At 35.2% G+C, this 72,089-nt stretch overlaps 2 protein-coding genes across 7 annotated transcripts; both read left to right on the forward strand.

Moving 5' to 3' along the window:
- The first annotated feature begins 11,902 nt into the window (after window positions 1-11,902).
- LOC114273107 (uncharacterized) lies at window positions 11,903-58,177 on the forward strand. 4 transcript variants are annotated; one of them, XR_014342610.1, is made up of 7 exons: window positions 11,936-12,276; window positions 12,405-12,461; window positions 23,711-23,864; window positions 42,187-42,284; window positions 42,395-42,460; window positions 57,619-57,797; window positions 57,893-58,011. XR_014342610.1 is itself a non-coding variant. In XM_082892347.1 (6 exons), the coding sequence occupies exons 1-6, from the start codon at window positions 12,148-12,150 to the stop codon at window positions 57,673-57,675; spliced, it is 543 nt and encodes a 180-aa protein (XP_082748473.1). In that variant the 5' UTR covers window positions 11,903-12,147; the 3' UTR covers window positions 57,676-58,177. The 4 variants fall into 4 exon arrangements, 3 of the variants coding, with proteins under 3 accessions (XP_082748473.1, XP_082748471.1, XP_082748470.1); XM_082892347.1 differs by having other exon boundaries at window positions 11,903-12,276; window positions 57,637-58,177; XM_082892345.1 differs by having other exon boundaries at window positions 57,619-58,011.
- LOC114268242 (uncharacterized) lies at window positions 25,680-29,924 on the forward strand. Of its 3 annotated transcripts, none has more exons than XM_082892342.1 (5): window positions 25,680-26,152; window positions 27,056-28,039; window positions 28,150-28,962; window positions 29,059-29,177; window positions 29,270-29,924. In XM_082892342.1, exons 2-5 carry the CDS (start codon window positions 27,073-27,075, stop codon window positions 29,732-29,734), a joined length of 2,364 nt encoding a protein of 787 aa, XP_082748468.1. In that variant the 5' UTR covers window positions 25,680-26,152; window positions 27,056-27,072; the 3' UTR covers window positions 29,735-29,924. The 3 variants fall into 3 exon arrangements, with proteins under 3 accessions (XP_082748468.1, XP_082748467.1, XP_082748469.1); XM_082892343.1 differs by having other exon boundaries at window positions 26,071-26,205; XM_082892341.1 differs by having other exon boundaries at window positions 25,706-28,039.
- Window positions 58,178-72,089: the final 13,912 nt, after the last annotated feature.

The raw sequence follows: 72,089 nt of genomic DNA on the forward strand, positions 1-72,089 counted from the left end.
GGCAGCCTCGCCTACTCTTCCCTCGTTCTGGCCTCATCTACCTGGTCCCTCAAGTGACCCTGTCTGACCAGGTCTTCCAAATGCGTCTTCAGGGCTCTGCACCCTTGAGTCAGATGCCCATCCTCATTGTGGTAGACACAATGCTTCCCAAGGCTTCTCCCCATAAATTCACCAGGAATCTTCTCCGATGCTCTATAATATGGCTGGTTCTTGATCTTTTCTAGAACTTTATAAACCGGGATCCGGAACACAGTGGTGACTGCCTATGCAGCCCTCAACCTTATTTCTTGCTTGTTTAATCCAATATTACCTTGGCTTCGCTTCGCCGAGCTGTTTCTCTTCTCCTGCTTCGGCGCGTTCATTCCCGGTGTATCCTCTTCTGCTCTGGCATATTTATCGATCCTTGGTATGAGCTCCTCCATACTTTTTCGTAGAGTCTTTGCGAGCGACTTCCGAAGCGTGCAATCATCCTCCAGGCCATTCTTAAAAGACACAATCGCCGGCTCCTAGTTACATTTCGGTATTCAGTTGAACATCTCATAATACCTTTTGGCATAAGCCCTAAGGCTTTCACCCTCGCTAATTTTTAGAGCCATCAGGGAGTCTACCCTCAATGGCTGTAACTAGTTTGTAACAATCCTGACTACAAACATTTCGGCCAAGCGTTCCCAACTCTTCACAGTTCCTTTCGGCAACTTGTGAAACCAATCTAATGCGATTTCCCCAAAGGATGAGGGGAACACCTTGCATAGCAAGGGTTCGTTCCTGGTATACAAAGCCATTGAATTCTGGTATAAGCTGACGTGAAAGTTTGAATTGGACTTACAGTCATTTATTTGGAACTTCGGCATATGGAACCTTTTTGGGGCCTCAAACCTATCCAACTCTACTGAGAATGGCGTTCTCGGCTTAATGGGGGAGCCGCTTCCTCTGGAGGTAGTCCCTCAAATCCTCCTTAGTCCGACTAGGAGCTCGGCTGTCAACAGATTTCAACATTTTTGGTGCACTACTTCCTGTGTCGTTATGTGTCCTTTTGGACTTCTTTTCATTCACCGTATCAAAGCAAAGTTCCTTCCCCTGAACGTGCCGATGTTCTTTGACATAAGTTCCCTTGGTACGTGGCGTCTTCAGAGACTTTTCTCTCACCGACTCTGCTCGACTGGCATCTCGTGAAGGCCGATATGAGTGTTCTTTTACCCTATTATGTTGAGGGACTGGTGGGATTGCTTTTTGCCCTCCTTTCTAGGCGTCTTTCTTGACCACTAGAATCGATGTGTCCTTTAATGGAAATGGTGGTTGCATGACATTGTTTTGCATCATGAAGTTGACAATCGATTATAGGTCTGCCAACTTGTTTGCCATTCCCTTCATTTCGCCGTCCCTCCTCAGGCATCTATCTTTCCATACCTGGAGATCATTTTCGTTGTAATACTTTTCTCGGTATGCTTTCTTCAGAGCGTCTCCCTCTTGGCCGACGTCCTTCTCCTCGGGATTCTGATCCCGTGGTCCTTCATTACGATTTTTCTCCTCCATATTAGGATCGACATGTTTACCACTCCCACTAGGGATGTCGTTCCCAACCTTCACTTTCTGCCTGTCATTGGCCATCTATTTTTCTTGCGTTTCCACAGACGGTGCTAAATTGTGGGTGTTGATTTCTGACCACACAACCAAACAGGGAACTCAGCTAGAGAGCATCGGTAGAATAGAGTAAGCCCGAACAACCTGCCACAGAAAGATAAGAATTCGGCGGTGGTTCGTCCACCCGAGGGCACTTCGATGATCAGGTTAGTAATCAATATCTCTCAAAGATAGAAAATTCTGCTTGAACTCACAAGAAAGAACTAATGGTTCTCAGTATCTCACACATACCTCAGATCCACGTGGGGGTGCCATGTTTTTATAGCTAACACTAACCTGATCCTTGTAGAAGCCTTATTTCAGTTGACTCGGGCTCAATGCTCATCCTGGACTTTCAACTAGATAGGGATAAACTCCCTATGAGCTTTATCTTTATCCAGACTGAGATCCTGTCTAGGACTCTTGTCCCTTATCCACTCATTTCGGATTCCGGTATCTCCGCAGATAACCTTGGCCTAGCCAAGATCACCTCGGTATCAGGACTGGGCCACGTGGCACCTTGGCTGACACTCTGGCGTCACCTTGGCCATGTGCTGTCATTCACGAAATATGTCCCCACAATTAGTTTGTGTAACAAGGTATACAAGTTGGTTAGTTAGGTATTGGCGAACCGCATAAAGCTAGTCTTTCCCTCTGTCATTTTGATAAACCAGAGTGCTTTTGTGGCAGGTCGGCTTATCAGTGATAATGTGCTCACTGCCTTTGAATTTTTCTATCACATGAAGAATAAGCGGCATGACCAGGGTGGTCAATTTGTGCTCAAGTTGGACATAACTAAGGCGTATGATCGTATTGGGTGGGATTTCCTCCAATGTATGATGAAAAGGATGGGTTTTGGTTCCAACTTCACTAATGCCATTATGCATTATGTTCGGTCGGTTTCATACTTTTGTTTTAATCAATGGCAAACCGATGAAGACATTTTGCATAACCCGAGGTATTCGCCAAGGGTGTCCCTTATCGCCTTGTTTGTTTGTCATTTGTGCTGAAGGTTTGTCTTCTTTGATTTGCCATGCGGAGTATGAGCGCCGACTTACGGGTATTGCTATTTGTCAGGGTTGTCCAAGTGTGTTCCACATTTTCTTTGCAGATGATAGTATATTATTTGATAATGCGACTGTTCAAGAATTGGTGGTGATTAAGGAAATCCTTCACTTGTATAAGTGTGCTTTAGGTCAACAAATCAACCTCTGTAAGTCGGCAATTTGCTTCAGTGGCAATGTTATCGATGAATCCCAGTCTGAGCTTTGTGCTGTATTGGAGGTCGGTAGGATGGTGGCATCTGGAAAATATTTGGGTTTGCCATATTTGGTTGGTAGATTGAAAAGAGAGGTGTTTAAATACATCAAAGATCGGCATTGGAAAATGGTTTGAAGGAAAAATTGATTCCGGCGGCAGGTCGGGCAGGCCTGGTCCTAAGATTTTTGAGGCCCAAAGCCAATAACGAACTAATAAATATCATTAAATCATTTGGGGCCCTTTACATTTTTTTTTATTCAACCAAATTTTTTTTTAAAAGTAAAGGACAAAAGATTTGTGTCAAACGAGTTAGGGTTAGGAATTAAATAAGGAGAGAGAGTGGGCCCTTTTAATTTTTTAGTGGGTCAATTTATTTTAAGTTAGTTTGGACCTTCTTTAATTTTTATTTGGACTTAAAACATACCTAATATATTACACTAAATTATAATAGGAAGGGGCCCCTTTTTTGAGTGTATTTTGAGGGGCCCTAAGCCATGGTCTGCTAGGCCTATGCCCAGGGCCGGACCTGGGTCGGGCAGTGGTAATTAAGGAGGTTGCTCAAGTCAATCCGACTTATGTGATGTCTTATTTTTAGCTTACGGAATTGCTATGTAAGGATATGGACTCCTTGGTGTGCCGATATTGGTGGGGTCTATGTAAAGAAGAACAAAATATCCATTGGAAAAATTAGAAGGCATTGTGTACTCCTAAATGGAATGGTGGGATGGGCTTTCCCAATTATCAGATTTCAACAAAGCGTTGCTCACGAAACAAGGTTGGAGATTGATTGATTCACTTCTGGGTATGATCCTTAAACCTAAGCATTTTCCACAATCTAGCTTTCTAACCATGTCGATGGTAGCTAATCCATCATTCACATGGTGTAACATTCTTAATGCTAGAGGCCTTTTATAAGCGGGTCTGCAATGACGGATTGGTAATGGGTAACAAGTTCGTATTTAGTGCTAGGTCTCACTCTTTTCAGGTAATCACACTTCAGCACATGGACCAAACTTGATGGCCAGTTTGCTTGTTGATCGGGATCGTAAATGTTGGGATATGAATTTTTTGAATGAGAAGCTTCTTGCTGTTGATATTGATGAGATTTGTAAGGTCCCTCTAAGCCCGTCACTTCCTTTGGACACTTTGGGATGGTATTACATTAAGAGTGGTGGTTGTACCGTTCGATCTGCATACTATCTGCATATGAAATTATCAGACTTGGGTTGTACATCTATTTCGTTGGGAGGTAAATTCGATACAAAGTGTTTTGGGAAATGACCATGGCACCTTCACATTTCTCCCAAAATGAAAATTTTCACTTGGAAGGCCTGTTTAAACATCCTGCCCACACGGGTGTTGCTTGCTAGTTGACGGATCTATATTTCGGAAAATTGTGCACATGGTGATGATGCTAGGGAGACGTTGATACATTGTGTTCGTGACTGTTTGGTGGTGCAATAAATATGGTTTGGAAGTTTGTTGATCTCGGTTGAGTACCCACGTCGATTTTTGTCAATGGGTTGAGGCGGTGGCTAGTAGTGTTGATGATTCAAGACTTGATTTATTCTTTACATTGCACTAGGGCTTTGGTTTGCTTGCAATCAGTTTATATTTTGCAACAAACATATGGGCGCTGCCAAGATTGTTTGATTGGTTTGTGATATTGTGTAAGATTTTCACAAGTTCTTGATCATGATGTACATGTTCATCCTGCAGCACCCTTGGTGAAATAGACGATGCTTGCGGTTGATTTCTACAAATTAAATTTTGATGGGTCTATTTTCGGGCATCAGAAGGCTATCGATATTGGGATTATTGTACATGATCATTTAGGTCTGGTGGTTGCTGCTTTATCGGAGAAGTTGCCATTTTGGGTTGATATCGATTGTTCAGAAGCATTTGCGGCAATGCGTGCTTTGGATTTTGTTGGGGAATTAGGGCTACGACAAGTGCATTTGGAAGGAGATTCCTTGTCGGTCATTAATTCCATCCGTGATGGTGCTTCTACATTGGCCTCGTTTGGTCATATTTTGGAAGGGTCAGTTGCAAAATGTCACAATTTTAGTGCCTTTTGTATTTCTCATGTAACACGTTTAGGAGCAAGGATCCCCTGTCCTCCTATCCCAAATCACTCACAATCATTGGATATGTCTTGAGATTCTCATATGATCCAATGGTTGTGAGTGATTTGGGACAGGGAGACAGGGATATTTAGGGACAGGGGATCCTTGGGACATGTTTAGGCAACATGGTTGCTCATGTATTGGCTCTACGGGCTTCTTGATCCTCTAGTTTGTCTGTATGAATTGAGGAGACCCTGTCTAAATTATGTTATATTATTTCTTTGGAAGCTATATAGTTTGGTCATTGAGCTTTTCCCTCTAAAAAAAAAAATTAATATGTAAAATCATAAACTATTCCATGATTTTGTAATTAAGTTTTGAAAAAATACTAATAAGGAATTTCCTTTTTTTTTAAAGGTTAATTAATGAAAAATTCAAATTTATGGGTCATATATTATTTGGTTCAAGATTTAATCTTTTTTGTCATAAAGGCTTATGCTCATCTGAGAAAGTCATTAGTGACCAATTGGTAGCAGTAAAGGTGGATAGATAGGTAAAATTAGACAAATAGGTGAATAAATGGATAACATGTGTATAAATATGTGACATTTGAATAGATAATTTAATAAATAGGTGACACCTATACATATAGGTGACATTTTGGATAGACATGTTACATTTGAAGAAAAAGATAAATAAGTAAATTTTTGAATAGATAATGTTCCTTTGGCCTAAAAAGATATGAGTTTTGACCTATTGGTTCGATAGTTCCAGAAATGGACTTCTCGCCTAAGTGACCTTTTTAAACAATCATTATTATTTTTTCAATAAAAATTTTAAAATATATTTTTATTATTTATTTTCACTAAATTATGTTTTTGTTAATTTTTAGAAATTAAATAAAACTAAGCATTGTAATAAATTAGAATAAAAATAATGAATACTTTTTCAAAATTAGTGGTGTTTGCTCATTCGATGAATTTATTGTTGATTTAAAATTTATATATATTTTTTTGATTGAAAAGCATATTACTCAAATGGTAAGAGTCTTGTCTACTAAATTGAAGGTCTCAGTTTTAAGTCTCAATATCCTCTCAATTAGGGATGATCATTTTTTTCCACCCCACCACGCCCTGCAAAGATTTTTCCTATGCAGAAAATGGAATAGGAATGGGGACAAGTTTTGCTTTCCCCGCATTATTCCACCTGAACCTTATTTCGATTATATTTATTAAATATATTTATATGCATATAATATATATAATTTATTTATTTTTTATTATAATAAAGTTAAAATACTAAAATATTATACTTATTATTCATTTATTTTCTATCTTATATAATATAATTCTCATTAAGTATAAACTATTATTCGTAATATACTAAATTATCTATAGTTTTTATTAATATTTTTATTTTTTAACTTACAAAATTAATTCGCCTTCCACCCCGCTTCTGTCACCCCTCGATTTGCCCCACTCCCAATATGATACGGGGCAGGGGTGAATTTCTATAAACCTATCTCAAACTCGAACCATGACCATCCCTACTCCCAATATAATTTTGTATTTTAAATATGTTAGAAGGATATTCCTTCACAATATATATAGTATAGTAGATATTAAAAATAATTTCTCTAAATTAAATGAAAGGAAAAATAATTACTTAGAAAAAAAATAATGAATACTTTCTTTCATAAAATATTATTTATAATCATTAACACTTCATTTGGTGTTTAGTACAATGAAAAATGATTAACTTATTTTAGCAGATAATAAACAGTTATAAGGCCTAGATCAACAAATAATAAACAGAGTAAACAAAAGATTCAAAGGCTTCATAGAATTTCTGATTTATTATATAAAAGGAATAAAACCCACTAGAAGAGAAATTTAAATTAATGTTCCAAGGGAATCAGACCTTGTTTGGTTTGCTTTTGAGAAATAAATTTTAGAGAAAAATTTTCAAAATTTTGTTTGGTTTAGTGATTTTGAAATTTTTTTTTCTTCCAAAATCACTTTCTCTCTCATACACATCAATTAATCATTTTTTCTCTCTTCTCTCTTATTCTCAATCACTTTTTCTTTCATACACATTTACTCAATTATAACAAAATATCAAATCATCCCAAACTCCATATTTCAAAATTATTTCTAAAATATACAACCAAACAAATTAACAAATTTTCTAAACTCTCTTCCAAAATGTTTTTTAAAAATTTATCTCCTAAAACTAAACCAAACACACCCTCAGTGTTCTTGGTAAGAAATCATCTTCAAACATTAAATTGATGTGCCGCAGTTAGTACACAGTGGCTGCTGTGCCTCCTGCATACCCTTGGAGCAATTGAACACAAATTATGGATGACAAACAGGTTCCAAGAACATTAAGATCAAAAACAAAACTAATAAGTGTCTTCATGATTTTCTAAACATGGATAGGCAAATGACATGTGGTAATAAAATGTCTTAGGTAGAATCAAAATTAAATAGAGGAAACTAAAACCTTAAAAAAAAAAAAAAAAAAAACACAAGATTAATATAAATAGCATGTTTATGTAAGTCGAATTGGCAACTACAAACTCACTCTGCTATTTAAGTAGAAATTAAGGAACGATCAATCCAAGCCAACATGCATAGACCTAAGGCAAATCCTAATTGAAAGAGTAAACTATTGTCGACAATTGCAGCAGGAAAAATGGGCAACAATTTTCGACCATCTCCATATAGATTTCAATATTCTCACAAATCACTTAAAATAAAAAAAATCTAACATCTTCACGACTAACAAAAAAAACAATGCCGACGAACAAAAAAACGAACATGGCAAGACAATGGCTTCCTAGAGAAGCACCGAACACAGCTCGTGCGTCTAGCTTGCCGAGCAATCTCTATGAAGGGTGGATTTGACATTTGAAGCTTGTTAGAATCATGATTAGGAGTTTTGCTTCTTTTATAGATTATATACTTAAAATGTTTATTTTATAAATAATTATTTATGCTACCAAAAAATTATTCTATTACTTTATTTAAAGGGGAAATTACACACACAAAAAAAAAAAAAACCAAAATTTAACTCTTGTAATAAAATAAATTCTAAATTATTGATTTTGTCAATTTAAATTTTAATATTTTAATTTGTTTTTAATTTAATACATTTGTTTATTTTCGTTAAGTAAATTTGACAAAAAATGATATTTTAATTATTAAATTCAATAAAAAGAATATTTTAGACATTTTGTATACACCTTTATTTTAATAGCTAAAATATTATTTTTCCGTTAATCTTAATTAACAAAGATAAATGAATACTTTAATTTTTTTCAAATATAATTTCCTCTTATTTATATTCTCAATTTACTTGGCTTCGTTTGGATACAGATTATTTTAGGGGTTGTTTGGGGTGTCTTAAATAAGTGCACTTTTTGTCTTTTTAGATAAAAAAGTTGAGAGAAAAAAATATGGATATTTGGGTTAACTTTTTGACTTTTTATGAAAAAATATGTATTAAAAAATTGTATAAATAAGTGTATAGAGGAAGTTATAGATGGAATAGCTCGTACGGTAGTATACGCATGGGCTAGTGCCGTAGAGGGTATAGTGTAGGAGATTGATTCTCTCCTTTTTGGGCATAAATTGGACGGTGCTATTCGGCCCATGGAGGCCTACCACGGGTCTCGTTTTACTAATCGAAACCGTTCAATGTGTAGAACTCGTCGAATACTATATATTTGTAAAAAATCACGTTGATTAGATATCAATAGCTATCTAATCGTGTTAGTTTTTCTTGTCAACTGTTAACTATAATACCATTCATTTTTTATACAAAACTAATTTGATCATGTAGTTACCGATTTCCGATTAACGGGATTTTTTACAAACATATAGTTCTGGACGAGTTCTACATATTGAACGGTTCGGATTATCAAAGCGGGCCCGTAGTGGGGCCCCCACGGGCCCAACATTTTCGTTAAACTTAGTAATTTTATATATGTAATTCTTTTTTTTTTCCCTCTCATGGTAGTACAGGGTCAATTCAGCCATAAAAATTGTGTAAATTTTGTTTGATTAAAATATTATGTATATTAATTTTTTAATATTTTCAATTTGTGAATAATGATAACTTTTTTGCTTTTTTTTATAACTTTTTGACTTTTTTGATACACCTCAAACTAGGCCTTAGTAAGTTTTTGACTTTTTATGAAAAGACGTACAAAAAAATAGAGAAGTGATGCAATAATTTATAATGATATTTTTGACTTTTTAATTAAAACATTTAGGGTATGTTTGTTTTGGTTTTGAGAGAGTAGTTTTTAAAAATTATTTTAGGGAAAGAGTTTAGAATTTTTTTTGATTTGTTTTTTTGTGTATTTTGAAAGTAGTTTTGGAGTTTGGGAGTTTGGAATGATTTGATATTTTGTTGAGTAGATGTGTGTGAGAGAAAGAGTGATTGAGAAGGAGAAATGAGAGAGAAAAAGTAATTGATTGATGTGTAAGAGAGAGAAAGTGATTTTGAAAATTGTTTTGGAAAAATTACCAACCAAACAATTTTTTTTAAAATTTTTTTTTTCTCAAAATCACTCTATAAATCCAGACCAAACATACCCTTAGGGGTTGTTTGAGATGTTCTAAATAAATATACTTTTTGACTTTTTATGAAATATGGGTTGGGTTTGAAGTGATGTGGTAGAGAGGTGATGTGACTTAAATAAGATGATGTGACTTAAATAGGATAATAACGTTTTGACTTTTTTTTAAAGATGTCAAACTTAGGCTAAGTTTGGCATGATTGAAAAAAGACAAAAAGTCAAAAAGTCACTATCCTATTTAAGTCACATCATCTTATTTAAGTCACATCACCTCTCTAACACATCACTTCAAACCCAACCCAAATCCAACCCATATTTCATAAAAAGTCAAAAAGTACACTTATTTAGTCTTCCCAAACTAGGCCTTAGCCTTAGTCTCCAAACAATGCCAATGGACACAAGCACTCGATGACCCCAGTAATATATATAAGTTTGATTTTCACATTAGCATGATCTAAGCAATCCTAAATAAAAATCTAATTCAATCTTATTGAATTAATCATTTTTGTTTAGTTTAACTCACTTTCTAAAAATTTAAAACTTTTATATATCGTATTTTTTTATTTTTAATATTTTTTAGATATACTTAACCTAAATACATTTAAAAAGTATAATAGTTATGAATTTTTTTTTAAAAAAAAATCACAAAATACAAATATATATATATATATATTTGTGTATTTATTGAAATTTTAAAATATTTTTCCATAAATATTTTAATTTTTATGTGCATTTAGATTAGGTGCATCTAAAAAATAAAAAAAATATATAAAATATTAAAAAAGCTCACTGAAAATAAAAAACTAAATTTTCACAAAGGAAAGCATTTAAAACTCACAAAATACTTCCACAATTGTATCCACAACGATGTGATATTCTATGTGTCAATTTTTGATTTGTTACCCATCTAATCATATAGGGTTCCACTCCATTATCATATCATTGTAGGTGGCTTTGAGGGTTTGAAAGTATTAGGCTCCGTTTGGTAAGCTTTTTAAATTATAGTTTCACCCATTGATTTGAGTGTGGTATTTGTTTTGAGCTTTCAAATTATAATTCTACACCTATTTTTCAAAACTCAATTCAAAACATAATCATTACTTTTCAAAACTCATAACCAAACACATAATTCAAATTTTTTTTCAAAACTCAATTCAAATCAATATTTTAATTTTTTAAATATTTTAAATATTTAAACATTTTAAAAATATTTTCATTTTGTTAAGATTTTAAATATTTTAATATTTAAATATGTTATGAGTTTTTTAATTTTTAAATATTACGATTTTAATTTTTTAAATTTTAAAATATTTTATAAAAATAAATTCAAATTCTATTTTATAAAAATATTTTTAAATATTTTAATTTTTTTGTTATATATTTGGTTACGATTTTAGTGTAGAGTTATAAAAATAATATGGAGTTTCGAGGTATGTGTTTGGTTATGAGTTTTAAAAATAATTTCTTAATTGAGTTTTGTTTTATTTGTTTGGTTATGATTTGAGTGTAGAATTGTTTTTAAATTTAAAATATTAAAATTTTAAATTATTTAAATTTTTATGATTTAAATTTTTTGAATATTTATTTTAATTTTTTACTTATTAAATTTTTTAGATTATTTAAATTATTTAAATATTTATGATTTAAATTTTTTGAATATTTATTTTGAAAAAAAATTATTTTCTTTGTAGTATTTTCAATTAAAAAATTGATTAATGTTATTTTCTGTTAATAATAATTTTTTTTAATTGAATTTAAAAAAGAGTTTGGTTATGAGTGTTGATCAGAATTTTCAATAGTGTGAAAGTAGTGTGTTTTGTTATGAGCTATAACAATTTGAATTAAGTTTTGAAAACTCTTTCCAAAATTCATAACCAAATAAATTTTCTTACTTCATATGTCAAATCAAACTTTCAAAACTCAATTCCACACTCAATTCAACACTTTATTCAAAAATCATAACCAAACAAAGTTTTTACACCCAAATCATAATTTCAAAACACACAAACTCAAAATACAACTCATATTCTCAAATCATAGTTAGAAAGTCTTACCAAACGGAGTCTTAATCTCCAACATTACTCTTGCACAAAATCAAACAATACCAAACAGACCCTAACAACATTAATCCACTATTGGCAATCATGGCTTTGGTTTGGGATATTTGATGGAAATTATTTTAAATTAAAAGTTGGTAATTAAAAAGTAAAAGTTAAAGCAGACATCACACACCTTTTAGAAAATAATTTTTTTTTCAATTTATTAAATCATTTCTACCTAATAAATTTTAAGTAAAAATTATATCAAATAATCTGACACAAGATCTCAAATTAAAATATGTTATATATTCTGCTTGTATGATCTCCGCATTTATGTCAATGAATTTATCATATTGGCAAACACGGCCTTAAAGCGCTGAGAGAGCAGCTCCGTTGACACTTGTCGCAGTACAAGTGGGAAACCGATTAACAGGCCGTAGCACAAAACCTAAGACACTCCTCACTCTCACTCTCACTCTCACTCTCTTACTCTAAAAATCAATACTACAAGCTTCAAAACAGACTCCCCCAAAATACAGAATTTGAGAGAGAGAGAGAGAGAGAGAGCATTTGAATGGAGAAAGGGAAAGGAGTGGTGATGATGGGTCGAAGATGGGCCGTTGATTTCACTGACAATTCTACCACTCCTTCCTCTCGCGACATCCCTGATCCCCCTGGTTTCTCTCGCACTTCTTCCGATCAGGTCTCCTCCCTCTCTCTCTCTCTCTCTCTCTATATATATATATATATATGTAAGAATGTTTTTGCATTTTGGGTTTAATTGGGTTTGTTGTTATTTGCTCATCTGATATGTTTTTGGGATTCTTGTAGGATGATTCAACACTAAGTCGCCAAAAGAAGGATGCTGAAGCTAATTGGAAATCTCAGGTAATTTCAATCTGCATTTTTTAGGGTTTTGATCTTTTTTTTCTCCTGTTTGTGGGCTATAATTAATTTTCTGTTTATGCTCAAATTTTGGAATCTTGTGGAAAAAAAACTCAAAAGTTGCAAATGCCTGGCTTTGAGGTGGCAAAAAATATGGATAATTTGATATGTTTTGGGGCATAAAACCTTAAGATTGTTAGGATATAAATGAACTCACTGTTTTGTTACTTCATAGTTTATGAGTCTAGTAGGTGGAATAATTAATCCTCTTGCTCATAGATTCACTTTCTACTGAATGCTGATTTATGTATGGCGTCATCGGATCTATATGAAAATAATGGAAATTGAGACATTACCTTTACCAGACATGTTACGAAAGCCTTTTTTCCACCTCCTTATGCGCACCCAATTTTCTATCACTTAATGCTGTTTTTTCCAAGTTAAATAAATGTAACTAATAACAATTTGTTTGCTATTCAACGTCTTGTATTTCGTCATGTTGTCCTCAGAAGGTGTGACAATTTAGAACAAAGAGTTGCAATAAACACTCGATTTTTTTTACAATTTTTTTACTTTTTAAGTGTATTTATGTTAGGTGTGTCTAAAAAGTAAAAAAATTGCTTAAAATATTAAAAAATTTCAGTAAAAACAAAAAAATACGGAAAATAAGAAAGTTGAATTTTCTTAAAAGTGTTTTTTGAAAAATGAAAACAAACAAGCTGATTGGAACTAGTGAATTATTGCCATTTTTCGGTAGCTTTGATGATTTGTGGGGTAACGTTGGGAGAATTCTGTTAGTTTAGATGGTGCAAGTTGTTGCCAGAAAGCAACTTCTGCTATATTGATGATAATCTTAGTGATTAGGCCTTTCATAGCCTTTTTCCGTACATGCAATGCTAATATTTGTTGGTTGCAGTGGAGAGCAACCTAAGAAGCATCGACATGGGCATGTAAATTTTTAAAAAATGTAGGAGACCACACGTTGGAGACACGTGCAAAACATAATTTTGGAAAATTTAGTTAAAAGCCCCTTGTAAGGGGTGTGTATTGCTTGAAGTCCAACATAAATTTTCTTTATCCATAAACTCCCACATTTTGTTTGATTGGGGCATGAAGGGGCATGAAGGACACGCATTGATTTTTGGGGCGCTTACCAATTAGTCATATTAACTAGATTGATTTACCTACAGGTCCTGACTTATAAATTTCTCATTGTAAATTTATTCATAAAAACAAGAGAGATTGATAAATTTATCAAATGATAAATGCATCAATAGGACTTAATGAGTAAATAAGTCTCAAAAGTAGGACCTATTAGTAATTTACTCTTGATTTTTATGGACATTTAATTAAGAAACAATAGAAACATTTTGTCTCCTTTGTCCACCCACAATCACAACAACCCAATTCAGTTCTAAAATTCCACAACTGCAATCTCTCTCTCTACTGTATATCTTTGTGTGGAGTAGTTGTTGGAGCTTTGGAATGGGAAGTTTTGAGAAGTAGGTGAAGGAGAGAGCGAAGGACCTCAAGAGCTTCTTTAGTAAGGGAGTCAAAATCGTTTGTGACTCTTGTAAGAAGGGCTAGCACAAGATCAAGCACCTCAGACACTGATCTCTCTCCAAGAAGGGATTATTTTTTGCGTAATACGAATATTTCATTCTAGGTTTTGATTGTGAATTCTTTGGGTCGTGACTATGTTTTTTTTTAACTTATTTTGTTTCTCTGCAGATGTCTTGTTCAAGAATGACAGTAAAGTTTTACTCTAATAGTGTGTTCTTGAGTTATTCTGGTAATGACAGTAAAATTTTATTGTGAATCAGAGTAACATTTTACTATGAAACATAATAAATTTTACTGTTTACGTCAATTTTGACGATATTTTTTTTATTATAAATAATTTCATAGTTAATCTGGATCTTGTTTGATAGATCTTAATGAGAGGATTCTAAAAATATTAATTTTATTAAAAATCGATATCTAAATCAAAAGTTATAGCATTTTAAAGTTTAAAATATTAAATTAGTCATTAGGATATTTTGGTAATAATGGTGTGTTGAACTTTTCAAGAAAATTTTTTTGTGCTTGTCCTTAATTCATAAATTTTTATTATGAGGGGACTTTAACTAAATTTTCCTATAATTTTATATATTTATTATGTCATTTTTTTAAATTTAATATATATATTTTTTATGTCAAATATTGAATTTTATCAAATTTATCAACCTTAGGGCATCTCCGACGGTTTACTAGAATTTTCATCAAATCTGAGTTAAAAAAAGATGAGTTACTCAATATGATATTAGCCACTCCAACGGTGGGTACTGTAGCTTTCATCAAAACACACTGGACGCTCGGAGGGACGATTGGCCGGTCAACCAGACAGGGAAAATGATTTTTCTCTCTTCATTTCTGTTTCCTCAATTCGTTTTCCATTTCTTTCTCTCTCCATTAAATCTTTTCCATTTTCTTTTTTGCCTCCAATAACTATTTCCTTCCAAAAACTGATATAAATAGATTAACCCATGTACCATATAAACTAAATGATTTACGTTATATCTGGAACTAGGGGTGCAACTCGGGCGGGCTCAACCCGAGCAACCCGAGCCCAGCCCGAGTTTTTTTAGGGCTTGGGCAACTATATCTTGTAATCTGGACGGGCTTGGGCAGATTTTTGATGTCCGAATTGCAATTTGGGCCGGGCTTGGGCAGAATCAATGGCCAACCCGAGCAACCCGAACCCGAATTCAATTTAATATATTATATAAATTATATAATATATAATATATATATAATTTAATAAATTATGTAATATATATAAATTAAGTAAAAGAGTTAGTCTTAATTTTTATTTATTTATTTATTTTTGGTTAGTCTTCTATTAAGTAAAAGAGCTAGTCTTAATTTTTATTTTTTATTTTTTTTTGGTTAGTTTTCTACCATTAGATTAGCATCTTTTATGTCTACCCTTAGATCTACCTACAGGTTTCTGAACTCGGGCAATTCGGGCAACCCGAGTTCAAAATACAAAGCTTGGGCCGGGCTTGGGCAACAATGTTCGGGTTCATGGTCGGGCTTGGGCAGTGCCAAATACAATTCGGGTCGGGCTTGGGCAGACCCCCAACCCGACCGAACCCGCCCGAGTTGCACCCCTATCTGGAACCAACCATAACTAAAAATCCGAGCATAATGACTAGCTGAAGTTCTTACATGTTCACTTCATTTTCATCCTCTTCTTCTTCCTCATCCTCTGATGATGAAAAAATTGTGAAACTTCTGGGTGTTTATGAGATAAATAATGCTAGTATGATACAGATTCTGATAGCAAGTGATCGATCAAAGAAAAGAGGTGGTTCTGTTGTAGGACATAAATACATACGTCGCGATAGATGGAGGGGTCATGAACGATTGTTTGCAAATTATTTTATGGCAAATCCAGTTTATTCACCTGCAACATTTCGAAGACGTTTTAGAATGTGTCGTTCTCCGTATCTGCGAATTTTAAATGCCATTGAAGCACACGATCCATATTTTGTTAAAAAAAAGATGCAACTCATATCCTCGGATTGTCTCCACTACAAAAGATGATTTGAGCAATAAGAATACTGTTGGCAGTAGATGCAGTAGATGATTATGTGCGAATTGGGGAATGCACGACAATTGAAAGTTTGCAACACTTTTGCAATTCAATAATTGAAATCTTTGGACTCAAATACCTTAGATCTCGAACAACAACTGATATTGTTAGATTACTTGCTATTGAGGAGGTTCGTGGGTTTCTGGTCTGTTGGGAAGTTTACATTGCATGCATTGGGAGTGGAAAAATTGTCCAACGGCATGGCAAGGTCAATACGTAGGCCATCAGAAAAAGTCAACTATCATTCTTGAAGTAGCCGCTTCTTATGACTTGTGGATTTGGCATGCATTTTTTGGAATGCCTGGATCATACAATGACTTGAATGTGTTGGATCGGTCGCCTTTATTTTCTAATCTTGCCCAAGGTAGAGCTCCATCTGTCTATTACACTATTAATGGACACACTTGTAATATGAGTTATTACCTTGCTGATAGTATATACCTTCAATGGGCAACACTGGTTCAAACAATCTCTTCTCCCCAAGGAGCAAAGAAGCAACATTTTGCAATAATGCAACAGTCAACAAGGATGTAGAGCGGGCATTCGGGAGTGCTTCAACCCCGATTTGCAATTGTAGGTGGTGCCATACATTTTTGGAATCCCAAAATGCTTGGTAACATAATGAAGAGTTGCGTTATAGTGCACAATATGTTTGTCGAATATGAGAGAGATGAGCATCTTGATTTTGATTATGAAATTTCATCAACCAACTCACCAGTACTACTTTCGTGTAGTAGTTGACTTCTAATCATTTATATCCCGTCATTTAGGTATTAGAGATAAGAATGTATATCATGCCTTCCGCAATGATTTAATAGAACATATGTGGCCCATTCATGGTGAAAACTAACTTCACCACGTGGATGAGAACATGAACTTTTGGTTGGGTTTTTCGATTGGGAGGTGATTACGCAAGGAATGCTGTCCGTGTTTGTTGTTGCTCTTAAACTTCATTTACACACATCACCCTGTACATGTTCGTTTTTGCTAGTATTATTGGTCCGTGAACTTTGTCAATATCGAAAATAATGTGAATTTGTTAACAATGTACTAATGTGATAATTTACTGATGTTGTGTTCTGATATGACTTTGGACTACTGATATGGATGCCTATAACATATACCTTACTTTAGTGCATAACTAATTTTCTTGTTTTGTATCTACATTTATTAAATTACAAATGACTCATCATTCTTAGGCCATCTCAAACGGTTCACTAGAATCATCACCAAATTTGAATTTGGTGAAAAAGAACACCTTTTTTTTTTTTTTTTTGTCTCCAATGGTTTTATCAAAGCAATATAAAATTGAAAATAGCCCAAAATTTTCACCAAACTGAGGAGCTGGGGTAGATTTCACCAGTTTACTGTGCGGGTATGTTGGGAGTGGGGCCCATCGGATGACTGGCCGGTTGTCCCCCGGTCGTCCGGATTACAGAGAAAATGAAGAGCAGCAGCCATGGTTTGGACTGCAAACTAGCTTGCAAAGTTGGTTGCTTTTTGTGGCACCAAGATGAAATTCCCTACCAACATTGATCTATGGATAGCAAAAGCAAATGCATTGCATGTAGATTTAAATTTGCACCAAAACTAGCCATTAATTTAGCAGGTGCAACTCCAATAATATTATCGTTGGTTTTGTAGAGGATTTAACAAATGGCCTTTTGGTGTTTTTTGTATCAAACTTGAACAACATACATTGTGACATGAGGATAAGACCCATATGACAAAAACAAATGAATAACACATGTGAAAACAAGCAACCCACTAACTCCAAATCAGCTTTCATCAAGCATGCACCACGAAAGAAAATAGTCCAATATAAACATACATAGTATTACTAGATTCATAAAGAAAAATAATTAACAAAATTTAAAAAGTAGTACAACAAACAAAAAACTGAAAAAACAAAATGTAGTAGTACATTGTCAAAACAAACAAAAATCACATAAATTTGTGGTACATCCAATTTCTCATCCAAACACATCAAAGGTCATTGTCAGGTGGTGGTGAAGGGAAGTAGTGATGGTAGATCTCACTGACGCGATGCTCAATTTGATTCATGTGATTGCTTGCCACTTCATGACGTGTCCACACGAAACTCATCAAATTGTTGAATTAATGAGTTCTGAGCGGTGGCAAATGCAACGAACTGATTACCCAACGCATTGAACTGATTAGTTATTTGTTGTTTCCATTGAACGTGCTGATTGTGTTGTTCTTGTTTCATAGCCAAAAAATCAGTCTAATATTGAGGTTGTTCAGTTGCTGGCATGGCATTGTCATGGAGGTCTTCGGGAGCATCATCTGTTGGTGCATTTGCATTCAGACTTTGCAACAAATTTCCAGCGCCACCAGCTCGGGTCAGTGTGTACTCCAAAATTGCCGAAGAGATTTTAGTCTCTGCTTCACCTACAAGTCGGATTTTAAAAGCTTTGAAGATTTTAGTCAGTAGAGCTCCAAAACTAGTGACTGGCCAGTGATACGACCAAGATTTGTAACCACCATTTCTTTCATTAGCATATAGCATAAATCCAATTTCTGGCCAACTTCAAAACAATATAGCAAATAAGCATTAAAATTTGAAACAGCGTCAAAATGTCCTCTTTTGGGAGTGACATTTTCTACTATAAATCGATGGAGAATACGAAGGTGGGGTTTCAAATGTTTTGCTTGTAAATTATTGCCGGTAAATCTCCTTTCACAAATAGTAGTATATACTTCACTTTTGTTGCCGACTATATCAAGTAGGTCAGACTCATTGTGAAAATAGATATGCATATCCCTTTGCTCAACTCCAATAATTTGTGCCAAAGTGGGGATATCAAATTCAATAACCTTACTTTTCACATAAGATACAATACTAAAGTCTTCATCTTCTTCATCAGTAGTTTTCAAATAAACATAAAATAAAGACACAAGATGAGGATATACCTTCTGTGATAAATTGATTAAATTTAGGCACCCCATAGCTTCGACTTTGCTAACCAACAGATGATCATATTGAGCAAGAAGATTTACCCTTCTCTCGGTGACAATAGGTCGGCTGCAGAAAATTTGAAAGGCTTGTTCATGATTGTAAGTGAGAAAATCAGTAGTAGGATAAGCTGAACTTTGAGGCTATTGTTGCTCGTGTTGGCATTGTGGAAGATTGGAGGTTTCATCATGTTTTGGTCTTGCTTTTTTGGTTCTAGGCATGAAGTCAATATATGTTGAATTTGATTAGGAATGTGTTAAATGTGAATGGTGGATTTTAGAGGTGCTGAAATTGAATGTGAGGTGACCAAATGGTGTGAAAAGATAGTGCAACACAAAACAGGAAGTGCAACAGAAAAGGAAGTGCACAGAAAAATAAAGTTCACAAAATAGGGTCGGTCGACCCACTGGTTGACCCCCCGATTGACCGGTTTTGGTGCAGAATTTGCTTTCAGTTTCTGCTGCTTCTTTGAATGATACACATTTCTTTCAACAAAAAATGACATGCATTTATGCAAGGCATTGTGTCTATATAGAGTGCATTGCCAATAGCTTTAAACAAGATAGGTGGTGGAGGGAAGTAATGAGGTGGGTCAATTTCTTAAATGAAGTAGTTGGAAGGTTGTGTGTGTTTCATGAGGTATTCATGAAACCGAACAAACAAGTCTGCATTTTGATATGATGGTGAAGTAGTTGGATGGTTGTGTATATTGAATTTTCAAATGTTGGGTATATATATAATTTATTTGTAATATATAATTCATTTGTCTATCATTTTTGTTATTCATTTGTGAAGTCTGAGGCATTCATTTGTAATTAATTTGTAATTTATTAAATTGTGGGTTTCCGAGTATGTTGGGAAGTTTAGATTGCATGCATTGGGAGTGAGAAATTTGTCCAACGGCATGGGAAGGTCAATACGTAGGCCATCAGAAAAAGCCAACCATCATTCTTGAAGCAGTAGTTTCTTATGACTTGTGGATTTGGCATGCATTTTTTGGAATGTCTGGATCACACAATGACTTGAATGTGTTGGATCGGTCGCCTTATTTTCTGATCTTGCCCAAGGTAAAACTCCACCTATCCATTACACTATTAATGGACACACTTATAATATGGGTTATTACCTTCCTCATGGTATATACACTCAATGGGCAACACTGGTTCAGACAATCTCTTCTCCCCAAGGAGCAAAGAAGCAACATTTTGCAATGATGCAAGAGTCAGCAAGGAAGGACGTAGAGCGGGCATTCGGATTGTTCCAATCCCGATTTGCAATTGTAGGTGGTGCCGTACGTTTTTGGGATCCCAAAATACTTGGTAACATAATGAAGAGTTGCGTTATATTGCACAATATGATTATTGAAGATGAGAGGGATGAGCATCTTGATTTCGTGTAGCAGTAACAATGACTTCCAATTATTTATGTCCCGTCATTTAGGTATTAGAGATAAGAATGCATATCATGCCTTTCACAATGATTTAATAGAACATATGTGGCATCTTCATGGTGAAAACTAACTTCACCATGTGGACGAGAACATGAACTTTTGGATGGCTTTTTCGATTGGGAGGTGATTACGCAAGGAAGGTTGTCAGTGTTTGCTGTTGCTCTTAAACTTTATTTACACCTCATGAAACACACACAACCATCCAACTACATCATTTAAGAAATTAGCCCACCTCATTACTTCCCTCCACCACCTACCCTGTTTAAAGCTATTGACAATGCACTCTATATTAGACACAATGCCTTGCATAAATGTATGTCATTTTTTATTGAAGGATGTGTGTATCGAAGCAGCAGAAACTGAAAGCAAATTCTGCACCAAAGCCGGTCAATCGAGGGGTCAACATGTGGGTCGACCGGCCCTATTTTGTGAACTTCATTTTTCTGTGCACTTCCTTTTCTGTTGCACTTCCTGTTTTGTGTTGCACTATCTTTTCACACCATTTGGTCACCTTACATTCAATTTCAGCACCTCTAAAATTCACCATTCATATTTTAACACTTTTCCAATCAAATTCAACATATATTGATTTCATGCCTAGAACCAAAAAAGTAAGACCAAAAAATGGTGAAACCTCCAACCTTCCACAATGCCAACAAGAGCAACAATAGCCTCAAAGTTCAGCTTATCCTATTACTGATTTTCTCACTTACAATCATGAACAAGCCTTTCAAATTTTCTGCAGCCGACCTATTGTCACCGGGAGAAGGGTAAATCTTCTTGCATAATATGATCATCCGTTGGTTAGCAAAGTCGAGGCTATGGGGTGCCTAATTAATTTATCACAAAAGGTGTATCCTCGTCTTGTGTCTTTATTTTATGTTCACTTGAAAACTACTGATGAAGAAGATAGAGACTTTAGTATTGTATCTTATGTGAAAAGTAAGGTTATTGAATTTGATATTCCCACTTTGGCACAAATTGTTGGAGTTGAGCAAGGGGATATGCATATCTATTTTCACAGTGAGTCTGACCTACTTGATATTGTCGGCAACATAAGTGAAGTATATACTACTATTTGTGAGAGGAGATTTACCGGCAATAATTTACAAGCAAAACATTTGAAACCCCACCTTCGTATTCTCCATTGATTTATAGTAGAAAATGTCACTCCTAAAAGGGGACATTTTGATACTGTTCCAAATTTTAATGCTTATTTGCTATATTGTTTTGGAGTTGGCCAAAAATTGGATTTATGCTATATGCTAATGAAAGAAATGGTGGTTACAAATCTTGGTCGTATCATTGGCCGGTCACTAGTTTTTGGAGCTCTGCTGACTAAAATTTTCAAAGCTTTTAAGATTCGACTTGTAGGTGAAGCAGAGATTAAAATCTCTTCGGCGATTTTGGAGTACACACTGACTCGAGCTGGTGGCGCTGAAAATTTGTTGCAAAATCTGAATGCAAATGCACCAACAGATGATGCTCCCGAAGACTTCTATGACAATGCCATGCCAGCAACTGAACAACCTCAGTACTGGACTTATTTTTTTGCTATGGAACAAGAACAACACAATCAGTGCGTTCAATGGGAACAACAAATGGCTAATCAGTTCAATGTATTGGGTAATCAGTTCGATGCATTTGCCACCACTTAGAACTCATTAATTCAACAATTTGATGAGTTTCGTGTGGATACATCATGAAGTAGCAAGCAATCGCATGGATCAAATTGAGCATAGCATCAGTGAGATCTAACATCACTACTTCCCTTCACCACCACCTGACAATGATCTTTGATGTGTTTGGATGAGAGATTGGATGTATCACAAATTTATGTGGTTTTTGTTTGTTTTGACGATGTACTACTACATTCTTTTTTTTCAGTTTTCTGTTTGTTGTACTACTTTTAAATTTTGTTAATTATTTTTCTTTATGAATGTAGTAGTACTTTGTATGTTTATATTGGACTATTTTCTTTCGTGGTGCATGCTTGATGAAGTTGATTTGGAGTTAGTGGGTTGCTTGTTTTCATATGTGTTGTTCATTTTTTTTTGTCATATGGGCGTAATCCTTATGTCACAATGTATGTTGTTCAGGTTTGATACAAAAAACACCAAAAGGCCATTTGTTAAATCCTCTGCAAAACCAACAGTAACATTATTGGAGTTGCACCTGCTAAATTAATGGCTAAATACAAATTTAAATCTACATGCAATGCATTTGCCTCTACTATCCATGGATCAACGTTGGTAGGGAATTTGGTCTTGGTGCCACAAAAAGCAACCGACTTTGCAAGCCAGTTTGCAATCCAAACCATGGCTGCTGCTCTTCATTTTCTCTGTAATCCGGATGACCGGGGGGACAACCGGCCGGTCGTCCGGTGGGCCCCATTCCCAACATACCCGCATAGTAAACTGGTGAAATTTGCCCCAGCTCCTCAGTTTGGTGAAAATTTTGTGCCGTTCTCAATTTGATATCGTTTTGATAAAACCGTTGGAGACAAAAGGTGTCATTTTTCACCAAATTCAAATTTGGTGATGATTCTGGTGATCCGTTGGAGATGGCCTTAGATATGCTATTTTTGTTTAAAAAAAAAATTTTAAATTAAAAATAAATAAATTAAATTAAAAAAAAATGGTCTTTAACGTATCCCCCACTTGTCCCATAGGTCCCAGCTTGTTCGACACATGTTCGTGTCGAACACTCGCACGTGACCTCTGGAGAGGTGTCTGTGATAGAGAGCAAGTAAGATTGAAGCTGCACTAATATACTCCCTTCGTACCATTTTTTTTGTCCACTTTCTATTTTGGGTATTGAAATTTTTTAGGTTTCCAAAATTACCTATTATACACAAGTACAAACACATTTTAAAATTCAAAATTAAAGGGTATTTTGGTAAAATTATTTTAAATTTTGAATTGATATGTAATGATTTCTTGTCTCCTTAATAAGTTGGATTTCCCAAAATGGACAAATAAATTGGGACGGAGGAAGTAGCTGATTAACAGATAACATGTTTTGTCTGATTGCACTCTGTCGTTTTGTTAGGTTCTCTAACCTACTTCTATATGAAATATTTTTCTTTGAAATTATAATTATCATTTGTTTGGTACCATAATTGCTAATTTGCTACTGACAGCTGTGTATTCGTAATATTAACTCAATACTGATTTCTATTTGAGCAGAAAGCATGGGAAGTGGCGCAGTCCCCTTTCAAGAATTTGCTTATGATGGGTTTCATGATGTGGATGGCTGGAAATACAGTGCATTTGTTCAGCATTGGTATTACATTTTCAGCTCTTTGGCAACCCATAAGTGCTCTTCAAGGAGTTGGGAAAGGTAAGGCACAAGATATTGTTTTTATTTTTATTTTTTAACTTTCATAGTTCTTCCAACTTTTTTTTGTTTTTTACATTGCAGACGTGTTTTCATAACCTGGGGAATTTTTTCCGTGGTGGCATGTATGTGTGTGTGTGTTTTTGGGTGAGGTGGGTTTGTATGAGAAAATTTCTTTATGTTTTTATTCCTTTATCGGCTTCACTCATTCCAATCATCCTGATTCTTCTTAGCTGGGACCTTAGGTCAACTTCACTTTTGTGTCTCTTCTCTTGTAAAATAATGTGTGACTCTTAGTTGTGGTTGTTATTAGTCAGGATAATGTGATACTATACTATTAATGAAAAAATTGAGTTATGGGAAACTAGTGAGGTGGGTGCTAGTTCTGTGTTATGTAGTCATATGAAGAGATGTGTGGTTTAAGAACTTTATCATGCACCTGAATCCAGTGTTGCCATGGTCCGGGAAACTAAATTGGAGTTTGTTGATAAGAAGGTTTGTTGGAGGGTTTGTGAAAATTATTGGGGGCAATTGCTAAAATTATTTTGAGGAATGGTGTTTTCTCCCCACATTGGATTGTCTGGTGGGATTATGGAAAATTTGGGATGAGAGGGTGTTGAACAACTGTGTTACATGGACTCGCCATTTTAGAGCAAGTACCCATGTTGACACCTCTTTTCACATAGATATGGGTGTGTTAATTTGTGACAAACTTTTTCTTTCTTGATCGGAAAATGTAAATCCAAACAAATAAACCGAACACAAGAAATTGTCACCACTCCAGGTTTTTTTTGTTGCATAAGATGAAGAAAAAAAATACATTTCTCAAGAGCAACAAAGGGAATGATATCTAGGAAAGGTTCACGGGGAAGACAAAGCAAGTTCAATGATGGAGGTTTAATGCCAAATTGAGGAAGATAAAGTAGTAATTTCCATTTTTTTGAACAACAGTCATCGCAATTTTGCAGAGAGATGGATGTACAGCTATCCCCCTAGCATTTATCCGTTATTGTTATTATTATTATTATTATTTTATTATTTTATTTTTTTTATTTTTTTGTCTTGAGATATCTATGATCAATGGGCTTGAAGGGTTATTGTATTTGGGTAGCAAATTACATGCTGAACTTTATTTACGTCTTTGGGCCAAAATAGTGTTATATAAAAATTATTATTTGGCCAACTTTGAGACTCGTGATCATACCCCGCTTCTCTTCCCCCCCCCCCCCCCCAAAAAAAAAAAAAATAGTTATAATAAATAAATAATTAATTTTATCCAAAAAACTATGAGAAATTTATTTATATTTTTCACATATATAGAGTAGCTTTTTAAATTAGATGACATATCTGCGTACTGATGTCTAATTTTTGGCTTAATCTATGTATCCTTTGTGACGTCCCATCGAATGCATGAGTCATTTCCTTCTTCTAGTGGCTACCGATCACAGCTTGGTGTATGGACGATCAATCTGTGTCCAAGATGATGTTAGAGTCAGACATCTTCATGCCTCAGGGTTCAAGAATCAAGCGCGCAAACAATTCCTAAGGGTTCGCATACAAGTTCTAATGATCTAACACATACTACAGATATGAAGGAATGCGATGAACAAAATGTGTATCCAAGAGTTTTAAGACTGGATTAAGAGAAAGAAATTTACACCATCTAGGTTCGGATTACAAAAGAGTCACCCCAAAAGAGTTCTAATTGCTAACTCTATGCTCAAGGTTGACATACATGCAGTAGAGATGAAAGAATACAAAGTGGCTATAGCAATAGTATCAATTAACACAAGGATCAAATGAAATTTTGATGAACGATACAATGGAATAGATGACATCAGTGTTGTCAAAGGCGCGCCTAGGCGCAGGGCGAGGCAAGGCGCACCATCTGCGCCTGTCGAGGGACCAGGCGAGGCGACTTCATCCAGGCGAGCGCCTTAGACGCGACTGGATCAAGGCGCGAGAGGCGCAAGGCGATTGCCTATGTGCGACTGAGTGTTCAAGTGGTAGATTCCATCTAACGACTCAGATCAACCTAATCGATCTAATCAAAGGCCTCGTAATCATAGAGGATTACGACTCATGGACCATATGAGCCAAATAGGGCTCAGATAACCCTAATCGAAGTCGCCTCTTCCTGTCTTCCTCTTCCTCTGCGACTACGATCAAGTTCGATCAACTTCGCAGGTTCGATTAGGGTTCGCAGGTTCGATTCGCATGTTCTACTTCGATCAACTTCGCATGTTTCAACTTCGATCGACTTCGGCTCTGTGATTCGTCTTCGATCGCAGGTTCTCCCCTTCCCCTTCTTCTTCGTCTTCGATCGCAGGTTCTTCGATCGCAGGTTTAATTTTTTTTTTCTTTTATTTTTTTTTAACTGTTTTGCTTTTATTTATTATTTTTTTTTCTTTTATTTTTTTTTTCAACTGTTTTGCTTTTATTTATTTATTTTTTTTCTTTTATTTTTTTTTCAACTGTTTTGCTTTAATTTTTTATTTTTTTATTTTTTTATTTTTTTTTTCAATTTTTGAGTTGAGTGTGAAAAAAAATAGGAAGCCTAAAATTGATTATGATAAATAAATAAATTAATTGATTATGATAAATAAATAAATAATTTTTTTTTCAATTATTTGACTTTATAACCCTGATTATTACATAAACAAATAAATAAATAAATTAATTCATAAATAAATAAATAAATTAATTGATTATGATAAATTAATTAATTCATAAATAAATAAATTAATTAATTGATTATGATAAATAAATAAATAATTTTTTTTTCAATTATTTGACTTTCATAACCCTGATTATTACATAAACAAATAAATAAATAAATTAATTCATACATAAATACATAAATAAAAAAATAGATATATTACATTCATTATGATTATACTGAAATTGATTCATCATTATACTGAAATTAATTAATTCACCTTTAATTAAAAAAATAGAAAATTGATTCATAACATTAATTAATTCATACATTACATACATTACAAGAAAATTAAATGTAACATAAGAATGAATGTAATGGAATGTAATGTGCATTAATTAATTAATTCATCATTAATTAAAAAAATAGAAAATTGATTCATACATTACATACATTAATTAATTCATCACATAACATGCATTACATTCATTATACTGAAATTATTTTTTTATTATTTATTTTTTGTGTTGTGTAGCAAGTACTAAGTAAAAAATGACATCGGAAAGTAATAGAAAAGATCCGGCGTGGCAATATGCCCATTTGGTGGAGGAGAATAATTTAAACAAGTTTGAGTGTAATTTTTGTGGTAAAGTATCAAATGGAGGTGTTTATCGGGTGAAACAACACCTTGCGGGAGGTTATAGGAATGTCACTGTTTGCCCGAAGTGTCCTTCTCATGTAAGAGAAGAGATTAGAGAGTTCATGTCCAAAAAAAAGACACAAAAAGAAGAAATGAACATGTTGCCTGATTTCGATGACATGGACATGGAAGATGAAGATGAAGATGATGATGTCGTTGAGATCAATGTCAATCAACACCGCAAGTTGACAAGTAGTAGCCAAGGTTCATCCAAATCTAAATCCAAATCAAAAACGCCAAAGAGAAAAGGGCCTATGGATGTTTACTTCACACCCAATCCTGAATCAGTGGTGAAAAATCGAAAAGACCAAGCAAAAGGGAAACAAACCAAAATTGATGCAAATGACCCTTATAAAAAAGAAATGAGAGCTCGGGCACTACAAAGATTTGCAAGGTGGATGTATGATGCTGGCATCCCTTTTAATGCAGTAAATTATGAGAGTTTTGGACCAATGATTGAAGCCATTGGCCAATATGGTCCTGGTATGAAGCCACCGACATACCATGAAGTGCGGGTTACCCAACTCAAAAAAGAAGTGAAACATACTGAAGATTTGATGAAGTATCATAAAGAGGATTGTGCAAAATACGGGTGTTCCATAATGGCAGATGGTTGGACTGATAAGAGAGGAAGGACATTGATTAACTTTTTAGTTAATTGTCCAAGAGGAACCATGTTTGTTGAGTCGGTTGATGCTTCTAGCTATTCAAAGGATGGGCAAAAGCTATTTGAATTACTAGACAAGTTTGTGGAGAAAGTTGGAAAAGAGAATGTGGTGCAAGTTATCACTGATAGTGCTGCAGCTAATGTGTTGGCGGGTAAGAATATTTTCTCATTTCTTACATCAAAATTGTTTACTCATAGTTTGTTTTGTATTTAAAATTTAAAAACTTGAAAATAATAATTCTTCATTATTGTTACATTATAGGGAGGTTTTTGGAAGCTAAGTATGAACACTTGTATTGGACACCATGTGCTGCTCATTGTTTGGACTTGATGTTAGAAGACATTTTCAAGATACCTAGACTGAAAAAGACATTTGAAAGGGGTATTGCAGTACATGGCTACATTTACAATCGGCCTACGTTGCTAAACATGATGAGGCGCTTTACAAATTTGAAGAATTTGATCAGGCCTGCAAAAACTAGATTTGCAACCGCCTTTTTGACTTTGTCTAGGATGCATCAACAAAAAAACAATTTGAGAAAGATGGTCACCTCCGAAGATTGGACCTCAAGCAAATGGGCAAAGGAGCCACAAGGTAAAAGAATGGCACAAACTTTGTTGATGCCTTCATTTTGGAATACTGTTGTGTTTGCCCTTAAGGTCTCGGGTCCTCTTGTCAAAGTGCTTAGATTGGTTGATACCGAGAAGAAACCTCCCATGGGATACATTTATGAGGCAATGGATAGGGCAAAAGAATGCATTGCAAGTTCATTTGATCATAAAGAAAAGAAGTATAATGAAATTTTCGAAATCATTGACAAAAGATGGGATGTTCAATTGCATCGACCTTTACATGCAGCTGCACATTTTCTTAACCCAGAATTCTTTTACCCAAAAGCGTTAGAGGTGCAAAGAGATCATGAAGTGATGAATGGGTTTTATGAATGCATGCAAAGGTTGGTCCCGGATGTCACTATTCAAGATTTGATCACTAATGAGATGAGTATTTATATGAAGGCTGAGAGTCTTTTTGGCAAGTCTGTTGCGATTAGGCAAAGAAATACAAGAGCACCAGGTAATATATTATAGACTCATAGAGTTATTTTTAGTAATACTTTTAGTAAAACTCAATACTTGGTAACAATTATTTCTAACTAGTGTATTATCGCAGCTGATTGGTGGGCATCATGTGGTTCTTATACTCCAAACTTGCAAACTTTTGCCATAAAAGTCCTTAGCCTAACATGTAGTTCATCGGGTTGTGAACGAAATTGGAGTGTATTCGAACATGTGAGTATTTAACATTCTAACTAATTTTTTGTTCAATTCAAATATTTTTTATTCTCATTATATAGAATTTAATATCTTTTTAATAATTGCAGCTTCATAGCAAGAAAAGAAATAGATTGGAACAACAACGTCTCAATGATTTAGTGTATGTCAAATACAATAGAACATTGAGATTTAGGTATGACATGCGCAACACTCTTGATCCCATATCTTTGAAAAATATTGATGAAAGCAATGAGTGGTTGCTTGGGAGGATGGATGGAGAATCAGATGAAGATAATGAGCCTGTGTTTGATGATGATGATGGCTTGACATGGGCCACTGTTGCTAGAGCTTCTGGAGTAGAAGAAAGTAGCCATGCAAGTAGAGCAACAAGTTCACGCTCAAAGGCACAACCGAGGATATCTAAATCATCAACATTGACTCCACTTCAATTAATAGATGAAGAGGAAGCGGGCTCAGATGACACAGAGGAGGAAGATGTTGAGGGATACAAATCAACTGATGGAGAAGAAGATGATAGTTTGCTTGCCATTGATGTTGAGGATGATGATTGACTGACACCGACCTAACCTATCCTTTCTTTTGATATTGATGTTTTTAAGTGTTAAGACATATATTAGTATTTGTTGGATATTTATGTTTTAGATGTCTAGTGTTTATGTTTTTATTTTATTGAATGTGGATTATTTGATCTTTGAAAATTGAAATGTTATGTAATATGCACTTTCATGGCTTTGAGAATTATTCTATATTTTGTCTTGCATCTTGATTACTTTTTATTTTTTAAAAAATTGTAATAGTACTATGAATGATTAGTCTATATTAATTTTTCTATTTTTTACGAATACTGTGCGCCTTACTTCAATAAAGCCCGCGCCTCGCCTTGCGCCTTGCGCCTAGGCTCCAAGAGACCATCGGCGCCTTAGTGCGCCTTGAGCCTTTAAAAACACTGGATGACATTACGGTTTCAGACTTTAATGTGGTCAAGGTTATGAAAGTAGTGACTAAACTAGATATCTAGCTTAAAATTACGTTGGCCATACATATGCGTTTCAAACTTGTTAAAAATATATGTATTATTGATTGATATTTTGATGAATTGATTACTTTTCTGTCTATTACAAATGGTTCCTTATATAGATGTAGGTGTAGTGGATGGTGTGTAGTGGATGGTGATAGTGGTGTAGTGGGTTAGGTTTAGTGGAGTAGGTGAGGTGGTAGTGGTGGTAGGTGATGGTAAATTCTAACAGCCCCCCGCAAACTCAAGGAGGATAGAAACTAACCAACTTGAGTTTGAAGAGAGGAACAAAACAAGAAAATACATAAAAAAAAAGGATAGGAGACACTGTATGGTCGTGTCAGACCATTGGTGAAGACACTGGATGGTGGTGTCGTAACGTTGTAGAGGACACTGTATGGGGGTGTCATAACGTTGTAGATGACACTGTATGGTGGTGTCAGACCGATGTAGAAGACAGTTTATGGGGTCATGTCGGACCGTTGTAGAAGACAGTTTATGGGGTCATGTCGGACCGTTGTAGAAGACAATGTTGTGACAGTTGTTGTGACAGTTTACGGAGTCTTGCTGGACCCTTATAGAAACTAACCGGAATCAATGTCGGGACAGTTTACAGAGTCTTGTCGGACCCTTGTAGAAACTAACCGGAATTTATGTCGGGACAGTTTACAGAGTCTTGTCGGACCCTTGTAGAAACTAACCGGAATCTATGTCGGGACAGTTTACAGAGTCTTGTCGGACCCATGAAAAAGCTAACCGGTATCAAATGTCGGGACAGTTTATAGAGTCTTGTCGGACCCATAAAGGAGTTAACCGGAATCAATGTCGGGACAGTTTACTGAGTCTTGTCGGACCCTTGTAAAAGTCGCACCCTCAAAAGGTGTGCCCAATTTTGTCAAAAGGCGTGCCATCAAAAGGCGTGCCCACTTTATCAAAAGATGTGCCATGAAAAGGCGTGCCAGTTTGTCGGGCGTCAAGAGGCGCGCGATGCGCGTGGCTGCCTCGGCTATAAGACAGAGGCTGAGGCTGAGGCAAAAACACCTGTGAGAGATATTCTGAGAGAGATTTCTGAGAGAGATTCTGTATAACACTCTGTTGCCTAGAAAATGGCTTCATCGTCTTCCCGCGGGCTGCTCACCCTCTTTCCCGACCTCAACGAGTCAACGAGAGAGAGAACTGGTGCGGTGGCACTGGAACTTCAACCAAGCGCCCCGGAGTTTGCTCCGTTGAACTTTCCGATGCGGTCGGTGGAGCAAAGAATGGCAGTGCAGTCGGATTTGGAGGCCAATCAGTATACTTTGAAGGCATGTGTGGAAAGCATGACGGCGGTCACAAACCTGTCGAACCGGCTGCAGAGTAGGACAAATGAGGTGCAGCATTTAAACTCCCAACTGGCTCTGCTCCAACGCATGTATAAGGATGCGCGAGCAGAGATAAGTGTGCTGAAGGCGGAAAATAAGGAGCTGAAGCGGAAGGCCACCGTGATGTTCCGATTTGGAGGTCCTCCATATGCTGCAGTGGAGGAGTTTGGGGGAGTGAACGTGCTCGGTGGACAAGGAAACACGGAGACCGGACTGGCACGGGACACCCAAGATAAAAGTAAGAAGAAGAGACCTGCAGTAGAATAGAGAAGGGAAAAGAAAAATCCCACTGTGGGTGTGGTTGTTTTGTTTGTATTTTTTTTTTTTTTTTTGGTGGAAAATGGTGATCGGGGTGAGGCCCGATATGAATAAAATGAGTTTGCAGTTCGTCTTCTTCCTCCGTGTTTGTTTGTTTGTTTGTTTGTTTTTTTTTTTTTTTTTTTATAATAAAATAAATAAATAAATAAAGAAAATAAAAGAAAAGAAAGAAAGTGGAGCGTTGGGCCCACGGTTTTGAAAACCTGCAAAGGTGTGTGATTTATTTTATTTATTTATTTTTTTCATTCAAAAAAAAAAAAAATAAATAAAGAAAATAAATAAAGAAGATGAATGGTGCACATGGGGCTGTGAATGGTGCACATGGGGCACATGGGGTGAAACCGTGTGAATGGAAAGATGAAATAAAATAATAAAAAGAAAGGTGGGTGGTGGAAAGAAACGGCTTAGCTCATTATTATTGTGTCTACTTTACAGTGCGTTGCACATTTGTCCGAGAGGTCGGTCTCGGCAGCAAGCACACTTCGATGAGAGACAGAAAAAAAGGAGAGAGATCCATCTGGAGGTGATTGGAGTCGGCGGCAGCAGCAGAAGCCACAGTAGGCAAGGCCTCATAAGGGCCAAACCGCCGGATTCCAACAGTCTTGGCAACGACAGCAGAAGTAAGCATGACAACGAGGAACTTGTGGCATCCTTCAGGTATGAAGGCATCGACGTGGAGAGAGAGAGATTTTGGAGACTTCTGTCTAGACCTCGCCAAAGCCGACTGCAAGGACGTCGCAGTGGCTCGGCGCATCGACCGGCTCATGGATCTCAGGCGAGGATCTTGATCAGACCGCAGCGGCGTGCGATCAAGCAGCGAGCTTCGATTCTGAACTCGAAAAATCGACCGGCAAAGGAGATCGGACTTCGATTCTGGTATGTGTTTGTGATGTGTTGAAAAACTCCCGCGGGCAGCGAAGGCAAGGTTGTCGGCCGGCTGCCCGCCGGAAAGAAAGGAGTATAGGCCTAAATCTTATAGCTCTGATACCATGTTAAAAATATATGTATTATTGATTGATATCTTGTTGAATTGATTACTTTTCTGTCTATTACAAATTGTTCCTTATATAGATGTAGGTGTAGTGGATGGTGATAGTGGTGTAGTGGGTTAGGTTTAGTGGAGTAGGTGAGGTGGTAGTGGTGTAGTGGGTTAGGTTTAGTGGAGTAGGTGAGGTGGTAGTGGTGGTAGGTGATGGTAAATTCTAACAAAACTGAATATCCACGATTCGTCACCGAGTAAAGACTAAGCATAAAAATGCAACTGTTTATACGAATTCTCGTACTAGATAGAATAATCAAGGATCAAAGGTTGTCAATTGATCGTCTTAAGACAATATACTTCAAAGAATTGGAAAGATTCAATCAAGATAGAGAAATGATGATTTTTCATTCTAAGAGGTGTCATCAATTCAAAGATGCAACTAAAGGTTAAGTTATGATGGTTACTATGACTAGGTTGTCTTTAACTACAAGCCGAAACATGTGGGTAAGGGTTGAATCTAGGCTCTGATACCAAGTTGTGACGCTCTAAAAATGGATTCTACATGTCGAAAAACCTTAGATTGGTCATTTCCGAAGTCATCGGACCACCCGATTAACCTAGATGCATTAGGATGCACCGTAGACCAACAGTTGAGAAGCATTGGATAAGATTTAGCTTATTCTACTTCTTCTCCTCTGAGCAGCACACACGAACAGACCCTTTTCCAACTTCTTAACTTTGCTTCGACCCATCTTTCAAACTCCATAACTTTCTCAATTCTTAATGGTTTTACTTCGTTCTTTCGCCAATCTCTTCACCTTGCTTTGTACTTCGTCTCTTGGTGCCCACGCCTCTCCCTCTTTCGGTATTGTCTCTCCCTCACCCTTACCTGCTTTTTCTCTCTTTATATATCAATCATCTATATATGTATATATATGTTATCACCTCCACCATGCAGCACCAACCCACCACCTGTGTCAGCTTCATCATCACCACCTCCTGGCCTCCATAGCCGCCACCTTTAATCTAACTCCGTTACCACTTAGAACCACTCTCCACAACGTGCCATAGGTGGTGGAGGAGGAGGAGGAGGGGGATGATGGAGGAGAAAGAAACAAAAGAGGAGATATCTTAGAATTTTCGAAGTTGGTTTTGGGGCTATTTTTGGCGTGTTGAAACCACCCATTATGGGAAGGAGTGAGAAGGCGAGGTGGTGTAGGATGAAATACGAAGTAAGATGAAGAGATTGGCGAAAGAACAGAGTAAAACCGTTAAGAATCGAGAAAGTTATGGAGTCCGAAAGATAAGTCGAAGCAAAGTTGGAAAGTTGGAAAAGGGTGTGTTCGTGCGTGCTGCTCGGAGAAGAAGAAGAAGCTGAATTTTATCCAGTGCTTCTCGACCCTTGGTGCTGCGGTGCATCTGGGTTAATCAGGTGGTCCGTTGAATTCGAAAATGACCACTTAAGGTTTTTAATGTGTAGATTTTATTTGTGTCACATCCTTCATTTAGAGATTTGATGTGTCTTGACACCTAAATACGCACCTGCACCCAGGGCTGCAAATGAATCGAACTAATAGCGAGCTCAGCTTGGCTTGACTTAGTAAGGGCTTGGCTTGGTTTGTTACGTATATAAACGAGCCCGAGACAAACTTTAGGTTGGTTTAATAAATGAGCTAAGCTTCAGCTAGAAAAGCTTGCCTCGTTTATTATATATTTAAATAATAGGATAAATATATTATTAATATAATGTAAAATGTGTTATATATGTGTATTTAATATAGAATAATATTTAACGAGCCGATCGAGCTTGATTATCGAGCCAAACTTTTTCTTCATTATTGAGCCATGCTGTGCTCAAGCTGAATTAATTTTCGAGCTTGATAAACGAACAAGTTGAACTTGAGCCCTACAAAGATCACCTCAGTTTGACTCATTTACAGCCCTACTTGAACCCAATACCCACATCTGAGTCCATGTAACATTGGTGAGCACTATAGGTGAGGTTGTTAGTATTTATTTTGTTTCTATAAATTTTACGCTTGTTGATAAAATTATGTATGGTGGCTTAGGTTGTCCTATTTGTTTGTTTGGGATGTAATTTAATGTCATTAAAACCTCTTAAAAGTAAACGAAAAACTTGGTTGCCTTTGTGCTGCATAAAGCATGGGGGATTTTCATTATTATTTTTTTTTATCAAATTCTTGCAATCTCATTGACTCTCTTCTAAGGCTTTCCACCTTCATGTAGTCTCATTTGCAAGAGAACCTATTGGCAATACTGTCAATAGATTATCAGTCTGTACTGATCGGGAGGATTTTCTTTTTCTTTTTCTTTTTCCTTTCTTTTCCTGGTTGTAATAGAGGAGGCATTTTCTAGATCTATTATTTCATGTCATAGTCATAGTGTGCTTTCCTCTAATCCCATCAAGTTGGGCTTGGTTCCATTTAGACATGCTGCTTAATTGTGGCTTAGCTTAGGAATTTTCTTTCTGGCCCTCTTTTAATGAATGGTGAATGGAAATGGGGGAAGTGGTAGTTTTAATTTCATGAAAAGACTTCAATTTGTTAACGAAAGTTGAGACAATTGTATAAATACCTTTTTGATGATTTAGTGAAGTGTAAGATTATATCATATTTTGATATTACTAATGGATTGGAGGATAGATAGGACTAGTTTGAGGAGTGAGCTATGAGGAATTCTAGCTATAGAAGCTAAATTCAAATGGATTGAGAAGGGAATGATAACACTAGAGAGTTCAACAGTTTGACTGAAATTGGTAATGGGAGGAAGAATAATCTTATTGAGAGTTGCTATTGGGAGGTGTTGAAATTTTGGAAGACTAAAACCTGCTTTTCAAAGAGAGTTTCTAGTAGAAAATATCTCTAGGCCTATTCTTGTTAGAGTGGCATGGTGCTTCTTGTCAATATGTAAAGGATGCAGGAGCAACAACTGAGGGAAGAAGATCCCAAAAATTAAGATCTACAATTTTATTGTGGGGCATTTGGTAGTTTTGATGCATTGACTGCTTGTTGACAAGTTTATTTGTCTTTAGGGTTGTCTGTGGCATCTATAGATGCTTCCCCTGATGTAAAATGAGATTTGAGTTAATTTATTAATTTTCTTCGTTAAAGAATGAGTGTGAGCTGGTCTGTTCATTTGGTGTTGATATCATTGCAAGCCCATGTAAACTAGGGTAATTTGTTGTCTTCTTTTTTTTCTTTCTAGGAGGAATCAAGGATGTTGTATTTAGCATGGGCAAGAGTGCACCAATTTTAGGGAGGATGAAAGGTCTTTGAAATTCTTTGACAAATGTGCGCATCAATAAGAGTGCACCAATCCCTCTTTTATAGTTTGAATTCCTAAAATGATCAATTAAAAAAGATTGAGAATTTTTTTTTTTGATAAGTATGAAATTGTGTTGGATGGATGCCAAGGAGCATCACCCCTTATACATAATAGGAAATGAGAAGGAAACAGATACAAAGAAATCAAAAAATTGTATTCCATTCCCAAAATGTTACTCTCCTATAAAATATACCAACAAAAAGGAGCTTTCACAAAAGTCATCTTTCAACCAAAAATGAAAGATCCTAACAAAGTAAGCTTAAGGCTATGCATAATCATCTATACATCTTTAAAAGTTTGTCTGTTTCATTCTGCGATGGCACCATAGTAAGTACATGGGAGCCACCCTCAACCGTCCACACCTTCGTGCTCTTAGCACATCACCTATGATCCAAATAGTTGAAAATCTAAAGGACGAAACCGACATAAACCAGCTAACTCTAATCAGAGAAAACAAATAACTATACGAATCTCTAGCAACATCACAATGAATTGGCAAGTGATCCAAGTTGAAAAGCCCAGTCCACTCTTCTCCTTAAAACCCAGGTGTTAAGGAGAGGGAAACTGGAGCCTTATAATCAGCACAGATGTGGCTACTTCAGGTGATGTGGGACACATTCCAACACATCCTCCTGGACCACAACTTATACTAGCCGGACAAACAGCACACCAATTACAGGCCCAACCAAGCTCTGATACCAAGTGGACAAGTCCAACCCATACTTCTCTTCAAAACTCAGGTATTAAGGAAAGGGAAACTAGAGTCTTATAACTAACACATATGGGGCAACTCCAAGCAAACACACCCCCCTGGACCCAACACACACTAACTGGACAAATAGCCCACCAGTCACAGGCCCAACCAAGCTCTGATACCAAGTTGAAAAGTCCAGCCCACACTTCTCTGTAAAACCCAGGTGCTAAGGAGAGGAAAATTGAAACCTTATAATCAGTATAGATGGGGCAACTCCAGGTGGTGTGGAACACATTCCAACAATCCACCAACTCCATTGTTTCGTACATGCTACACAAATTAGGCAAAAATAATCCTGTTACCCAAAATTTAAAAGGTCAGGGTAGCATCCAAAACAGCTGGATAAACAAAGAAGGTTACTTTGGTAGGAACACCTGATTCCTATACATGCTTCCAAGGAAAACCCCCTCCCCTACTACAGACAATTAGGTAGAAAGATTTGATTTTGAATCTTCTCCCTTTGCCTTTCCATTTCAATTCATCCTCCCCATTCCCATTTATTCTCACTCTATAAAGTTACTCCAAAAAGGCCTCGACAAATTCCAACCTCCAATCTAGAGCTCTAACAGTATTCTTGCTTCCAAAGAGTTAGTAATCAAAGATCATGATATTTGTATTGGCTACGATCTTGTAGAGCTGTGGAAAGATTCTAGATAAATGAGCATCCCCACACCACTGATTCATCCAAGACCTCACTCTTTGACCATCATCATTTGCCAAGTAAAGATCCCTACCAGATTAATTTAGTCTATTCTAATTTCTTTTCAAAGCGCCACCCCATAGAACTTGTAACCTCTTTGGATGTCCACCTTTCAATCTCCGAACCATACTTGCTCTCCACTACCCTCCTCCAAAAGAATTAAAATTGCTATGAAAGATAAAAGATGTATAAGATGTGGAAGAATGAGACACAGAGGGAGAGGAGAAGGAATGTGAGAATCAATCAAGGTTCTCTTCCTTGTCACTTATAAAGTTGTATTTGTACTCCAATAATCTGAAGGACAAAGATATCCTTACATCACATAACATATAACATAACACTCTTCATGTTTTTTTCGATGTACAACTTACTAACAATATGATGGAAAACCTTACTACTAAGTCCTTTAGTAAAAGTATCATCCAACCGATTTTCAAATATCACAAACGAAAGAGCATACAAACCAAACCATTGTTCAACTTTTGCTTAAAGAAATGCTTGTCAACTTCAATGTGTTTGGTTTTTTCATGTTGACTGGATTGTGAGCAATATTGATGACAAACTCAACTGTCATAGGTCAATCATCATAGAACCCCAAATGTCTCAGTAAGAATTGGAGTAACATGTGTTCACAAATTCCATCAGCCATACTCTCTACTTGCTATTTTGTATTCGCATTGGATTTAGCCATCAGTGTTAGGTTTCTCTTTTGCCACGTGACAATTTTTTCCTTATAAATGTATATTAGCATGAAGTAAGGTTTTAACTATGTTGCAGCCACAGTAATGGTGGCGGTGATGCAGTTTTAGGATGTAATGGACGTAGCATAAGGTTACAACAATCAGATCGAAACCTTGAGTGTTATTTAATTATTTATTTTATTTTATTTTTCTCTCTCACAACTTTGCAAAATCTTACTGATACGCATGTTTTTTATAAATCACATTTATTTGGGGTCCAAAATGATTGTTTTTGACAAGTAAGGGTTTGTGATGGTTTTTGGTATTTTGATTTAATTTAAGCATGATCTACCATGAGTACTATATTTTATACTCTTTATTTATTTATTTTTATTTTTTTACTGATTTTCTTTCAACACTTAATCATTTCTTTTGTCATTGTTTAAAAAAAAAAAAAAATTGCTAAATGGGAACCTTTTGGATATTTGGTTCAGAGGGCCAATCTTATGAACCCTGTCATTGGAGAGTCTCAAAAAGTAGGTTCAATTTCTTAGGTCTTTGTACAAACCAATAGATGAAGTGCATGTGGTCACAATTCACTTACCTCAAAGAGCTTGTCAATAAGACCTTTTCACCATATAAATTGAGGCTATGGCCTCTTGTCAAAAACGTAGTCCTATTTTATTTTATTTTTTGATCATCAACAAGAAGGGATTTTATTAATAAAGAAAAGAGGAGATGCAAAGTGAGGACAATACGCCCTCTTACAAGCAAAGGAAACTAAAACCACTATCTAATTATACATAACAAAATTAAAGATTCACAAACAACTTTCCAGTAAAGTTAAGATTCACAAAGTGTAGTCTTGTTACATGCTTTGGAAAGCATTGCTCTTTATGGTTGGCTGAGCTAGCATATTTATATTATATTATATAGACTTCCATTTTGAACCTGATTTTGCTGGATTTTGAACTCATCCACCTTGTAGATTCCCTTTGAACAACCCGTCACCTCCAACAGTAATTTATCCCAACCACAAACTGAAGCCCTTCGTTTTTATTGAAGGATAAAGCAATAAATTTATAATGCACCTCTTTTAATTTATTAACATAATTTTATTATATGGAAAAGGCGTTAATTTATTAGAGTCATGACATTCTTAGAATCTTACAACTAAATAAACAAAAAAGGACATTTTAATGTTAAATAAAACAGACAAATTAAAATTTAAAAAACGAATCAGCCATTTATTTACAACTTACAACTACTTGTTATCCCAACAATGACAACTTGAGATGGGGAGGAGGGGGTGTGAATTGGTTTTTTCAAAGATTTGAGCAATAATGAAAACTAATGCATTTTGACCTAACTTAGAAATGAAGAAGGGTCTATATAGAGAGATAAAACAGTGTAAGCAAACTCTAAACGATGAATATGCAATGTGAACAACACACATGCAAATATAAGCAGAAATAAGAAAGATGAGAAGAGATATCAACACATGATTTTTGGTGGTATGGCTTAAGTTTACATCCACTCCCCAAGTTTCCATATCAAGAATTTCTCCACTATCTTCAAATAGTGCTACAACCCCTTGCTTTTCTGGAGGTATTGAACTTACAAGTTACAACAAGTGATCAATCATTAATCACTTTAGTAGCTAATATGGATCTGATGCTAGTCACATCTAACCCAAGTGATTTTGTCTCAAAAACCACTCACAAAAGTCACCTTCGCAAGAGCAAAAGGAAGAAGGCGCGCAAACCCTTTTACAATGAAAGTTCAACTGTCAACAAAAATCTCACTCAAGAGTGTATATCCCAATGATGAACACAACTGAATGCTGTCTTATCGTATAACAAAGTGTTATCTTGAATATCTCCAATGTATCCATGTGCTTTCAACTGAGAGTAGAATGCTTCATTAGATCTTCAAAATTTGACTGTTAGCTTAAAAACTTGCCATTATGCTAAACATCAAAGAGGATAGAAATATTTCCTTTGTTTATTTTCTATTTTGTTCATTGAAGGTGCTGTTCACAGGTCAAGTCATCCTTGGTTTATAGTTAACCCATTGGCCGAACTGACTATTTCAGGTGGGAGATTTTGTTACCCGCATTTGACCAATACAAGTTTTGAAATTGACCAAATCATGCCTTCGGTGAGGCGGTTGGATTTCAGTCAGTGTATAAAGCTCGAAGAATCACAGATGACTAAAATGAAAGTCTCAAAAACCTTAAATTCAAATATGAATGTTCATCTTTTTACTATTTTTTTTTTAAATCCATATACTAAAAATAAAAATACAAAATGATCAGCAAAAAAAACATAATAACTCATAGATCGTCACTTAGCTCTACATTATCTTCAAATCAACAGTGAACTTGGAGCTTGACGTTGCAATCGAGAATGGACTCATGGTCATTGTCTATGGTGGAGACATCACAACCTTTCACTTGAACATCTTTGCAATCTGAATTGAAGATGGGAGGAGTTTTGCCATTTTCAAAGTGATGGAGATATGAAAACCAGAGGAAGGGACATTGAAAAACGAGGGAGTTGAGAGGTTAGATGTTCTGGAAGGGTTTTGAGAAAAGAAGAAAAGAAACATAAAGGGAGAGAGAGAGAGAGAGAGAGAGACACACACACACACACACACACACAGAGGAATAGAGAGTGTTTTGGGAAGATAATAAAAAAGAAAGGCAAATAAAAGAGAATTTCGGGAAACGAAAAATATATATACAAGAATAAAGAGACTGTTTCGGGAAAATAAAAAATAAAAGAAAGGTAAAGAAGAGAGAATTTTGAAAAAAGAAAAAATATATATATATATATATATGAGAATAGTATTTTGGGAAAAAGAAAAAAAAACGTAAAGAAGATATATAGAGAGTATTGGGGGAAAAAAATTGTACAGGAAGAGAGATAGAGCGTTGTTGGGAAAGAAAAAGAAAACATCAAGATGTACAGAGTTTTTCGGAAAAAGAGAAAAAAGTAATACAGGAAGAAAGAGAGATCGTCTTGGAAAGAGAGAAGAAATGCAAGTGAAGAGAGAGAAAGTGTTAAAGTTTGAGAAGACATAAATATCTGACAACTGAATACACTTAAACAGTGAGAAGAGATAAGGCTGTAGAGAAAACATAATTGTTTATTGTTTTTAGATATAATTCGGTCGGTTGGGATTTTTCGGTTCTATCATATTAAAATCTGTTGCCGACCAAGAAATTGCTGTTTCCCAACTTTGGAACCCGCAGCCAACCATTAACTCTTTCGAAACCGTCTGTTTTTGGTTTTTACGGTTCGGATTGGGCGGTTTGGGCAGGTGATTTGGATGTTTGAACCACCCTAGAAGGTATTGTCCTCCCTTGTGCTACATTCTCTTAGTTATAATTTATCTTCATTTCTTGTGTTTAGAAGATAGAAATGGAAACAAGCTTTTGGTCCTACTGTTGTAGCAATTGTAATATCAGTTTTTTAACTGTTTATGTGATCCCTCCCCCCTTTTTTGATTCTTATTATTTGTTTGATTGTTTGTCTTTTGTTGGGAAGTTGTTGTGTGTGTGTGTTTTCCCTAATTTATCTCCAGAAATTGATGAAGCTGTATGCTGTTTCTCCAATGAGCAGCTGCCTGCTGCAATGCTTGTATGAAAAAAACACGATAGTTTCTTTAAGGCATTGTATTTACAATGCACCAAAAGAGATATCATTTTGCAGAACTTACATGGTCAAGGCAGCTAATTTGATGCCTGATTTTAAATAATTCATCTCTGCGTTATCTTTTACCTAGCAATATCCATGCATGTTTGTTAAACTCTATAATGTTTTATCTCTGAATTTTTTCTGCAGTGTTCCAACCATACAAAGATAATAAAGTAGACCTTCTTGGGCCCAAACTACTGTTCATTGCCCTTAATTTAGGGGGCTTAGCACTAGGTGTATGGAAGGTAAGATGCATTTTCCTTTTCTTTTAGCTTATATAAGAAATTTTTTAAGTTTTCATCTCATGAATTTTTTTTTTTTTTTGGGGGTTACTTGTCAAACTTGATGTTGGCAGCTTAACTCATTGGGTCTTCTTCCAACCCATGCATCAGACTGGGTTTCATCCTTACCCCCTGCTCAGGTTCAATCCTTGAACCTAATGGCATGCATTATTTTTTGCCCCCCACCCTTTTCATATGCGAATAATGCTTTACTTTATAAAAATTATCAATGCTATTTGAGTGTTTTACTCATCTGAATTAGTGGATTAAAAATCTCTGACATGAGGATTAATCATTGGAGGGCTAGATCTGGTACAAACTGCATGATATTCAGTCTCCTTTGTAGACATCATTACTCGATAGGAACTAATGGCACTATAATGTTTAAGTCTCTCAACAATAAGAAAAATCAATTGTTTAGTCCCAATGCAATCTTGAGTCATCCATTTCACTTCAATTTTTTGCCAACACCATTTATGAAGGATCAGTGTGTTTTGATATCCCAAACTTTTTGGAACCTAGTTTGAATTGTAATCACAGCAGATATGCAGCTTTGTTGAAAAATTATGAGGAGACTTGTGCCTTCAGTAACAAGTGCAGAAACACACATTTGAAGGTGGAGTTTAATGTATAATAATTTTAAGTTGGTGTTGCACTTTTTGGCCTTCAAAAACATATTGTTCTTTGCTCAAGTTAGTTTTGGCCATACAGAAATTGTTGTTATGCACTGTATTTGAATTTTCAAGAGATTCCAAACCACTAGTTCTTTCTTTCTTATTACAAACCAAGTTCTATCTGGTATTGCAATTGGCTCATTTGTGAAAGTTTTGTTTTGTTTTGTTTTGTTTTGTTTTGTTTTTTTCCCTTGAAAAATGATAATGAGTTGTAAGCCAGAGATTGGTTTTTGGTGACTACAAAATAATGGATTCTTTTTACAGAGAGTTGAACCACTAGAAGCTGTAATTGATTTGAACAGATCACATGGTTTCTTAGTATTGCATAACTTGCATTGCATTGTGGTTGAAAAATAAATCGAATTTACTGGAGAGAAAATGAAGATATGAAAAGAAAAATATAAAAGAATGGTTCCACCTACGGAGATCTGGTTTTCCGTAAAGAATGCAGATATCCAATCTCAAATTCTACTTGCCACTGGAGATGTATTCAACACCTGAGGTTCATGCAATTAAAAGGGTTGCATTTATGTGCTTAATCTCTTCCTAAGTAATTTTATGATCTTATCATTGTCATTCTGAATTCATCTTGTAATTAATTGGTGGTTGAATTAGTCTCCACAAGGTTTTTAGTGTAACAATGTCTGCTAAATTAGGAAGCACCAAAAAGCCTAAATAAACACTCTATAAGTTAATTTGTTTTAACTCCAAATAAACTACTTATATGTTGACTCTTCTGATTTAAAAGAGATCTGCAATACCAACAGTGTTACCAACAAAGTTAGCAACGATAGTGTTAATAAGGGTGTAAACAGCATCTTCTTCTTCGGTCTCAATGGGGTCAGGATTCGGGTTTGCTGGTGTTCGATCAGGAATTGTAGTTATGGTTTTAGTAGCAGAAAGGATTTCAGCACATTGATTATTAGTGAGATAATTATCCCACCATCCTTTCAGCGCGCCAGTAAAACCACTAACAAGCATGCGAGCAACTTGGTGATCAGTATTGTGATTTTGCTTACAAACAGTAGCAAACATGAGCATATGATGAAGGAGTTCATAAAGTTGGTATTCGGAAAGACCATCTAGATTCCATTCATAAATAGCAGTACTGTTGTAGGAGCGTTGAGTCTGGAGGAAATCTTCTTCATACAGGATATCCATAGGAGTTGGTCGAGGGTAATAGTGACGAGAACTTCCAACAGGAACCATTTTCTGGATGTTTGGAGTGTAGACGCGATTAACAGTGGATGGTTCAGGAGAGGTAAAATTATTCTCAATTTGAAGAATTTGAGGGAGACTCAAATTTGGATAAGGATCTTCAGGAGGAGAATGAAGAGGATTACTGGATAACATGAGTACCTGAGCTTTAGATGTAGATGAAGAATCAGTAAGTTTTAAGTCACGAATTTGTGACAGAATGGTTTCCATGAAATCAGTATCAGCTTTAGGTTTTAAATTAAAATTTTGTAAAGCTGGAGATGGTTTGATAAAAACTGGATCTGTAAGAATAGGAGGTTTGGGTTCCAATTTGCAGCTTTTCTTAACATGAGATACCATTTCTTCAATGCGAGTAAGCTGCTTTCCAGCAGTTTGACAGAATAAATTGGTATAATTATTTTGTTTCAAAACAGTAGTAAAATCTTGAATTAAGACGGGATCTTTATTTTGTGTTCGATGTGGCATGTCAGAAAAGGCAGCAATCACCATGGGTTTACCATTAGAGGTGGAAGTCTGAGTATTAATTGGTTGAAGTTCTAAGGGCTGGGTTGGAGGATGAATGTTTACAATAGTTCGTCCGTCAGTAGTAACCCATTTTTGCTGGAATTCTTCAAGAACCTGTATATGTGTGGCAGAAGGCTGGACATTTGCCTTATACCAAAGCGGGAAAGGATATAAAACCTGAATTTCCTCTAGGTATAAATAATACCGTAGTTTATATTCTGTTAGTTGGTCTGAAGTATGGTTAGCAAAATACCACTTGCGAAAATCAGAATATTTTTCCTGTAAAAATTCTTGATTTAAGAATTTACGATTTATACTACCGGGTGTAAAGTCCATTAAATCCGAAAATCCATATCACTAGCTGTAGGACTTAAAGAGCCCCTTCTGGATTCACGTTGAACTGGAGGGATTTGTGGTTCATAAATTCCATGTGGAATCCTTTGCTCGGAATATTGAACACCTCTGACTATCGGATCTTGATCTAGTTCATTTGGCTCATCCGAAGTAGGTCTAGAATGAGATCTGGAAGGATTACCTTGAAATATAGCATCTGGAGGTCCAGTAAAAGATTGTCTAGAAGATTCTGGATATTCAACTTTGTAAGGTTGATGACTTGGGGCAGTTCGAAAACTGGTACTAGACATACTGCGATGTAATTTAACTGGTGGTTTCTGGAATTGGAGAAAGACATCTCCTTGTCTGGTTTGGATTATTTCATCTAAATTATGTTTGACAAGAGGTCGGGAAGGAACAGCATTTGTTATTTTCCATTGTTCAGGGAAAGTAATTTTATCCCATTCTAATAATTTGGGTACGGCAACTTGGCTACTGTAAAGGTTGGTGTCGATTAAAACAGTCTCACCATCAGATCCTTTTCTCCTTACATATGGATTTAAAGTAGTTAAAACTTTAAGATAAATGCGAGATATGACAGAAAAGGGAGGAGAACCAGACATATATTCATATCCATTTGTAAGAATTCTGAATTCTAAAACTTTGGATAAATTTTGGTCTGAAAGAGCAATACTCAAATTAGGATAAATGTCAAAGTAGACTGGACCATGGGACAGACTAGTTTCCATAGCACCCATAAGAGATGCGCGCCAGTTGAGGCAACGACCATCGCGAAGAGTACACTGCATGCTAGTATTTTGGCCAAGAAGAGTCAAAGGTTTTAATGCAATCTGGACAAGTCCTATATGAACATATTTATAATCTTTGAAGAAAGGCATTAAATCCTGGATATTTAACAAATACATGAGTGTATCATTATTATCAACTGGAGCTGCATGTTCAAAAGTTTTTATTAGAGTTTTGCTGAAAAAGGTTTTAATTCTGTGTTTGTAAATAGTGTTTGGATCTACCTTAGGAATAGTCCACTTATCCAAAGCATCCTTAACATCTTGGTATGCAACTAACTCACGAGCCTCTGATGTAGAAGCTCCAATATTTGTGACAGCAGAATTAATTTCAGCAGATTCGTTACTCATTATGTTTAGGTGACCATATATGACTAATTAAATAAAAATAACATGGATTATAACATGAATTAAACATGGCTCTGATACCAATAAAAGTACTTCACACAGGGTTACCGATTAGCACGTCTGTCAACGACTTATGCCAACTTATCCTCACCAGCATACGCTATTTTGGACAACTAGAGCTACGCGACTTGAGTGACGTCCCACTAATCTGTACCACAATTGCTTAACCCTTACATAGCACAAATCCAGGAATAATACATAAAATAATCTTGTGTTATTTAGATTTAATTACATCATATATGGTCCATGAAGAGATTAATCTGTAGGAGGAGGGCGATTAGCCCTTGCAGCAGCTATTATAGCTTCCTGTATCTGAATTTCCGTTTGAGCAATCAATTTATTTATCTCTTTTAATTCTTGATGTACCCACGGATCATTAGGCCAGAGTGCAAAATAGTTATTTATAAAATTATTTTTTCTTTCTATATGGAATGCTAAAATATCATGCAAAAGAACAAGATCATATACAGACATACATGGAGAGAAATAACTTACTTAAACCAACAGTAATATTACTATGCTTCCAATACTTCACACTGAAAATAAGAGAGAGAGAGAGAGAGTACAGAGTTTAAACGGGGAAAATAAAATTTTTCTAGTGGTGCCTCTTACAGACCAAGGGCTACCTATTTATACTACAAACTGAACAGATAACAAGGACAGGTGGCGTGTGCTGAAAGGGTTGCAGTCGTTCATCCTTATCCTCTTATCTTTAGCTTTGTCGGTAAAGAATCTACTTTAAGGAAAGTAGATAAAGTGGCTACATTATGCACCGAAAGTCGTTTGGCCACTAGTGATGCTGGAAAGTAGATGGCAGACAGGAAAAGACTGGTGGGCCAGACGCATCATTTGTCATTTCGTTTTCCTTTTCCTTTGACCCGTACCAGTTTGTCGGTGATTAATTCTGTTACGGAATCCCAAATATCTCCGAAATCTGGGTCAGATGGATCTTCATTCGGGTCTTGGGATTCTCTTGCAAGGGGTGTGAATGCATTGTCATCATCTGAATATGGATCAGGTTGAGTTTTTTCGCCTTCACTGGATGCTGACTTCATGCTGGAGTCTCGAGGGGCCATGGACTCAAGAAATTGTTGTTTCATGAAATCCATACTTTTGGCAACAAGTTCTTCCTCTGTTATTTCTGGATATTTTCGTCGAAGTTCTTGCTGGATTTGAATAAAAGGATTGGCAGGAATGACTGGAGTTGTTTTTGGACATGCATCTAGGCAGGATTGAGTATGTTCTTTAATTCGCTGGAGCAAGTCTTGCTTATTTTTTGTATCATCCATCTGTTTCCACCATTTATAAAAGAAAACTCTCTTTAAACGGGGAACTTTATTTTGGAAATCGCACTGGAAATCCCATTTCCATATCCAAGGAATACTGAAGCGAATGACAAAATGTATTAAACATTTGGACATGGAAATATTTTTATTGACTGGAAGAATACTAAAAATAGCTTGCCATTCATTAAAGGCTAGGCGAACATATTCTGGAAAAGCATCAAGCTGTAACCCAAATGTATCCCACCAAATGAGAAACCAGGAGGGGAGATCATTTTTCAGGACCTCAGGAAGAACCCGAAAGAACCAAGAGTGAGAACGAGGAGGGTTCATATAATAGAAAGTCTGGGTGAAAGCGGTAATATAATCCCAATAACTGTAACGGACATCTTTGGACCGGATATCAAGGCTGCGGGTAACATGAGGATGAATACCCCAAGCTTGGATGGGCATGATAGACTGGATAGTAGCTTTACTGTAATTAATGGGACTGGCAGTTCGAGTAGAATCGGCATAATGATGCTGGAATTGGACAGAGGCTAATTCAGTCAGGATTTGTTCATAAACATAGCGGTAAGTATCCAAATGAGGAGGGCTATTTTGCGTAGCAAGATAGCGTTTCTTAATCTCCCAAGGATCAGAAACCCACTGGATATCAGCTGTATCAATATAAAGAACAGTTTCGTCTGTAATCGAATTCTGGAAATAAGTTTCTGGAGTAAGGAGGATATCTTTAACCGATTGGCTAGATTCCCCTTTGTTACTGTAAACTCCAAAAAGGGAAGGAAAGTCTGTAGGTGGTGGTGGAAATCCACGGCCACGGCCACGACGACCGGGACCTCTACCCCGATTTTGCATGAGAAGTCTGTAAATATTCACGAGTCAGAAAATCAGGAAGAGAATTAGTTTCTCCTTTGATATATTCAATATCATAATCAAAAGCAGAAAGGGCAGCTTGCCAGGAAGCAAATATCTGTTTTTGAGCTAAATTTTCAACATCTTTTTTGAAAACTTGCTTGGCAGCAGAACAATCAACTCTAATTAAAAATTCTTGATTTAATAAATCATCCTGGAATTTTAAGACACATTTAACAATTGCTAAACATTCTTGTTTAATGGTCGGATATCTTTTAGCAGCATCATGCCAAATTCCGGAATGAAAACGGAGAAGTTCTTCTTTATTGGTTTTGGGATTGAGTTGTTTTAAGATACCACCAAAACCGATATCAGAAGCATCAGTCTCGACAATTTTTTTGTAAGCAGGAGAAGGGAGACATAAACAGGGTAAGGTTTTAACACGAGCCTTAATCTTTTTGACAGCAGCTGTATGTTCTGGACTCCAAACTGGTGGATTTTTACGGAGACGAGTATAAAGGATAGCAGCGTCAGTAGCAAGATTAGGATAGTAATCATGAATATAATTAAGACTTCCTAAAAACCTTTGCAATTGAGTTTTATCTTTTATTTCATCTGGAAATTTAGAGGCAAATTCCATACTTCGATCAATAGGAATAATAGTTCCATTTTGGATATTATGGCCTAAGAATCGAACTTGGGTTTGGAAAAGTTTCATTTTAGGAGCTGAAACAACAAGACCATTTTTGGAAATAACATGCTTAAAAATTTTAAGATGTTTCATATGCTGGTCTATCGAAGAGGAAAAGATAAGAACATCATCGATGTAACATATGGAGAATTCTGAATAAGAATTAAAAATATCATTCATAATATGCTGAAATTCGGAAGGAGCATTTTTTAATCCGAAAGGCATGACATTCCATTCGAAATGTCCAAAGGGTACTGTAAAAGCAGTTTTATAACGATCATTTTCTGTAATTTGAACTTGCCAATATCCTGACTTCATATCAAATTTTGAAAATATAACTGCATCCTGTAAACGATCCAAGAGATCTTTTTTGTTGGGGACAGGATACCGAATCCACTGTAGAACTTCATTTAGAGGTTTGTAATTGATTACTAACCTGGGAGTTCCTCGTTCAATTTCGGCATTTTTATTGACATAAAAAGCTGTACAACTCCAGGGGGATCTACTAGGCCTAATTAATTTTTTCTGAAGAAGCGTATTAATTTCAAGTTTACAAAGTTCCATATACTCTTTTTTCATCTGACTGGGACGAGCCTTAGTGGGAATGTTCTTTTCATTGAAGGTAGGCTCATAAGGAAGTGATACCATATGCTTTTTGCGATCCCAGAAAGCATTTGGAACATCACTGCAAATTTCGTCCTGGAACTCTTTCTCAAGTAATTTAATTTTTTGCTGAAAAGCAGATTGCTGGATTCGTTGTTCTGTAGTGAGAAAACTAATTTCCTTTTGTAAAAAATTAATTTGATTTTGTTTTAAATACATTAAGTCAGAAACTTGATCTAATTCTTTAGTGTAAGGTGCAGTAATGAATTCAAAAATAAGTTTTCGATTATCAAGTTCTGTATGAATCCCAATAGTGTCTATTTTGGTAATAGGCATTAAGAGATTCAAGAAAGGTGTACCAAGGATTATATTTTGAGCCATATTTTTAATGAGAACAAAAGAAGTAGGCAAACATAATCCTTGATTACAGATCAAAACATCAGGAAGTTTATAATCAATATATAAACTGTTACCACTTGCACTAGTAAGAGATTGGCTGGTCTTCTGGAAATATTTAGTGGGAACCAATCCTTCCTGAATACAATTCATATCAGCACCACTATCAACCAAAGCAATTGCATCACGCATAATAAAATCAGGTTGAATCATAAATGTGATACGAATATACCATTTCTGAAAGGTTACCTTGTTTAGAGATAACAGATATTCTGGATTATCTTGTTCTTTTTCTTGTAATTTTTTATTAATCTTTTTAATTTCAGAATTTATTGCTAGATTAGAAGTTTGTAAATGCTTAATTTCAATTTTTAAAGCATTAACTTCCATTTTTAAATCCTGGACAGATACCACTTTGTCTGTTTTAGAAGGTGAGGGATTTTGAAGACGGGAGAAAACTTCTTTCATGTTATAAATTGTAGGAACCAAAACTTCTTCCTTTTTCTGTTTATAACACATTTCAAGAAATTTTAATTTAATTTCTGGATCTTTTATACTGTCAGCAATAGTTAAAAGATTTTGTTCAGAATCAGTCAGAACATTAATACTTGGACTATTAATATTTAAACCATTCATTTCTACTATTGATTTCCAGTAATTGGCCTCATCAGAAACTTGATTAACAGAAGTCTTACAAGGACAAACTTCATTTTCTGGACATTCATTTTCAGTATCAGAGGAAGATGAATAAATTGCTGCTAATTCATTATCAGATGGTTCATCTGAATAGGAATCAGAGTCAGAAATTAACTGTAAAATTTTTTGCTGTATCTCTTCATCTAATGCTAACTCATTTAATTTTGCCTGAACTTTAGCTCTACACTTGTTAGCATAGTGTCCTATTTGTCCGCATTTATAACATTTAATATTAGATTTATTTTTCTGAAATGATTTTCCTTTAGATTTTGGCCTAAATTTAGATGTCTGGGGTTGAGGTTGAGATTTAGAATATTTTAAAAATTTCCTGGATTTTTTGTATGGCTTGGAATGATTCTTATGTTTTCTTTGCTTATGAAATTTGTAAGGATATTGAATTTGGGGGTCATAAGCAAATTGTTCACAAAAATCTCCTACCTCTCTTTTTCCTATTAAATGTTGTTGTTTGAGTTGTTGCTGGAGTTTAAGATCATTACATAAAGCAAGACCTTCACTGGTCACAATATTAATCAACTGACCGTAAGTATATTGATAATATGGAATATCAACAGAGCGATGTATGTCACGTAACCGCTTACGGACACGTTCAGCAAAGAGATGAGGAAGACCATCAATGAATTTGGCTTTCCAATGTTCATCACTTCCATCTGTTCTCTGCATAACTTTCATCAGAAAAACATCCTTATACCATCGAAAGTGAGATAAAGTAGGACATCGTAATTTCATAAGTAATTCCCTATTTCGATCTGCAATACCAACAGTGTTACCAACAAAGTTAGCAACGATAGTGTTAATAAGGGTGTAAACAGCATCTTCTTCTTCGGTCTCAATGGGGTCAGGATTCGGGTTTGCTGGTGTTCGATCAGGAATTGTAGTTATGGTTTTAGTAGCAGTTCTATCTGGTATTGCAATTGGCTCATTTGTGAAAGTTTTGTTTTGTTTTGTTTTTTTCCCTTGAAAAATGATAATGAGTTGTAAGCCAGAGATTGGTTTTTGGTGACTACAAAATAATGGATTCTTTTTACAGAGAGTTGAACCACTAGAAGCTGTAATTGATTTGAACAGATCACATGGTTTCTTAGTATTGCATAACTTGCATTGCATTGTGGTTGAAAAATAAATCGAATTTACTGGAGGAGAAAATGAAGATATGAAAAGAAAAATATAAAAGAATGGTTCCACCTACGGAGATCTGGTTTTCCGTAAAGAATGCAGATATCCAATCTCAAATTCTACTTGCCACTGGAGATGTATTCAACACCTGAGGTTCATGCAATTAAAAGGGTTGCATTTATGTGCTTAATCTCTTCCTAAGTAATTTTATGATCTTATCATTGTCATTCTGAATTCATCTTGTAATTAATTGGTGGTTGAATTAGTCTCCACAAGGTTTTTAGTGTAACAATGTCTGCTAAATTAGGAAGCACCAAAAAGCCTAAATAAACACTCTATAAGTTAATTTGTTTTAACTCCAAATAAACTACTTATATGTTGACTCTTCTGATTTAAAAGAGAGGGGGGGGGGGGGGGGGGGGGTGTTTACAAGTAGTGGTCCCTTGTCCCGAAGGGAATGGGTTGTGACTCCTACATATTTTAATGATAGCAACCAATCAATGTAGCAGGCCTGGCTCTGACTTCAACTGTAAGTTGACACTTTGAGGGTTACTCTCTTTAGGAGGTTGACACTTCGGGGATTAATGAACTCCTTACCACTGGTATTCTCAGTCAGTCAATGAAGCTCATAGATTTTTCATTCTGTAATAAGCAGATCTCCTTGACCTTTCTTGATGTTTAGTGTCCACTGTAAGTCAGGGTCGTAGGTTGGAAGAGTTATTGATGCTAATTCCAAGGCATGAACTGCAATTTTTATAGTTTTAGTTGTCTTTTGAATTTCATGTTTAGAGATCTGTTTGTTTCAATTTGCCCCTAAATGTACTTTAAGTTGCTCACAATAGGCTAGAATTTGAAGAGAGGGTCCAGAACTGACTTCCAAGTATTTCCCTTATAGTGTTTTAGTCCATGATGCTTTATCTTAGCTAAGTGATGCCATCTCCATGGATTACATATTTTAATGATATCAACCAAATCAATGTAACGTCTGACTCTACCACTAATGTAAGTTGACATTTTGAGGGCTATTCCCTTTAGGACGTTGGAATGGTGCATCTTCAAGGCTGGGCTTGAGGTTTTGGAGGCCCAAAGCAAACCCCCAAGATTGGGGCCCTCTTGTCTATTTTCACAACTATATCTCTGCTCACTGCTAAGATTTTTATATTTTAGTCATTTTTTTTATTTAATTTTGTATTTTTTTAGATGCATCTGCTATACTTAAAAAGTAAATTTTTTGTGAAGAAATCTAAAAAGTATTCAATAAATATTAAAAAAAAATACAAAATGTATTGAATTTTTGTATTTAAAAAAATTACAAATTTTGTACTTTTTAAGTGTATCTAAATTAAGTGGATCTAAAAAATAATTTTTTTTATTAAAACATTAAAAAAAATCACCAAAATTAAAAAAATACATATTGAAAATTTGACAACTATTTTTGAAAACTCAAAACCGAACAGAGTGACCCGAAACATCATAACCACAAACCTTTTGGTTTTTGGGCACTCAGGCCACAAGTCCATTGATGAAGCTCTAATCTCTTTGGGCCAAAAAGAAACAATTTGTCCAAAATAACAACTATATGTTAAAATCAACCTATTTGTCTATTTGTTGAAATTCACCAAACTATGTATTGAAATGTGACACGTCACTCATGTGTTAAAATGTGACACATCACTCATGTATTGAAATGTGACACATGTCACTCATTCAACAATGTATCTGTTGAATATTACACATTTCTTTACCTCACCATCACAACTTGTTGCTGCCAGCCGTTGCCAACTTTTCTGCCACCGATGCCTTTTTCCAGCGACCTTTTCCGATTTGTCCTTCTCACCAAACAAGATTTTACCTTGGATCTAATGATTTATACCCCTTGGGGATGGGCTTTTCACCAATTTTTATTTTTTATTTTTATAATAAAAAAAGCCCTAAAAATTACGTCCCAACAACCACAAACCTAAATAAAATCAAATTATGTATCCAATTTTTTTTTACAATTATACATACATGTGTACATTGATTCAATGGTAAAACCTTGGCCTAATAATCTTGAGGTTATGGGTTCAAATCTCAAGACAATCACTTTATGCATTATGCCAAAAGTTGGGTGTGCACTCAGTCTTTTCCCTCTCAAACACATATTAATGTGTACTATTTTGGTGGTGTTTTTTATACATACATATGAGGCTACATCCAAAAAGAATTCAATTTTTTTTTATTTTTTGTTTTGTTTACTTCCCGTAGAAACCCAATTGTAGATTAGGTTTGGTGTAATTTTAATTCAATCCCCAAACTTTTTAAAAATATAAATTGGGCCTTCAAATTGTGTCTTTTAAGTGACCTTCTACACTTCTGTTTGGACCATTTTCATATAGGTGGGCCTCTTTTTATTTTTATTTTTTGAACTAGCATAAGAGCTTGTATTTTTTGGGGTCCTTTTTGCAGCCATTTTTTGGGGGCCTAAAAGTGGTTACTTTTTGGGCTTCCCCTCAAGGCTGGGCCTGTGCATCTTGGGCATTTGGTGTTTAATTTTTAATATACTTTTTACATGTGGTGTTCCCACTGAATCAATAAAGCTCTGTAGATTTCTCATTCTCTAATAAGCAGATCTCTTATTTGTTTTCACCTTTCTTGATGTTTAGCGCCCACGGTAAGTCTTATGGCTGTTAGTTGGAAGAGTAATTGATGCTAATTCCAAGGCGTGAACTGTGGTTTTCATAGTTTCAATTCTCTTTTGAATTTCGTGTTTGGGGATCTATTTATTAGTTGCCCCTAAATGTACTTTGAGTTGCTTCACTTGGTAGGCTAGAACTTGAATTATGGTCTTGATATGATGTCGAAGTATTTTCGTGTAGTATTGTACTCAGGATTCCTTATCCCAGTTAATTTGTGCCAGCTCTGCCATGGATTCTTTCTTTCATGCATCATCATGATTTAACCAAGCATATAACTATTGACAAAGTAGAATGGTGAAGAATGATTCATATATATCTTACCCCTCTTGATTGAAACACAAGGCTTTGGTTTGGTTTATCATGACGAGCGTGTATAATTTTTTAGGAAATCGATATTCTATAAGGTCTAGTTTTGTAAGTTTTTCCGGAGTATTCATTGCACTATTCATTGGTCCAAGCAATTTTTCTAGTTGCACTACTAATGATTGTTGCTAAATGATTACAATTACTTTATGTTTTTGGACTTTCCCTTTATTGAAAATCTCTCTCTCCCTCTCTCCCTCCATGTCCACATATCCACACAAAGTTTTGGACTAATTTTTAATTTTCAACGACAATTTGAAAAATTCATCACAGAAAAGCATCACTGATTGTAAGTTTTAGTGATAATTTATACAAACCGTAACAAAAAAAAGACGCTAATTGTCAATTTTTGGCAACATATATAAAAGATTGTCACAAAAAATTATTTTTAATGATGATTTTACTAAGATTTATTTTCAATAGGACTTGATAGATTTAGTCCAACTATTAGGACTGATTGATAGTTTACCATTTAAATAAATGTATTTTAATTCTTATATTATTATTAAGTCTTATTTTTAATATATTTATAAAATAATTATGACGCCACGGTTTGATTCGGGTTCGATCTGACTATTGAAGAGGTGACCCGTCCACTCAATTCTTTTTCCGGTTCGCTTACTGGTCCGGTTTTTAAAATATTGTAAAGTAGGAGATACAATAAAATCCCTTCAGTTAAGGGATTGAAATAAATTAAAGATACAAAAAAATCATGATAACCACAAATCATGGGATCTCCATATATTTTGATATCTTTCATATTTTCTTGTTTTTTAACAATATAATCTAATCTCCAACAAAACTTTCTTTCTTGCATGCACACGCGTGTGCGCACGCACATTCTCATTCGAATGTTAACATTTTAAATTTATGATTATACGCGTTGCATTTCAACTGAGTCCCTGATTCTATTTGTGAAGTCGTCATTTTTCTTTCTTTTGAAAACCTACTTGATCTCATAAATTTGTGGTGTCATCTAGAGTCTGGACTAGTACTACTCAGAAGTCAGAAGTTAAGTAGTTGAACAATTTGCCTTTGCATTTTAATTTATGTATATCTTCTTGCTTTATAAGAAAAGGGTGGTTGCCATTAGTGCCCTTGGTGGCGTGTAAAGCTGCAAATGAACAGAACTGTTTGTGAATATGCTTGAACTTGGCTCGACAAGGGCTCGTTCAAACTCGGTTTGTTAAATTTTTATTGCGTTTGAGCTCGAGTTCGTTAAAATCTTAATAAACAAGCCTAAACATATTAAAGCTCGGCTAGTTAGCTTGGCTCGTTAGTTGGACTCGTTTAATATTTATTTAAATAATAGAATAAATATATTATTTATATACTAAATAATATAAAAATATGTATAAAAGTAGGATAATATGTTATTTATATAACTATAGATAATAGATTTATATAATAGTAGTGGTTGATGTTATTATTTTGGTAAGATATTGAATTTTTTTTAGTATGTTTATATATATTGTATATCTAATTGTATAATCAAAGTTTTAATTGTAACTTTAGTCTCATACTCAAGTATGAATTTATAATTTATTTGGCTCGTTATGGCTCGTGAACAGGCTCGAGTTCAAGTTAAGCCTAAGCTAACTTGGCTCGAGCTCAGTTCGTTAAATTTTTATTGAGCTTGGGCTCAAGTTCGAACGCGTTAAAATTTTAATAAACAAGTTCAAACAAGCTAAAGCTCGGCTAGGCTCGGCTTGCCTCGTTTGCAACCGTTCAAGTCATGGAAACAACTTCTCCACTCTCCAAAAGTGTTGGTAAGGCTGCACACATCTTTCCCTTGAGCAGGTGTCTCATGCACTAGGTCGCCATTCTCTCTCTCTCTCTCTCTCTCTCTCACACACACACACACACACACACACACACACACACACACAAGATTCACTCTGGCAAACCAAAAGGATTCATTTACATTTGACCACTATGATCTTTCATGAGTTGACCCATGACATGCATATTCATCTTAATCTAAGTATCACCCACAATCAAACTCTTGTTGACCAGGCTCAATCCTGCCATACCAGGGATAACAAATTATTTGGAAGACTCTTACTGATTTTTGTCTTCATGTAATTCTTCTCTTCAATATAATAATTTTTTTGTTAATGAAGGCATTATTAATCTTGTACCTGTGTTTATCTATTGGAATTAGAATGACTAGAAGGAAAATCATTTGAATCACTCTAGTGGAAAATTATTTTTGAAATTTAATTTGCATTTTATTGTCCTTATTGAACTCCTCTATCAAAGTGTTTTTTTATGATTAGGATGGCTTGTGTATTTGTTGCTTCATGACTTCCTTTTAGCATCCAACTGATTGAGACTTATGTTGTGTTTGGATTTTGGATTTGTGGAGAAAAAGGAAAAATGAAAAGGGAAGAGAGAAGATAGGGAAAGAAAATTGTGTAAAAGAAGTTAAAAAAAAAGATTATTTTGTTTCCCACACACACACACACACCAACAAAAAAAAAAGAAGAAAGAAAGAATGTGTATAATTAAATTCAATTTCCCATTCATTTTTTCTTTCCCTTGACAAATTGATGATCGACAAACAGCATTATGTATTTATTAAATGCTACTTCTCATAGTGCTTATATATATTTTATTTTTACAACCCCTTAGTAGTTCTCATAAGATTTAAGAGTTTTGTTTCCATTTCCAGGAGGTTGAGTATTCCAGTGGGGGTATGCCTTTGCGTTAAGGTGGAGAAGATGAAAATGCCTACGAATTGAAGCCAAAAGTAAACTTAATTGGACCAGAAATGGAAGCTTCGGTTTGTGTTATTTGGAGCTGATGAACTCCTCCATGTGCATCACTAACATGGCATGGTTTGGTCATATTGTGATTTCATGGACTATCTTGCAACTCTCTTCATCATTTTGGGAATATGTAGTAGCTTATAGCATCTTTAGTTGTCCGTCCATGACTTATCGTTTATTTTATCCCTATGTTCACACATTTCAATCTACAAATATTGTAGGTGAATGATTGTTCTTTAGACCAAGTTACTTGAAAATTAGAATTGAGTTGATAGAAAGGTGATGTAAAAATGTTTTGGAGCTAGACAGGGAGTTTGGAACTTGTGTTGTTGAGGAAGTGCTGGAATTGTTTGGGGGTGTTTGGAAAGATGGTTGGGTTAAAATAGCCCACTAAAAGACAATATAGGTTAAAATAGTCAACAAAATAAAATGTCATATTTAACATATAATTATTTTACTTTTTTTCTCATAACTATCAAATCAACTACCAAAAAAAACAAAAAAATTCAACCAACTTTTTAAACAAAATTATTTTAGTTAGGTTAAAATACTCAAAATAACCCACTTTTTAAACAAGGTCTTTATGTATTTTGGAGATCCTTTTTGTTCAATTGATATTTACTTTATATATATATATATATATACTGCAGGATTATGAATTTATTTGTTTAGTGAAGGAGAATGTAAGTGAAATGAAATTACTTGTATATGTATATTCAGTTCTTCTTTGGGTAAGTAAATAATAAATGATTTTTTTGAGAAGTATCTAGTTATTTTAATCTCATTTTCCTAGCTCAAGAAACAAAATGTTTCTTTCACTTCACTTTTTCCCTTTAGTTTTTTTCTCTCAAATTTATTAAGATTGAAACATAGCCTTAGGTGCCGTGCAACAAATTGAAAATTTGATACTGAACTTTGAAGTATGAAAAATTCTTTGGTATGTAGGTTGAATTTAATCATGCTATTTGACATATACGAGAAGTTTAGATTTTAAATTTATTAATATTGATATTTTTACTTTCAATCTTTAAATTGTGGTGGTAGGTTGATAGTTGTGGTGGTGGAAGCAATGTAGTGGTGGTTGTGATAACAACAATGAAGGTGGTTATATGGTAATAATATAAGTACAGTAGTGGCACTAAAATGACTGTGTTGGTGGTAGGTAGATAGGTGGCGGTGATGATGGTGGCAGTTAGGGGTGTAAAAATGGTCCGCGGCTCATGGGCTGCTCGAAGCCTGCTCGCGGCCTGCGGTGGGCCCAGCTCAGGACCTTGGGCTTGGGCTAGGTCGTCATTTTGAAACTCGGCCTATCAACCCACTCAAGGCCCACTCGAAGCCGGGTCCAAAGCCCAACCTGCTTAGTCCATTTGAGTTCCAGTGTCATTTTTAATAGAAAAGAATAAAATTTTGATGGAAAAAATGGGAAAAAAAAAAAGAAAATGTTCAAGTCCGCCCACGCTTGCCCCAAGCTTGAGCCCATGCCTAGACCTATTGACCCGCCTAAGGCTTGAATACTCCTTGGGCTTGAGCCTAATTGTCTGGCCCATGGGTCGGCTCAACCCTGCTTGATTTTTGGCAGAAGCTTGTGGGGCCTGACAAGGGCTAGCCCGAGCCCAAACCTGGGTGGGCTAGACCAAATTTACACCCCTAGTGGTAGTTATAGTAATTGCGGCAAGATGTAGGTGGAGAGGCGGTGGCAACAATGGTGGTCATTGAAGTTATTAAATGTTTTTTTTGGAGATATTAAAACAAAAATACATTAATTGATGAAAATTACCACCTTACTCATATTTCTTGGAATTGCTTGGATAAAAATACCCGCTAGCAGGGAAACTTATGGTATACGCCCTTTCAAGGGTGTGTATCATATGGACCCTACTATAATTAGCGTAATTTTATCACAAAATTTTGTAATATCAACAATAAAATGTGTAATTTTGTCACAAATTAGTGTAATAAAATGTTTAAAATTTTGTGATTCATGTAACAAAAGTTTGTGGATTGGTTACGACATTTTTTTGTTACGCCAATTTGTGTCGATATTACGTATTTTGTAATTGATATTACGAAATTTTGTAATAAAATTACGCTAATTTGTGGTAAGATATGTACCATAGAATTTCTCACTGTGGTAATACGATACACTAGGCTTGTGTCGTTGACGAAATTGAGTCGGGTCGTATCCAATTACATCTATTAAACCCAAATCAAATTATTTAAGGCACTCAGGTCAAATGTCTAACAATCCCAAGCTTAAATCTTTTTAAACTGAAACGATATTGGTTTGTCCAAAAGAATATTTATTTGTCCAAAACTTATCTATATGTCTATCGGTCCAAATATTGGTATGTATACGTATCACCTAGTTATTCAAATATCACCTTTTTATTCACCTATCTATCCATATTCATTTATTTGTCCAACTCACCACCACCAGTCATTGCACCAGTGACTTTTCAGTGACTTTTCAATGACTTTTCCGACGCCAACAGCTTTTTCAATAATTTTTTAGCTCATATTCTTGCAACAAAAAAAGATTGAACATTTTACCAAATTATTGTCAAATCGAGTTGTGACTTGTTTAGACTTGTACATGCCTATGTTTTAATTTGTTTGTCACACGGTATACATCAGTAGGAGTTAGTTTGTTAGATGTTAGTAGGAAAAAGAGACAATATAAAGGGTATCAAACTCCTCTTTATAGATTTAAACCGGCAATTTCAATTATTCAAAATTTAGCTGAAAGAACAATCCTAATGTTGCGTGTACAAATTTTCTCAAAAAATAAACATAATTCCAAACTTTCGATATTGGATGGGGTCGTTACAAAGGCACCCATGGAAAATTGAAACAACTCCATCTTACATTGGATATTTTAATAGGTGATCTTGAGTATGTAAGGTACCATTAACTTTCTACTAAATAATTTGGGTTTAAATTTTTGAGTCATACTGGTATACTCACAAATTACTTAGGCCACTAAGTAATGGGGCATTACAAACTATTTCTCTCTCCCTTAATCATTCTCCCAAGTGTTACTCATTAGTTCGGTTTATCTAGAATAAGCCTCCAAAACCCATTATCAGTTTATTCCCACTCAAAAGGAAGATTCAACCCACCCAGCAAGCTCAAAATGCATGGGAAATATCATTCTTCCTCTCTCTATTATCTCTCTCCTTTTCATTCTTTTTTTTTTTTTTTTTTTGGATGGAAGGCATTTCTTTTTTCTTTTTTATTTTTTGATGCTAGGCATCAGCCAATCAGCCTATAAAACCATAATTCAGTGGGTTTGCTTTCAATTTTCTGAATTCAATTTTTTAAAAACTGATTTTTTTTTTCAAATTTTTTTGTTTTAAGTGAATATTTTTTCAATTTTAAGTAAATTTTTTTTTTACTTTTTTAGTTGCACCTTACTTAGATGTATCTAAATAGTAAAATATTTGTGAAAAATATTTTTAAAAAATTAATAAATACACAAAAATATGAAAAACATACTGAATTTTCAAAAAAAAAATTATATATATTTTTTGGTATTTAGTGAATTTTTAAAGATTTTGTTCACAAATATTATATTTTTTAAGTGTATTTATGTTAGGTGTGTCTAAAAATTAAAAAAAAAGATTACTTAAAATATTAAAAAATTTATTGAAAACATTAAAATACGAAAAATAAAAAAATAAAATTTTCTGAAAACTATTTTCTGAAAATCAAAACCAAACAAGCTTACTTTTATAAAAGTACAAAGGGTAAATTACAAATACACCCCCTGAAATTTTATTAAAATGCAAATCGCCCCTTGTGGTTTTAAAAATTACATTCTACCATCGAGTTTCTAACTTCATAACAAATTGCCCCTTTTTTTAATAAATCATTAAGTTAATTTACATTTTTCATGATGTTAAAAATACGTTTTAATTAATAATTTAGGTAATTTTATTATTGTATAGGAGAGCAATTATGAATTTTATTTTTTCAGTTAATTCTGTTAAATAAAAAATTCCAATAAAGTGGTATTTGTAATTTTTTAAATGACAGGGGTTAATCTGTATATTAAGAAAATCTCGAGAGGTGTATTTGTAATTTATCCAAATATAAAAAAGAATAGAGAGTGGGACCTGCCTCATCCAAGCCCTTTGTTTCTCCACTTGGATGAATCATGATCCCCTCCTTCATCTCTCTCTTTAACTCCCTACTTGCTAAGCCATTGGGCCCACTTTTTGGTCCAATTTCGATGATCCAAATTGTTCACATTTTAAGATTTGGTGAGTATATCATATCTGTAAAAAATCAAGTTGATCGGATATCAGAAACTACGTTTTCAGATCATCGAACTACAAACCATTTTTAAAAAAAATTTAATAAATAGTTTTTCGAACACATGTTTTCTGATATCCAATCGACTTGATTTTTCACAAGTATAATATACTCAGCAAATCTTAAAATGTGAACTGTTAGGATCATCAAAATTGGACCCAAAAGTGGGCCCAATGACCTAGCAAGTAGGGAGCTAAGGAGAGAGACGAAAGAGAGGATTTGATTCCACTTGGATGCCCATACTAGCAAGCATATGTTCTAGCAAGCTTATTACAGGTACAACAATAGCATCCTCTTCATAGACAAGCAAGGAAGGAAAAGTCTTTTAACGACTAGCTGTGCTGGAAGGTAATTTTATAATGAAACCCTGTTTTTTTAATCTGAAGCACATGATGTTGGTATTTTTTTCATAATAATATATGAAAAATATATAAAATAAATTAAATAGAAATGATAAAATAATTTATTAAAAGGATGAAATACAGAATAAACAACACAACTAAAAAAACATAAATGAATTAGATTATATTACTAATAGAACAAATTATTTACATGGATAACTAAATATTAGAACTCATCTATAAACTAAATACAGTATTGAAAAATTTAAGAACAAAATGATAAGAAAAGAAGCAAACCGAAGCCTATACTAGACAGTTTCCTTAAAACAAATTCACCGCCTCCCGATGGATACTGGAGATACGCCAACATCTGTTTCTCAGGATTCGACAGTCGAAATCAGTTAATACAGAAGAACCTTCTGAATAGCTTCGGCGAACTTGACAATGGATGCACTTTCTTTAACAAGAACCAAAAGAAGAGCCTAATAAAAGAAGATAGGAAAAAAAAAATTGGTGTAAAAAATTGTTTCCAACTTTTTATCTCAAAACACCATCTCATTTTCTATCACAAAACCTCTCTAAAACCACCTACTAAGTTGGAGGAGAAAGACCTCTATTTATACTAGTAGGGGAGAGCTTTAGCCATGAAGGCTAACATCAATGGGGTCATCAAATATCATCAACTCTAGCCATTAGGGCTAGAGTTACTAAGGTTCAAAACTCTAAAACCATTATATATATCATAATATGTATATAATGCATAAGTTTGATAATTAAACTAGATGGGTTGCAAAATGGATACGGGTGTTGGGTCACAATCCGATCCAAGCCCAATCTCAAATACGTGCACAAACTAAGCCCAACACAGCTCAACCCAAAGCTCAAGACTAGGTCTAAGTCCAAGTCTAAAACCAAACCCAGCACATGCACAAGTATAAGCGTAGGCCCAATCCAAACCAAGACTGAGTCCAAATCTAAATCCAACTTTATTGATGTCCACTTTATGAGACAATTCTCATTCTCAACTTAATGGTTTCGGCTCATTATTTTTGTATTGCAATCTTCTCACTTAAGAAAATACAAAACCACTCAGAACCACCTCAACCGACAGTTGGGTCCCACTTTAATTTCAAATTAAAGTTGCCGAAAAACCATTATTTTCCAACACATGACACTGACATACTGTAGTTCAAAGGTTGAGTTGCGAAATTGCCTCAAATAATTTTTTTTTGCCTATTACTTCTTATCTTCGTCAAACTAATTAGTATCTGAAAATTTTTGTAACTAGAAAGTTAAATTTCTCATTAACAATGTGAGGTATAAATACCGATTACAAGAGAGAGCCTTATATAGTTGGATCTCTATCTATGGAAAAAAGATATTTTTCAATGGAATAACAATCAACTAATTACTAATTATCTACTATCTATTTACAGAAGAATATTGATCAAATATAGAAAATCTGTATATGCTAGAGGATCTGTAATACACCCCCTCAAGTTGGAGCATGTATGCCAATATTGCCCAATTTGTCGACTAAATGGTGAAATTGAGCTGCACCAAGAGCCTTGGTAAAAATGTCTGCTGGTTGATCGGCTGTAGAAATATGCTGTAAACAGAATAGGCCTTGTTGCAATTTATCTCTCACCAAATGACAATCTATCTCAATGTGTTTAGTGCGTTCATGAAATACTAGATTGTTTGCGACATTTATCGCAGCCTTATTGTCACAATACATCATTGTCTATAAAGGACTGGAAATATTTAGATTGTTTAGTAAATAATGGATCCAAGTAATTTCACGACAAGTGTTAGCCATGGATCGGTACTCTGCTTCTGCAGAAGAACATGAAACAGTTGTTTGTGTCTTGGATTTCCATGAGATGAGTGAGTCACCTAAGAATATGCAATAACCAGTAATGGATCAGCTAGTGTCTTCGCAATGTGCCCAATCAGAATCACAAAAGGCCCTCAACTGAAGACAACTGGTTGCGGGGAAAAATAAACCTTGACTAGGAGCCCGCTTGACATACCTAAGTATATGATGGGTTGCACAAAAATGAGATTGAGTAGGCTTGTCAAGGAATTGATTAAGAGTGTTAACCGTATATGTAATATCCGACCTTGTAACAGTTAAGTATATCAAACGTCCAATCAATCGACGATATAGTGTAGCGTCAACAAGAAGAATACCATATGAAGAACCGAGTGTGTGATTCTGTTCCATCGAAAAATCTGCTGGTTCAGTGCCAGTTAAACCTGTATCAATAAGAATGTCCAAAGCATATTTTCGTTGAGAGAGGAAAATTCCTTTCTTTGAGTGAGCAACTTCAATGCCCAAGAAGTATTTTAGTGGGCCCAGATCCTTGAGTTTAAAATGGGAATGCAAGTAGTCCTTCAGGAGTTGAATAGCAGATAAGTCATTTCCAGCAATAATAGCATCATCGACATAGATAAGTATGGCTGTGAAAGAAGTGCCCTCGATTTTGATGAACAAAGAGTAATCAGCTTTGGATTGAGTGAAGCCAGTTTCAAAGAGAGCTTCAGAGGACTTTAAAAACCATTGTTGAGATGCCTGTTTTAACCTATAAAGAGATTTGTTGAGGCGATAGACCTGAGTATCCCTCGTTGGACCAAAACTAGGAGGTAAAGACATATAGACCTTTTCAACAAGATCACCATGTAAAAATGCATTATTCACATCAAGCTGATGAAGATGCCAATTAATGATGGAGGTAAGACTAAGCAGGAGATGGACAGTAACCAACTTTGCAACTGGGGCAAATGTGTCAGTGTAGTCAAGACCCTATTGCTGATTGTAGCCTTTTGTAACGAGACGGGCTTTGTAGCGTTCAATTGAGCCATCTGGGTGGTTTTTGATGCGATAAACTCCTTTACATCCAATGGGCTTTTTTCCATGTGAGAGGGCAGTGATAGTCCAAGTACAAGTGCCAATATTTTAGCCTGCATGGTTTCCCGCCACTTAGGATCATGTACAGCCTGATGATAAAATTGGGGCTTGATGGAAGTTGTTAGAGAACTAACAAAAGCTGTATAGGAAGCAGATAAATGAGCATATGATAAAGAATTTATAAGAGGATAAGAAGTGTGTACCTTGGTGACCATAACCGAATTAGAAGATGAGGATGAGCAAGACGGTAAGCTTGTGCTAATTAGATAATCCTACAAATAGGCTAGTTGTTTAGTGGGTTGAGAGGACCTGACATGAATGGGAATGGGTGGATGGATATTGGTGATGGATGAGGGAACAGGTGCATCCGGGAGAAGTGGTGAAGAAGTGCATTGGACTGGGATGGAGGAGGTATTGTTGGCTCAAGCCCAGTAAGGAGTACTGGCTCAAGCCCGATTAGGTGTAGTGGCTTGAGCCCTGTGGACATGGGCATGACTAATAAGGGCAGAGAAGCAATAGGCGATGGAGTAGCATAATGAAATGTATTTTCACGAAAAATAACATCTCAAGAGGTAAAAATAGTGTGAGTAGTGAGGTCAAACACACGGTAAACCTTTTGGCCAGAAGGATACCCCAAGAAAATGCATCGTTTTGCTCGAATATCAAATTTTGTGCGGGAAGGGCAAGTGTTGATGCAAAACAGAGGCAACCAAAAATCCTAAGATGGGCATATGCTGGAGTTTTGTGATGAAGGTTCTCATAGGAAGACTGTCTAGACAACAGAGGACTTGGCGCTCGATTAATAAGGTAAGTGGCAGTTTGGAGTGCTTCCCCCCAAAATTATTTTGGCAAAGATGCCTGGAATAGAAGAGCCCTAGCAACGTTCAACAAGTGATGATGTTTACGCTCAACTATGCCGTTTTGTTGAGGGGTGTCAATAGAACTAGTTTGGTGAACAACGCCTTGAAGAGAGTAAAATTGAGGCATATCAAATTCAAGACCGTTATCACTTTGAATAGTTTTAACTTTTGTGTCAAATTGAGTCACAACAAAGTGAATGAAGGTCTGAAGATGTGTGCGAGTTTCATATTTTTGTCGCATTTAGTAAACCCAAGTGCAATGTGTGAAGTCATCAACAATAGTGAGAAAATAATACGCCCTAGTAAGTGATGCAATATGATAAGCACCCAAACGTTTATGCCAAAGAAGAGAGTCGGTTGTAGGGACTAATGATACGGATGGTGATGGTAGAGAATGATCAAGATAATACAAGCCATTACGTAATCTACCCATCCCAATCATCTGCCTTGAACTGTGGTCCTGAATAACACAAGAATCAGAGAAAAAAGTGAGAAAGCAATGATTGTTAGTAATCAATTTGCTAATAGAAATGAGATTATAGTGAAACGAAGGTACACATATCACATTTTTGAGGAATAAATGTGATGATAAATGAATGGTGCCAATGTGAGAAATGTGCTTAACTGAGCCATCAGGTAATGAAACAGAATGTGATTGAATGAGAGAAGATATGGAAAATAAAGATGGAGAATTTACCATGTGATCACTAGCACCCATATCAAGTATCCAGGGGGGTCGAGAAAAAGTGAAGCAAAAGGAGTTACTTGACAAGTGAGAAGAAGAAAACTGGCTACCTACTGGCATGGGTGGTGTTATGAGAGATAGGAGTTGGCGGTATTGATCAGGAGTATATGTGAAACCAGGCGTACTGGACTCAAGTGGGCAAGAGCCAATGGTGGTAGCAGGGGCAGCATGTACGGCTGCAGCAACGTATGGAACTACTGTGGAATTTGCCCGAGCTCTAGGTGGATGTAATGGTTGTCCATACAATTTGTGCCCAATAGGATAGCCATGGATTTGATAACAGGTGGAGATAGTGTGTCCTGGATAATCACATTTTGTGCACCAAGGTCTGCCAAAGGATTTTGGCGAAGCTGAGGAGGAACTGGGACTAGTTTTCGCAACGAAGGCAACAATATCTGAAGAGCGAAGGGTAAATAAAAGAGACCGCTGGGTTGTCTTGCGAAATCATAGCAAACGTCTTGTTCAAAGATGGAAGAGGATCCATGAGAAGAATCTGTTTGCGAACCTGAGAATAGTCATCAGTAAGTCCCATCAAAACTTTAGTAGAACGGTGACGAACTTGAATGTCTTGGACAACTTTCATGGCACTACACGTACAAGTGGGAGGCGGGGTTAGAACATCAAGCTTCGTAAAATAATTAGCGATAGAGAGACCATTCTGTTGGAGGGAAAAAATGGCATGATCAAGTTGATAAAGGTGAGGTGAATTGCTTTGGGAAAAACGTTCCTTCAGGTCGTTCCACAATTGGTTAGCTGAGGTCGGTGGAACGATACTGTGGCAAAGATCAGTGGATAGGCTATTGATGAGCCAGGAAATCACCATGTGATTACATCGCAACCACTAGTCGGCTGCAGCTTGAGATGGTGCAGATATAGATTCGTCTATGAGACCAATTTTATTTTTGGCAGAGAGGGCAAGGAACATGGATTGACTCCATGTCTTATAATTATCCCCTGTGAGAGGATGAGGAACGAGAGAGACACTTGGTTGATTAGAGGGGTGGAGATATAGAAAATGAGATGGATAGTCATGTGGTTTCATTAGATTGGATGAAAGACTAGAATCGGTAGAAGCCGAAGTTGTAGAAGCCATTAGAAAAACAGTGGCCGAAAAATTGTTTACGGAATAGAAGAAGGAGAATCGTAGTTACTGCTCTGATACCATGAAAAGTTTTGTAACTAGAAAGTTAAATTTCTCATTAACAATGCGAGGTATAAATACAAATTACAAGAGAGAGCCTTATATGGCTGGATCTCTATCCATGGAAAAAAGATCTTTTTTCTATGGAATAACAATCAACTAATTCCTAATTATCTGCTATCTATTTACAGAAGAATATTGATCAAATATAGAAAATCTGTATATGCTAGAGGATCCGTAATAGTGTCCTCCAGTTTTCCAAATTGTGCATCTTTTGTTCTTTATGAAATTCATTGTATCAATCTTACTGGATTAGGATTTTTTGAATTTAATAATTCTTAAAAAGGCTCTATATTTCCAAGTTGGAACTTGGATTAATCAGGATTAAAAATTGCTCATTCTGGAACCCATTCTGGAGTCCTAGATCTTATAGCTCCAGAAACTTCCACTTATGCAAACACACTTTATATGATTGAGAAAACACATGGTGGACCATAATTTTGTTAATTTTTTTTCACTTTGCATCCTGTAAAGTCTTTTTCATCTAGTTTAATCTTCTTGCTATGGTTGATGCTTTAATTGAAAATGTATTTTTGAGTGGGTAGGATAGCAAAGCAGGATTGGATTTCTGGTAGCAAAAAGTGAAAAAAAAAAAAAAAAAAAAAACCTCAGAATAGTTGTCTGTAATTGTTCCTGATAAGTTTTGTTTTTTAAAGGAAAAAGTTTAATTCGCAAACTGCCCACAACCACTCGCATATCCGCAAATCTTATTTGCATAAATCACAACTCGTACTACGGGTGGTTGTGGGTTCAATTTTCCCCAAATTGTAGACATGCAAGTCTGAACCGCAAACCGAACCGTCCAAAACCGATCCACAAACACCCCTAATCGGATAACAGCAACTACGTGTTTGAATCAGTTTTGTATAAAAAAAATGGACGGTGAAAAAATAAATGATTCATATAAAACTGATTCGAACACATAGTTGTCATTATCCAATTGACATGAATTTTTTATACGAATAATGTACTCAATAAATCCTAAAATGTCAACGATTTGAATCATCAAAGCAAGGCCTAAAAGTGGGCTCACAAAGCAAACTGGAGGGTCTAGTCTTGATCTCCAACTGGAGACAAGCTGGACCCTTATTTTATATGTCTATTTGAATCCATCTTGTAATATGTTCCATAATGTAATCTAACTCATTTTTTTTTTTTAATTTTATATTTCATCCTTTAATAATAAAAGAAATAATTGGTTTGTCATTTCTATTTAATTTTATTCTATATATTTTTCTAGTATTATTATGGAAAAATACCAACAATCTTAAAACAAATTTTTATAAATAGTTTTGTTAAAATAATTTCGTTTTTATTATAGTTTTATTCTAGTGACTCCTGAAATTAAAATTAATTTAATTGCCTAGAGTTATTGGATTGGAATTGTTCATTTCTAGTAATTTATTCATACAATTTATTTTATGTTAATTAGTTGTTATTTCATGAGTAATTTGGTTGTTAGTGCATAAGTTTCTAAGAATTGATAAGATAAAATAAAAATTTTATTTCTTAAGGTTCTTACTGATTTATTTGATTTGATTTGATTTGTTATTTATTTTGTTTTGTAGCTAACTTTCTCTATAGGTTTACCTATGTACGAAAGGATAATACATATGAACGAAACAATTGGAATTAGTAAATGGACTACTAATTTTTGTTTTGAATAGGATAACCTAAGCATGGATGAAAGAATTGGACCTTCAGATTTTTTGAACAATTTGAAAATTTATTTATTCACTTTAAAGTTTAGACCTATTTCGGATTTATTTTGTATGTTGTTTTGAAAGTTTGGTAACAATTTTGATTAATTCAATTAATTAAATTTTGGAAAAGTCAAAGTATTGGAATTCGTGCTTTAAGAATTTCAAGAGATTCATCTAGTCGAAAAGCTCCAAACAGGTTTGTTATAGGAGAAAATTTAGTAAAATAGTTTTAGCTTTTCTATATAATAGTCTTATTTCTGTGCTTGCTTATGATTGTGTTGCATTATCGCATGGTGGTATAGCTTGGCATTGTAATGATATCAACTCTTACTCATTCTATTTACTTTTGGTTGTATCAATTGTGAGTTTTTTCGTGTCTTGATGTGTAACCAAGGAAATTACTCTAAAATATTTTTGTATTCATGGAATGATAAATGGAAGTTTAACTTTATTGTTATATATATTTGCTTATAGTTGCATGGTTGGAATGCCAACATTATGATTATAATATTCTTATATATATAATAGATTTATAGCCATGCAACTTATGACATTCTTATAATTGGAATGCATCTATAGCCTTTGAATTACACATTGCGAGTTGTAACTGAAATTACTTGTGTAATATTCACTTTATTGGTTTATTAACTCGTCTTGTATCTAAGTGTGTATGTAAATAGTGAGCATGGAGATTTAGCGCCAACGAGGGTAGAGTTTTGTAATGTATTTTATACAAAGATATGCATTATAGATGGAGAAGTATATTCTTAGCTAAACAGACTATTCCGGCTGCAACTGTGAACTCCATTTTTGTAGATTTGGACAATTTATAATTTTAATAGTTGCTTTTCAATTTGTAGTAGTTTTAATTTCTAATTGGTAATAGTTTCACCATAGTGAAAGAAAATGGGGAAAGAAAGATGTTTATAAAAATTCGAATTTAGAGAAAATCTTTGGGATTAATTTTATTATTCCCAGAATGGTTTGGTTTTCTGTAATAAAAACCAAAGTTTAGCCTTGGCTGAAGAATATTTCTAATTTATGTTTAGAAATGGCAACTAAGACGGATTTGGTTTCAGACCTTTGGGTTTTGAGAAAGTACTTTGGGTTTTATCTTTTTATTCCCAAAGTGCAAGAAAACTAATATTTGAGAAAATCTTTGGTTATAATCGGGTTATTTCCAAGGTGTTTTTTTTTGGAAAAAGAAACAAAATTTTAGCATTAGCTAAAATATTTATGATTTTTATTCAGAAATAATGAGCTCAGTTCCAGGAGTAACGGTTAATTTCTATGAGTGGTGTAATTCTAGTAGCAATTTTTATTTGCTTGGAAATTGATTTTTAACTTGGTTTGTCCCTTGAAAACTTAATTTTGAATTTGTTTCCCATTGACAATGAGTCAACAAGCTATGAAAGTTTTGTCTGAGGTTAATTGGGTTTTAAATGGGACTGTTGAGACCCTTCCAATCTTCTTGGAATCTTTCTGACCTTGTTCGATTCTGAAGTTAGTAGTGAGATTAATTTTGAATTAAATTTCAGCTTTTGGGATTTTCTACTGTTAATTTGGTAGAATAGTTGAAATTCTGTTGTAGTTTTCAAAAATGGCTTCAAATGTGACAACACGAAATGTTGTTCCACTTGACAACCTTAAGCCTTGCGATGTTCTTAAAGGAAGATCAAGAGAAATCAAGTGTGATTAAAGGAAATCATAAGTTTACATGATAAGATCTCTAAGTTAATCAGAGGCAATTAATATGTTATCTTTGTGTCAATTATAGCGCACTTGTGATAGCTATGTGACTTTGCTTAAAAGAAAAGATGAGACAACCCATTAGGGTGAATGAATATATTTTTTTAAATATATTCTTGAATTTGTGGCTCCTAGTAAGTACAAGATCACTGATCACAGAGATAGAAAATTGGTGGTTCCTAGGAGGTGTTAGACCACTGGCTACACAGTTATAAGATTGTGGTTCCTAGTAGTAAACAGATTACTGATCACATGTTAAGACATGATGATTGCTAGTAATGAAAGAGTCTATTGATCCTATGTTAAGACATTGTGCTTCCTAGTAGTGAAGTGACTACTAATCACAAGTCAAATATTGTGATTCCTAGTAGTGAAAAGTCTATTGACCACATGTTGAGAAATTAATGATTCCTAGTAATAAGACTATTGGTCATGTTATAAAGTTCCGAATACTAGACTATTGAACACTGGATCTGTGTTTCCTAATAGTAAAGGTATTGGCTTCAGAGTGATAGATTGTGTGAGAACCTGA

Source organism: Camellia sinensis, chromosome 10, assembly GCF_055761805.1.
Source record: "Camellia sinensis isolate YWXY chromosome 10, ASM5576180v1, whole genome shotgun sequence".
Lineage (NCBI taxonomy): Eukaryota > Viridiplantae > Streptophyta > Magnoliopsida > Ericales > Theaceae > Camellia > Camellia sinensis.

Excerpts from the sequence above, each read along its gene's own strand:
- LOC114268242 (XM_082892342.1), top strand. The coding sequence starts at position 27,073 with ATGACATCGGAAAGTAATAGAAAAGATCCGGCGTGGCAATATGCCCAT. Across the intron at positions 28,040-28,149 it reads TGCAGCTAATGTGTTGGCGG|GGAGGTTTTTGGAAGCTAAG; the intron begins GTAAGAATATTT and ends GTTACATTATAG. Across the intron at positions 29,178-29,269 it reads ATTGGAGTGTATTCGAACAT|CTTCATAGCAAGAAAAGAAA; the intron begins GTGAGTATTTAA and ends TAATAATTGCAG.
- LOC114273107 (XM_082892344.1), top strand. The coding sequence starts at position 12,148 with ATGGAGAAAGGGAAAGGAGTGGTGATGATGGGTCGAAGATGGGCCGTT. Across the intron at positions 12,277-12,404 it reads CTCGCACTTCTTCCGATCAG|GATGATTCAACACTAAGTCG; the intron begins GTCTCCTCCCTC and ends GGATTCTTGTAG. Across the intron at positions 42,461-43,258 it reads CATCCTTACCCCCTGCTCAG|AGAGTTGAACCACTAGAAGC; the intron begins GTTCAATCCTTG and ends TTCTTTTTACAG.